The following is a 72,089-nucleotide window of genomic DNA, read 5'->3' as shown; positions in this document are numbered from 1 at the left end:
ATTAGCTGTGGGCCTGTCATGTATGGCTTTTATGATGTTAAGATATGTTCTTTCTATCCTGACTTTCTTGAAGGTTTTTATCAAGAAAGGATGCTATGTTTTATCGAAAGCTTTTTCTACATCTATTGAAAGGATCATATGGTTCTTATCCTTTCTTCTATTAATGTGATGTATCACATTGATTGATTTGCAAATATTGAACCAGCCCTGCAGCCCAGGAATAAATTTCCCTTGATCATGGTGAATAATTATTTTAATGTGCTGTCAAATTCAATTTGCTGGCATCTTGTTGAGAATTTTTGCACCCATGTTCCTCAAGGACCTTAGCCTATAATTCTCCTTGTTAGTGGGGTCTTTGGTTTTGGGATCAAAGTAATGCTGGATTGATAGAATGAGTTTGGAAGCTTTTCCTCCATTTTGATTTTTTGGAGCAGTTTGAAAAGAATAGATACTAACTTTCCTTTAAATTTCTGGTAAAATTCCCCTGGAAACCATCTGACTCAGGACTCTTATTTGTTGGGAGATTTTTGATAATAGATTCAATTTCTTTATGGTTATGGCTCTGTTCAAATTTGCTATTTCTTTCCATTTGAGTTTTGGAAGTGTGTGAGTGTATAGGAATTTTTCCATTTTTCCAGATTGTCCAGTTTGTTCGCATATAATTTTTCTTAGTATTCTTGTAATTCTTTGTATTTCTGTATTATTGGTTGTGATCTTTCCTCTTTCATATGTAATTTTATTTTGGGGGATCCTCTGTCTTTTCTTTTTGAGAAGTCTGATTAGGAGTTTATCAATTTTGTGTATTCATTCAAAAATCCAGCTCTTAGTTTTATTGATATGTTCTACAAGGTTTTTTGTTTTTTTGTTTTTGTTTTTTGATTCTATAACATTTATTTCTGCTACAATCTTTATTATTTATCTTCTTCTGCTGGCTTTGGGCTTTATTTGCTGCTGCTTTTCTAGCTCCTTTAGATGTAAGGTTAGGTTGTGTATTTGGGACCTTTCTTGCTTCCTGAGATAGGCCTGAATTGCAATGTATTTTCCTCTTAGGACTGCCTTTGCTGCATCCTAAAGGGTTTGGGCTGTTGTGTTTTCATTTTCATTGGCTTCCATGTATTTTTAAATTTCTTCTTTAATTTCCTGGTCAACCCATTCATTCTTCAGTAGGATGTTCTTTAACCTCCATGTATTTGGGAGATTTCCAAACTTTTTCTTTAGTTGATTTCAAGTTTCATAGTGTTGAGATCTGAAAATATGCATGGTATGATCTCAATCTTTTTGTACCTGTTGAGGGCTGATTTGTGGCCCCACCTGTGATTTATTTTGGAGAATGTTCCATATGTAGTCAAAAAGAATGTGTATTCTACTGCATTAGGATTAAATTTTCTGAATATATCTGTTAAGTCCATCTGGTCCAATGTGTCATTGAGAGCTGTTGTTTCCTTATTGATTTTTTGCCTAGATGATCTTTCCATTGCTGTTAAGTGGAGTATTAAAGTATTCTACAATTATGGTGCTATTATCAATAATTTTGCTTAAATTTTTGATTAATTAATTTATATATTTGGGGGCTTCCACGTTGGGTCACAAATATATAATTGTTAGTTTTTCTTGATGGATAGACTCCTTAATTATGATATGCCCTTCTTTGTCTCTTGTTATAGTCTTTGTTTCAAAATATAGTTTGTCTAAGTATGACTATTCTGACTTTCTTTTGACATCCAGTAACATGGTAGATGGTTCTCCACCCCCCTCACTTTCAATCTGCAGATGTCCTCATGTCTAAAGTGAGTCTGTTGTAGGCAGCAGCATATGCATGGATCTTATTTTTGCTTATCGATTCTGCTGCCCTATGTCTTTTTATTGGGGCATTTAGTCCACTTACATTCAGAGTGATTATTGAAAGATATGAACTCGGTACCATTGTGTTATCTGTAATTTCATGTTTCTGGTGATGTTCTCTGGTCCTTTGTAGTCTTTGCTGATTTCCACTCAGAGAATCCCACTTAGGATCTCTTGCAGGGCTGGTTTAGTGGTCACAAACTTTATTTTTTCTTTGTCTGGGAAAGTCTTTGCCTCTACTCTATTCAGAATGACAGCCTCTCTGGATAAAGGATTCTTGGCTGCATATTTTTCCTATCAGCACATTGAATATTTCCTGCCACTCCTTTCTGGCCTCCCAAGTTTCAGAGGACAGGAATGCTACTAGCCTTATGTGTCTACCTTTGTAGGTTAAGGTCTATTTGTCCCTAGCTTCTTTCAGAATTCTTTCTTTACCTTTATATATTGCCACTTTCACTATGATATGTCATGTGTTGACCTGTTTTTGTTGATTTAAAGGAAGTTCTCTGTGCCTCTAGGACTTGGATGCTTGTTTCTTTCCCCAGTTTAGGGAAGTTCTCAACTATAATTTGTTCCAATAAACCTTTTGCCCCTTTCTCTCACTCTTCTTCTGGAAGTCTCATGATACAGATAATTGTTTTGTTTCATGGAATCACTTAGTTCTCTAAGTCTCCCCTCATGATCTAGTAATTCCCTTTGCCTCTTTTTTTCAGCTTCATTATTTTCCATAATTTTATCTTCTCTTTCACCTATTCTCTCCTCTACTTTTTCAATCCTGCTGTCACTGTACCTAGTTTACTTTGCATCTCGATTATAGCATTTTGAAATTCATCCTAACTAGTTCTCAGTCTTTGATCTCTGCAGTAAGAGTTTCTCTGGTGTCTTCTATGCTCTTTTCAAGACCAGCTAGTAGTCTGATGACTGTTATCATATATTATTGTGCAGATATATATTAATTTTATCTGTTTTGAGCAATAAATCAGTGGAAATCAGTAAAGAATACAAAGAACCATAGTACATCACCAGGAACATGAAATTACAGATAACACAATGGTACAGAGCAACAATCTCTGGCTATGATTTCTTTTTGAACTTTCTTTTGAGGAGAATTTCTCCATTTTGTAATTTTGGCTACATTTCTCTCTTTTGTGTGTTTTAAAAGTGTGTTATGTGTCCTGCACCTTAGAGTACCTTTATATTAAAAAAGGGTCATATACTGCCAGGGCCTGGCACTCATGGAAGTGGTTTTGGTGTATGTTGTATGCACTTTGTTGTTGTGTTTTGGCTACTCTATCCCACTGCAGAGATCTGCAGAGCTCAGTCCTCTGCAGAGCTCCTTCTTGCTTGTAGTGGTGGAATGTTTGGACCTTCACAGATGTGCTTTAATTTGTTTGTTGAAGTAACCCTGGGGAAAAAAGGAGAGGGGAGTGGGTCTGATCCCATAAAAAGAGAAAAATAAAAGGGGAGAAAAGAAATCCAAAGAGAGAACCAAAAAGACATAAGGCTAAATCAAGATAAAGAGAGAGGAAAATAAAGAAGAAGAAAAAAGAAGGTGGAGAAAGAATAGAATAAAAATGCTTGATCAAAAAAATTATATATATATAATTTATTTTCTATTTTCACGGTTAAAGCACTTAACATAAGATGCACCCTCTTAGCAAAAGTTTAAGTATACAATAGCTATTGTCAATAATAGGCCTTAGGTTATACAGTAAATTTCTAGAACTGAATTATTTTGCATAACTGAAACTTTGCACCCTTTGATGGACACCTCTTGATTTTTCTCTCTCTTTCTCACCACTTCTTCTTTTAAAATGTTTATGTATTTTTTAAAGAGAGAGAGAGTGTGGACGAAGGGGCAGAGAGAGAGAGAGAGAGGGGGAGACAGAGGCTCCAAAGTGGTTTCCATTTTGATAGCAGAGAGCCCAATGAGAGGCTCAAACTCACAAACAGTGATGAGCTGAAGTTGGATGCTTAACCAACCCAAGCTCCCCTCTTTCTCACCACTTCTATTTAACATAGTAGTAGAAGTCCTAGCCAGAGCAATAGAAAATAAAAAGAAATGGAAGGTGTCCAAATCTGAAAGGAAGAAGTAAAATGGTCTCTGCTTGCAGATGATATGAGCTAATATGTCGAAAACCCTGAAGACTTCACAAAACCCTTCACAAAACTATTAGTATTGATAAATGAAGTCAGCAAAGTTACAGGATAGAATATCAACATGCAAAAATCAGTTGCATTTGTATATACTAATAATGATTTACCTGAAAAGGAAATTAAGAAACGATATCATTTACAATTGTATCAAAAAGATAAACATACTTAGGAATAAACTTAATCAAGAAGGTAAAAATACTTATATAGTGAAAACTTTAAAACGCTGATGAAAGAAATTAAAAAAGACACATATAAAAGGAAGGATATTTATTTTCATGAATTGGAAGAATTAATATTGTTAAAATGTCTGTATTACCCAAAGCAATCTGATCTACAGATTCAATTTAATCCCCATCAAAATCCCAATGACATTTTTTCCCCCAGAAAATAATGCTAAACTTGATATGGAACTACAGAAGACCTTGAATAGCCAAAGACATTTTGGGCAATAACAAAGCTGGAGGAATACACTTTCTAATTTCCAAATATAATACAAAACTATAGTGTGATACTGGTATAAAAATGGGTATACAGACAATGGAACAGAAGAAAGTCCAGAAATAATCTCACGCATATATGGTTAACTGATCTTTGACAAGAGTACCAAGAACACACAGTGGGGAAAGAATAGTTTCTTCAATCAGTGATGTTGGGAAAAGTGGATATCCACATATTAAATAATGAAGTAGTTTTCACCAACAAATTAGGAGAAAATTTTGCCAATTATGTATCTGATAAAGGGTTAATGTCCAAAATATTAAAGGAACTCATACAACTCAACAACAATAACAACCCAAAATAAGCAGATTAAAAAATAAACAAAGGCCCTGGACAGATATTTCTCAAAAGAAGACATACAAATGGCCAACATGTATGAAAATATTCTCAATGTCACTAATAATCAGGAAAATGCAAATAAAAACCACAATGAGACAGCACTTTACATCTGTTTTAATGGCATATATATATACATATATATACGTATATATATATGTATACGTATATATATATGTATATATACGTATACATATATATACATATATATACGTATATGTACATATATGTACATATATATAGTATATATACTATATATATTAAGTATACAATATATACTATATATATTAAGTATACAATAGCTATTTTTGTTGTAGTATACAGTATTTTCTCTTAAAAACATGAATATATCTATTTCCTTATAACCCCACCAACACTGAGTTTTGTTAATCTAAAAATGATAGATATTAAGTCATTGCATATTTAATTCATATTTCCTTAGCAAAAGTAGAGACTTAATAGTTCTATTTCTGTTAGCATTTTCTGTTATATGAATTAACTACCTAGGACAACACTTTTCTTATTAGTACCATCTATTAATTAGTATCCTTTAATTTTTCCTTAAGATTTTCTTCTATTTATTGAATGCAGAGATTGCTAAGGAATAAATAATTTTTTTCCCAATAGGAACCAGAAACAGAAATAAGGAAAAAAAGAAATTCAAATCTCATGGACTTTAGAAGGTAATTTACTAAAGGATGATCAAGTTTCTGGTAAGAACTAAAATCAAAAAGAAAAAAAAAACTAAAACCAAAAAGGAAAAAAAAATAGAATATGTTTAGGACATGGGAAGGTATAAAATAAAGGAATTAATATAGGCTTCAGGATTAGAACAAAGTTGTCAGTCATGGACTTCAGTGGGCACCTCACAAAAGAGATATGCAAATAATTTTTTTAATGGGAGATAATTATGTTTTTTAAAAAATAATTAAAAGAGTTTAAAGCTTCCTATCACTTAAAAAGTTGACCCATTTGGTGGCTTTCACTGTGCTTTCTCTTTTTGCTTTTGAAGATACAGGCTTTAGCACACTTTTGCATTCTATCCAGTGCAAAGATAAGGTTGAAATTAGGGAAAGTGGTAGGTAGAACATTATGCTCTTTTCCATCACCCCTTTCTTTTTTCTCCAAACTGGACTCTCTTCATTTATAGTATATAGAATATATATTTTTATTTATTTAAAAAAATTTAAGTTTATTTATTTTGAGAGGGAGTGAGCAGTGGAGGGGCAGAGAGAGAGGGAAAGAGAGAGAATTCCAAGCAGGCTCTGCACCATCAGCACAGAGCCTGATGTGGGGCTGGAACTCATGAACTGTGAGATCATGACCTGAGTGGAAACCAAGAGTCAGATGCTTAACTGACTAAGCCATCCAGGCGCCCCTAGAATATATATACATGTATGTGTATATGTGTATATATGTATATACACATATATATATACATATACACATTTATACATATGTATAATGTATATGTATAGATGTATAATGTACATATATACATTATATAATACATATTATACATATATATAAATTTTTTAATGTTTATTTTTGAGAGAGAGAGAGAGAAAGAATGAGCGGGGGAGGGAAGAGAGATGGAGACACAGAATCTGAAGCAGGCTCCAAGCTCTGAGCTGTCAGCATGGAGCCGGACGTGGGGCTTACACTCATGAAAGGTGAGATCATAACCTGAGGCGAAGTTGGAAGCTTAACCGACTGAGCCACCCAGGCACCCCTAGAATGTATATTTTGTAAAATGGCTATTAAGTTTTCTGTTGTTCTCTTAGTTAATCAGTGCAATTAAATTTTCCTGGATACTATCAGTAATCTACAAAATGCTGACTAATGGGAAATAGTGCGGAATGAGAAGTAATACTAAGATTTGCAGAGCTTGATATGCTAATGATCAGATTTTGCTAAAGGTCTTCATACATTTTGGTGCTCAGAAACCATTCAAACTGAGAAATAGGAATGGAACTTACTGAGGATGCTCTCAATATTTCCTAAAATACAAACACAAATAAATAAATTAGGGTCGTTTGACTGATAGAAGATTAAGGATCTCTTAGCATTCTTATCTCTGTCAAGAATAACACTCCAAACCTTCCAATACTTGGTACTATGAGCCAATGGCAAGAGGTCTTTATCTTTACAGTTAGATTGTATTTATTCTTTTTCATTTTATAAGTACGATTAAAATTTTATGCTAAATAAGTTTCTGAGAAAGGAAGAGAGAAGCTAAAACAAATAAGCACTCTTATATGTGAAAAGCTGAAATTATTTAAGGTAGAGTTTGCAAAAGTTTGTCATAATTCTAAATGGTAAAGGGCATTAGTTAATGAATGCAAAACTTACCTGTTGTTGCTGAATATTTTCCTAAAATAAAACATAAGAGAGTAAGTGTGGTGTGGTTTGCTAGCATGCTTGATAAGAACTTCATTTAGGCTTAAATTACCTTGGAGCACTAATATCAGGTCATTTATATTGATTAAATTATCATGTGCCAAGCACTTGTATAAGAGCTTTATGTGATTGAAATTATTTAATCTTCAGCATCCCTATGATGAAGATTCTGCACATAGAGGTTACCCAAGGTCACATAGCTAATAATTAGTGGAGCCAGAAGCTGCCCCCAAGAATCCAGGATCTAGTCTTGCTTTGAAAATTACTTTTTGGTCAATTTAGCATCATTATGTCAGCATTGGTCTGAGTCTCTTAGACTTTTTTTTTTTGTAATGTTATACTCCCATTTCCTTTATTGTTATTTTTAAGGGTAAACCTGGAACTGGTATCTAGATTTGTTATACTCTAGAGTCTTCATGTAATTCAATCTATTTCCAATTTTTTTTTCAAGAGGAGATTTCTACAAAAGGAATTAGCCATCTTAATAAATTATTATATCAGTGTACTAAATACTCTAATACAATTGTGGACAAAGTGCTTTAGGAACACAGAGGAAGAAGTGCTACTCTTATGCCTTCTTCTCAATCTCTCTTAATGTGTTGATAAATTTTGGAAATTTTTGAGCTCTACTCTTATGGAAGACAGCTTGGTTATAATGAAAGGATATTTCGTTAACAAGGGATAGGGTGGGATACAGCATGGTACAATGGGAACGGTATTGGTAGATGCATTAAAGTCAAAATGAAAGGTAAAAGTAATGGAAGAAATTGTACACGAATATCTTCATGAGGTTTAGGTTGGGTAAAAAACAAACCATAATGTGAAAAACTGATATATATGATTATATCAAGTCATGAATGAACAGGTTAACCAGGAAATTAAAGAAAAAATTAAAAAATACATGGAAGCCAATGAAAATGAAAACACAACAGTCCAAACCCTTTGGGATGCAACAACAGGAGTCCTAAGAGGAAAATACATTGCAAGAAAGGTCCCAAATACACAACCCAACCTTACTCCTAAGGAGCTGGAAAAGGAGCAGCAAATCAAGCCCAAAGCCAGCAGAGGAAGGGAAGTAATAAAGATTAGAGCAGAAATAAATGATACAGAATCTAATAAAACTAAGAGCTGGTTTTTTGAAAAAAGAAACAAAATTGATGGACACCTAGCCAGACTTCTCAAAAAGAAAAGAGAGAGGACCCAAAAAGATAAAATCAGGTATGAAAGAGGAGAGATCGCAACCAATAACACAGACATACAAATAATTATAAGAGAACACTATGAAAAATTATATGCCAACAATTGGACAATCTGGAGGAAATGGAAAAATTGCTAGACACTCTCACACTACTAAAACTCAAACAGGAAGAAATAGAAAATTTGAACAGTTCCATAAACCATAAAGAAATCAAATCAGTTACCAAAAATTTCCCAACAAATAAGAGTCCTGGACCAGATGGCTTCCCAGGGGAATTCTAACAGACATTTAAAGAAGAGTTAATACCTATTCATCCCAAACCGTTCCAAAAAATAGAAATGGAAGGAAAGCATCCATACTCATTCTATGAAGCCAGCATTATCTTGATTCCAAAACCAAAGACCAACTAATAAGGAGAACTACAGACCAATATCCATGATGAACATGGATGCAAAAATTCTCAAAAATATTCTAGCAAATGTGCATTAAAAGAATTATTCTCCATGATCAAGTGTGATTTATTCCTGGGCTGCAAGCCTGGTTCAATATTTGCAAATCAATCAACATGGTACACCACATTAATAGAAGAAAGGATAAGAACCATATGATCCTTTCAATTGATGCAGAAAGAGCTTTTGAAAAAATACAGCATCCATTCTTGATAGAAACCCATATGAAATCATATGGTATTTGTCTTTCTCTGACTTTCTTCACTTAACATTATAGCCTCTAGGTCCACCCATCTTGTTGTAAATGGCAAGATTTCATTGCTTTTGATGGCTGAGTTACTACTCATTGTATGTGTGTGTGTATGTATATACTCCATAATTAAGCTATTGTAAATAATGCTGCAATAAACATAAGGGTGCATTTATCTTTTTGAATTAGTGTTTTGTATTCTTTTCTTACCAACTTTTTAAATCTAACTGTCTCCTCCTTCCCCCACCATGCACATTCCCTCCTCCAATTCTCCCAATATGGTTTGTCCTGATTTTTGGTAAATTAATATATCCAGTGATACATTGTCATGATGTATCACCAGCGTATCTCCACAGCTAAGGAATATACTGCATTGTGGTTATATTGTGCTTAATGTACAACTCTTTGTATTGCCAATACTTAATCTTTTCCTTTTTTTTTTTTTAACAGACTGCTTAATTGGTCCTTTGGGTTTTATGCCATTTTATTGCCTTAGCTGTCACTTTCTGTGCTCCTAGGAGTGGATGAAATGAATGTGCTTGAATTGTTTCCTCCTGAAGCCCACTTTAATACTCTACTCTTCTGTGGTTTTGCAGTTGGAGATGATAAAAGCCTGAGTGTGCAAAAAAACCTTTCCCATCATCAGTAGACTAAAGCACATTAGAGATAAAAGTTGAAAAAGGAACTGAGTAATGGATCGTGGGGACTTAACTAAAGTGCAGACAAAAATAAAAGACTAAGCATAGTCTGATTGAAAGAAGACTTTCTTTTCTTCTGAAGAATTATTTTCAGGGTAATTTTTTTTTTAATTTCTTTTTTTTACGTTTATTTATTTTTGAGACAGAGAGAGACAGAGCATGAACGGGGGAGGGGCAGAGAGAGAGGGAGACACAGAATCGGAAGCAGGCTCCAGGCTCCGAGCCATCAGCCCAGAGCCCGAAGCGGGGCTCGAACTCACGGACCGCGAGATCGTGACCTGAGCTGAAGTCGGAGGCTCAACCGACTGAGCCACCCAGGCGCCCCTTCAGGGTAATTTTCAAAACCAGAAATAATGATCAGAGAGAGCAAAATGATTTTCAAACAACTAGGAGACCAATATAATATGAGAAACAGAAAAGGAACTTACTTATGAGTGGTTCTTTAGTTTTAACTGAAATACAAATACAAATAAGGTAAATAAATGTTATTCTATGAAGAGGACAATACAGGTATCTTACTAGTCTTTTTTACAGCAAAATATAAAATTCACGTGAAAAAAATTTTTTTTAAGTGTTTTGCTGTTTATTTATTTTTGAGAGAGACAGATAGTGTGAGCAGGGGAGGAGCAGAGAGAAAAGGAGACACAGAATCTGAAGCAGGCTCCAGGTTCTGAGCTGTCGGCACAGACCCCATTGTGGGGCTTGAACTCACAAACTGTGAGATCATGACCTGAGCCGAAGTTGGACGCTTAACCGACCCACCCACTCAGGGGCCCCACATGAAAAAATTTTTAAATCGAATTTTTCATACTAAATGTATATAGGCTTTAAAAATTAAAAGTTTCCTTGGCCCATTATTTCCTAGGCCCATTTCCCGTGGCCATGATTTCATATCCCCAATTCCCTCCCCTTGGAGGAGAACACTTCCAAATCTTTTAGATGTTGTTTTGTTTTTTTGATATCATTTTCATCTTTTTTAAAATTCTTAAATTGCTATTTCTTGATTCTTCAAGTTTACAGATTACTTATTGATTTACTATTATGCATTGATGTGTCTTTAATCTTACTCTACCTGCCACTCATGCTCTCCTCTCTCTTTTTCTTCTGGTGTCACCTAGTCATAATTTTTGGTTAAGTCAATAGTCAGTGTTAGTGCTCTTTTGTCTATGTAAATACCCTTCACTCTTGAGCCAAAAAAAGTATACTTGGTCACATTTCCTTATTTCTTTTACTAATTTTAAAAATTTTTGTGAAGTTTATCTCCACCTCTCTCTCTCTCTCTCACTCTCTCTCTTTTTCTTTACTTGGTTTATCTGTGTGAATTTATGGCCCATTATATCCTTCTACTGTAATAATTTTAGCAAGGCTTCAGGATGGAGGAGAGGAAAACATATATGTTTAGAGTGCTAAAGTAAACTTGAATAACACTTTAATACTTTTCCAGTTTTATGACTGAAGTTGGTAATGATCAGAGTTCAAAATTCATGTACACAAATCTATAGAATATCAGAGATAAGGAACATGTGGCTATGTTCTGAACTAAAACATAAACACAAATAAATAGAATATTTTAAGTTTCCCAAGGATGGAATATAGTTTTCTCTGATGATAATTTATGGTAAAAATTATGAAGTACATTATAAACTGCACGTGGATTTCTAAATTATTTAGCTTTTATTTCTGTAATAGTAACAAGTGTAAAAGTTTTTAAAATGTGTTTTGTGGTAAACATCTCGTGTAATTCCATCTTTTAAAAAACTTCTGTATAGGGGCGCCTGGGTGGCTTAGCCGGTTGAGCGTCCGACTTCAGGTCAGGTCATGATCTCACGGTCTGTGAGTTCGGGCCCTGCATCGGGCTCTGTGCCGATAGCTCAGAGCCTGGAGCCTGTTTCGGGTTCTGTGTCTCCCTCTCTCTCTGACCCTCCCTGGTTCATGCTCTGTCTCTCTCTGTCTCAAAAAAATAAATAAACGTTAAACAAAAATTTAAAAACTTCTGTATTTAAGTATAAGTACAGAGAGAATAGTGCCCACATCAGAAATATCTATTCTTTCTATATCTGTGCCTATTCTATCAATGAAGTATCCCAGTGTGAGCATACCTATGTAACCGCCACCCATATTTAGAAATAGAACAATTAATGGTAGTTCATCTTTCAGGCATCTTCAAATCACTGACTCCACTCTCCTTCCTCCAAAGGTAATAATAGTTTGACTTCTAAAACCATAGGTTTTGAACGTTATATGACTGCAATCATGGAGTACCCATTTTCCCCCTTTGATCTAGTGTCTTTCATTTGACATTAAGTTCATGAGATTCTCCTGCTATTGCTTTTTAGTATAGTTTATTTTCATTGTGATATAATATTCCATTGTACGAATATACCACAATTTATTTATCCTTTCTACTGTTGGTAGACATTTGGGTCATATATATATATATATAATAAAATATAATGTTTATTTATTTATTTGGAGAGAGAGAGAGCATATGTGAACAAGCGGGGAAGGGCAGAGAGAAAGGGAGAGAGAGAATCCCAAGCAGTCTCAGTGCTGTCAGCCTGGAGCCCCACGTGGGGCTAGATCCCACCAACCGCAAATCATGACCTGAGCCGAAATCAAGAGTTGGTGATTTAACCTACTCAGCCACCCAGGCAACCCTGGGTTATTTTTAGTACTTGACTATTAGGAATAATGCTACTTTGATCATTTCTGCCCATTTATCTTGGTGTGCAATATATATAGCTAATAAGCTTTGGATAAATCTAGGAGTAGAGTTTCTTAGTCATAAAGTGGTTTAACTTTAGTGTATAGTATCATACCTTTTTTTCCCCCCAAAATAAATATATCAGTTATACTCCCATTAGCAGTAGTTTCTACTGCTTCCTATTCTCAGCAACACATGGAATTGTTCATCTTTTTAATTGTAGCCATCCTCGTAAGTGTGTAAGGTATCTCATTGTGATCAATATTTGTATTTTCCTGATGGCTAAGCTACTAAGCACCTCTCCTTTTTATATGCTTTCTTTCATTTATTTTCTTGAGACCATTTGCATATTCCTTTTAGTAAAGTACATTTTCAAACCTCTTGGTGATTTTTCTATTGAGCTATTTATCCTTTTCATACTGATTTATAGAATCCTTTGTTTTGTGGATATTGGTGCATTTTCAGGTGTATGGGTTATACATATTTTCTCCAACTCTGTGTCTTCCCCTTTAACTGTGGAAATGCTTTTTGATGAACAGTTCTTACTTTTAATATATATCAACATCACTTTTTTAGGGTTACTGCTTTTTGTCTTCTGTTCTTACCTAACCTAAGGTCATCAAGCTATTCTATGTAATCCTTCTGTAAGCATTTTTGTTTCACTTTTCACATTTAGAGCTAATCTGGCTAGAATGGATTTTGTGTATGATGTGACTTACAGATTGAGTGACCATCCCAGTTAGCCAGGCACTGAATGGAATTCCTAGGATGCAAAACTTTCAGTGCCAAACCAGAAAAGTTCAGAGCAAATGAGACAAGTTAGTTACATTAATGAGGAGTCAAGGTTTATTTTCCCTATTGATATTAAATTGATCCAGTACTATTTATTGAAAAAAGACTTTCCTTGTCTCAATACTATGAGGCAACACCTTATTCATAAAATTGTTTTCAGTTATTCATGGAATTGTTTCTGAATCCACATTTCTGTTCCCCTGATCCATTTGTCTGTCTTCACCCCAATATTAGCCTGTTTTAATTACAGTTGCTTTATAATAAGACAATACCTGATAGAATCTAAGTTTTCCTGCTTGCTTTTCTTTAAGTCTTGTACTCCATGATTCTTTGCTTCCCCTTAACTGATACTTTTTGATAAGTATGTTTTAGAATCCGTAATTTTTGACAAAACCAAACTTCTTTGGTTTTTGATTACCTTGAATCTAGAGTTTATGCTTTGAAATATTATCATTTTTATAATACGGAGTTTTCCAATTGATGAATAGGACTACTATTTATTTAAGTCTTCTTTAATTTCTCTTAGTGAAGTGTTGTAGTTTTCTATGTAAAGGCTATGCACATCTTTTATTAGATTCACGTTTAGGTATTTATTACTTTGATGCTACTATACATGGTATTATTTCTTAAAATTTCATTTTCTAATTTTTCTTTACATGTGTACAAAAATAGTAGTTTGTTGATAATGACTTTGTATTTAGCAACATTGTTAAACTGTCTTATTCATTCTAAAAATTTATCTGTGGAGTCTTTTGGATTTCTTATATGCATAATCATATTGTCTGAAAAAATGAGGTTGATTTTTTTTTCCTTCAAATGTCAATGCTTTATATTTCATTAAAAAAATCTCATTGAATGGTTCAGACCTCCAGGTCTACTTGGTTAGAAGAGATAATACTGGACATCCTTGTTTTTTATTTCTGAGAAGAACTTAAAAGTTTTTGAAATTAAATATGAGATTGCCTGAAGTTTTTTAAAAAGCCTTTTCAGATTAAGGAAGTCCTCTTCTATTTCTGGTTTGCTAAACAAGTTTTTTTTCCCCCCAATACACCAATCTGTGGGGTATTGGTTTCTTACTGCTTCTGTAACAAATTGCCACAAATTTAGTGACTTAACAACCCTGAGGTTCTGACTCCAAAGTCAGGCTTAGTGGGCCACAATCATGTCATTGACAGGGCTGTGTTCTTCTGGGGACTCTAGGGGAGAATCTGTTTCCTTGCTTTCTCTAGCTTCTAGAGACTACTTGCTTTCCTTGTCTCATGGCCCCTTCTATGTTCAAAGTGCATCATTCTGTGCCTCTTCTCTGACTCTGATCCTCCTGCCTCCCTCTTATAAGGATTCTTGTGATTACATTGGGCCCAGCTGGATAACTCAGGCTAATCTTCCCATCTCAAGATCCCAAATGAATCACATCTGTAAAGTCCTTTTTGCCATACAAGGTATCATAGGGGTTCCAGAGATCAGGACATGGACGTGTTTGGGGTAAGGGGGAGTATTATTCTATTTAACATATGTGGTGAATCACATTGATTGATATTGGATGATAAAGCAATCTTGGATTATTAGAATAAATCTAAATTGGTGACATATGTAAGAGAAAAAATACTTTGTAATTTTTGCTCTGAAAATTGTTGAGACTTCATCTATGGTGTAGCGTATGGTCATTTTTTTAATGTTCTGTTTCTATTTGAAAATCATATACCTTCTGCTGTTGTAGGATGTAAGATTTTATATACACTTACAGTATCAAATCTGTTAATCATGTTAAAATCTTTCCTATTCCGTTTGTGCCTGGGTGTACACATTTTATCAGTCAGTGAAAGAAAAACATATAAATCTCCCAAATGATTGTGGATTGCTCTCTTTTTATGCTTTCATGATTTGCTTTATATATGAGACTAAGCTATTATATATACAGTTGAGTCTTGAACAACACATGTTTGAACTACAATGGGTCCACTTACACATGGGTTTTTTTTTTTTTGCTATTGTTAAAAATATTTATTTTTCTAAAAGATCACACAAAAGTTGGTAAGAGAAAGAAGTATGTCAACTAGCCTACCGTCAAAATTTGGGCTGAGGAAGGACAAAGAGCTGCCTAAAGAAACTGATAGCTGGAGCAAAGTGTAGAAATTGAGACGGCAATGGGCCAATGGCACCAGAAGTCTGGGTCAGCCACATGGATGAGCACCACCGAGGTGCCGTGTGGACATCAAAGCTGTTGGTCCCAATTATTCCTCCTTTTCAGTAAAGGAGAAGCAGGAGCTCATTGTTTAGACATGAGCTTCATGGTCTTGTGGCCCTTTCTGTATTCTCCCAGTTTCTACTATTGAATTTCTCAATGACCACACTCTGGGTGGTGCCCCCATCTGGCGTTGTGGGGCGACTGGGAAACCTCCAGGGTCTGAGTGGTGAGTGCAAAAGCTCTGAACGTCACATCTGTTACACAGAAGGTGTGTTGCGCTTTGAGAGTGCCGACTGTGTATGTAGTTAACTATCCGGGCTCCCCTTCAGGAGCTGGGACAATGAAGTGTGTATCCTGCTTCTCGCAAATCCTGCAGGTGCAGTGAAGGTGTGCAGGTGCGCTGAGGCCAAAATTTCAGAGGACGGCTCCGTAGTGGTAGCCTCCTGTGCGCTTCACCAGTCTCGGTAATGCAAGACGTCCAGCGACGGCGTGGCGGCGCCCTCCAAGCTGAGCCTCGGCCGCTTGCGGCGCCTATCCCGGCCTTCTCCCTGGGAGCGTGGCTACCAGGGTCACCCGGGTCGCTGGGGCTGCCGCGGCGGGAGAGGCGCAGCGAGGGGCGGGGCCAGCTCAGCGCCGGCTGCAGGACGGGCCTTCTGGGCGCGGGTGGGGGGGGGGGGGTGGCGATGAGTGCCTTCATCGCCGCTCGTTTACTGCTGCCGCACCGCCCGCTGAGCCTCTGCTCTGCCCCCGCCTGGTAGGTGGGGCTCCGAGCGAGATTCCCCTGTTTCTGGCCTCGTGGTTTGGCAGCGGCTCTGCTCCTCGCCTGCCGTGGCTCTATTCCGGATTTTTTAGGGTACAGTATTGTACACGGTTTTCTCTTCCTTCTGGTTTACTTAATAACATTTTCTTTGCTCTAGCTTACTTTTGTTGTAAGAATATAGTATATAATATATGGAATATACAAAATATGTGTTTGATTATTTATGTTATCGATGAGGCTGCAGCTCAACAGGTTATTGAGTTTTTAGGGAGTCAAAAGTTAGAACCAGATTTTCTGCCGCGCAGGGGCTGCAGGTGTTCAAGGGTCCCCTGGTATACAAGTTTAGAATTGCTGTATTTTTCTGGCCAATTGAACCTATTATCGTGTAATGTTTATCTTAATCGCTAATGCTTTTTGCCTTAGATTCCTGAAATTAATATATCAATAACTACTCTCTTTAGAGTTTCTGTGGTATTTTCCATCTTTTAAATTTAACCTTTTGCCATCCTCATATTTTAGATTTGTCTCTTGTAAATATGTGTTTTAATCCAGTCTGATTATCCTTGTGTTTTAAATGGAATCAGTTGATCCATTTGTAATTCAAGGAATTATTGGTATAATTGACTTTAAAACCATCTTACTACATGTTTTCCATCCATAATACGTGTAATATTTCTCTCTCCTTCCCCAGCTTTGTTCCCTCCCTCCCTTACTGGTTAATTCCTCCTCTTTCCTGCCTTCTCTTCTTTTACTGGTGGACTGTCTAATTTTTTCATTTTCTGCCTCTTTAGCTTTATATTTTATATTACTGTAGTATTTTTCTAGTTGTTACTATAGAGAGTACAAACTGTAACCTTGGTTTATCAAAGTCTGATAAAATTAGTATTTTTCTCTCTGTAGAAAACAAGCACACTTTATTTATCCTTGTCTCTGCTTATATGTTATTACTCATTTATTTTAATTACACACAAATATAAACATTAGCATCTATGTTAAAAACCCTCAGGATGTTATTGTTTTGCAGTCAGTAGTTATTCAGATTGTGTATTTACCTTTTCAGGTTTGATATTCCTTACAGCAGTTTTGGAACTTTAATCTAGGAGATTTAGAAGGAATTTTGTAATTAATTTTACTTTTTTTTTGGCCTGGAATTGCTTTTATTTCAGCTTCATATTAACAATATTTAGGTTTTGTATGTAATTAAGTGTTGGCAGTTTTTTTCTTTCAGTATGTTGAAGGTTTCATTTTCTTTTATTCTGGTTACTGTTGAGGAGAGAGCTCTCAATCTTATGGTTTATCTCTGAAGGTATACTCTGAAGGTTTTAAGACCGGCTTTTTAACTTTCTTAGCGGTATTATTCTGGTATCCTAGATCTTATTTTGTTTTTAAATTTATCTAGTTTGGAGTTTATAGTGATTTTTACCAGATGTGGTAGCGTATCTTTCTGGTATTGGGAAATTCCTTCTTACAGTATTCCCTGGTCCCTGTTCTTTCTCTTTTCTCCTCTGGCATATCAATTATGCAGATGTTTGATCTTTTCTCTGTAACTGGTATTACTCTGATATGCTTTAATTTATTCTCAATATTTTCTTTTGGCCCAAAATTGGTTCTTTGAAAGATGACTAAAGAAGGTATTAACCCACTGGCAAGAATGCTAAAAAGAGAACACAAATTTACCAGTATTAGGAGTGAAAAATGAGACCTCTCAGTAGGTTCTACATGATGCCATGTAGCTCTGTTTTTTGAACCTACTACACCATATGCTTCACTTTTCTCATTTTGCGTATCACAACTTCTGCTAAAAATCATTGTTCTGTGTTTGCTTACTGTAACCAGATAAATAGTATTAAAGTGCCACCAACTTATCAGTAAAGAACTTCAGCTCTTCAAAAAGTTTTAGCATTACCGAGATTTTATATTCTTTTATTTTTTCATTTAATTTTCTTTGCAGTAATCACTAATGTAGCTCCAAAATTAATGCCTGAAGTGTATAGTCTTTTAATTTGTTGAAACGCATCTGAGCATCTGTCCAGTTTCTTGTCTTGCAACGACATCTTCCATAAATTTCTCAGTATTTCAACAGGACTGTTCAATCTTTTGCAGAATAATAGTCATTTTGGGATTTTTGTCACTAATGAGCTGGGAAGACACAATTTAACCTTTGTATTGAATTGCATGTGTTTTGGATCTCTTGAGTTTCTCTTCCTTGGATTATATCTTTGTTTTCATGGAGTACATTCACCTGTTTCTTCTGAATAAGGAGGCCATGGGAGATGAAAATTTTATGACCTTGCATTTATGAAAATAACACCATTTGACCACAATTGTTTGATAAGATTATGGGGGATACAGAATTCTCCATTGGAATTATTTACATTGGAATTTCAAAACAGTGGTCCCTTGTTTTCTAATTTTGACTGTTGCTATTGAGCAATCTGATGCCATTCTGAATCCTGATCCCTGGTATTTGTCAACTTTTCTTTATTTTCAGTGTTCCAAAAATACATGATGCGATGTCTTGGTGTGTGCCTTTCCCCACTTATTGTGAAGAGCCCTGGTGGACTCTTTCAATTTTAACTTTCATGGTATGAAAATCTGGGTGACTGTTCTCTCCCCAACCCCCAACAAAAATGGTTTGTTTTGATCAAAAAAATGTTTGCTCTATGACTGGTACTTTTGTTAATGTGGAGTAAATCTTCCTAAATTGTTCTTTTCTTTTCTCTTAATTCCTATTTTCTGTCTGTTTTTTTTTATTCAGTTGACTTTGTAGAATTTTACTGACATCATTTTCCAAGCATTGTACGGAATATTACTATTTAGTTCTTTCATATTTTTAATATCCTACACCTCTTGTTTTCTTCTAATATGCTTTTCATACCACTCTGTTGTTGATTCACAATTACTTTGTTTTATTCCCATCTTCTGTGTTTTATTTCATTTGCCTCTCTGGACGTTTTGTGTTGTGTTGTTTTGTTTTGTTTTTGTTTTGTTACCAAAGACTGCTCCTTTGTTATGTCACAGATTTGCAGAGGCAATGTTAACTTCGGATTTTTTTCTCTTAATAACAATGCTGGCTAAAAGGATTTTTCAGGTACATGTTAAGAAATCTTATCCACACTACTCTCCTCCCTACTAGTAGCCACTTGGAATTGAAGAAAAATCTATTCCCTCAAGGAGTTACCAGTCTTGTAGTATCCTCTGTAATGAAATTGTATCTGCTGGTGCTTGTCCCCATTGAATGGAGATGATGTCTGGATGAAAGAGACATGCAGGGCAAGGTATGTGGGAAGGGGCCCACTGCTCTTCCTGTGCTTCTTCCTTGTGTTCACCAACCCACCAGAAGCTCTTTTAAAAATATGTGTGTCATGTTACAGCCATTTTATAGATTATTGTGTCACTTTTACCTTTAATATCCTACCTCTCTTTTTCCTTGAATGTACTTTATATCCCCTTACTCTTGATTTATGAGCGAATTATCTCATGTATCTTAAATATGTTTTTAGGTCAACATTTTTCTCCAAACTTTCTTGATTTCCCTGATTTCCTATTTATTTTATGATGGCTTAATTTTGGTCTTTTGGTTTAAAGTCTGTCTCACAGAGTCTTATGATCCTTGGGAGTCCATTTATATTAAATGTGCTCATGGCTGCAGATCACCACCTGGGCTAGTTAGATTTCTCTGAACAACCCTTCATATAAGAATCAGTCAGTTTTGGGGCACCTGGGTGGCTCAGTCGGTTAAGCATCTGACTTTGGCTCAGGTCACGATTTCATGGTTTATGAGTTTGAGACCCGCATCTGGCTCTGTGCTGTCAGCACAGAGCCCACTTCAGATCCTCTGTCCCCCTCTCTGTCTGTCCCTCCCCTGTCACTCTATATCTCTCTCAAAAATAAATAAACATTAAAAAAAAAAAAGAATCAGTCTTTTCCCTGTGGTAGTTCATTTTCTCCAAACATGGGTTATCTATACTTTCTGAGTTTTCTGAGTACATTCTGAGTACATTCTGAGTAGGACCTGGCTCTTACTTTGTCCCTCTGTTGTCAGATATCATCCTGATTTTAAATGTATAGAAACTCCCTGTATCCAGGGTTCCTTTGCTCTAACCTCTCTTGAGCATACACCATTTTTCTTCTCCTCTGCAGTGTGGGACCAAAGTAGAAGCTTGATTGAGAGGAATGGAAGAGATGATTTTATAGAGTTATTTTAACATATTACCAGCTGATCATCCACCTTCTTAATAGGTGGATAGTCTTAATATCCACCTTAACATGCTTGACTGAAATGTTACCTGGTCCCAGGAAATCCTGAGCCTTCTCATTCTACTGTCTACCATTAGCCCTCTTGAATTTGCTTAGGATTCATGTTTTGTGGATAGTTTAATTATTACTCATCTGTCTGCTCTTCAGCTGTAATAGTTTTGTTTCAAATTTTCATCTGCTTGTTTCTGTTGCTATTTCTTAGATATCATAGTTTTGCCTTAAAAAAATATTTTCTTTCAATTGAATGTGTTTCCAAGAGTGCATGGAGGAAAATGAAGTTTTTCAGTACCCCAGTAATACTTACAATGACGGGATTTAAACTGTTATGACAGTCGCTATCAGATCAAAAATTTTTTCCATTCCTTAGATACCAAAGTATACTAGCAATAAGAGATAGAAAAGGAACTTACCTGTTTGTCCTGAGATCGTCTCTACAGAAACAAACAAAAACAAACATATGGGCTAACTTAAAGATGTTATTACTGTTTTTCTCTAATTCTCTAAACAGCAAATTTACAAAGCTATTAAGGATGATAGCCAAAATATACAAGAATCTCTTGTAGGATGTTATGACAGCATAGAATATCTGAGATTTGAAAGAACTAACTGACAAGTTTTGAAGTCACAACTGAAATAGAAAATGAAAATATACATTGATTGTCTATTAGAAGATTAGCTTTCCTTAATATCTTTCTAAAATCAATCTGTAGAATGCAAAATTTACATGAATTTTTTAATTTCTTTTATATCAAAGTACATGTAATTATTTTAAAAGTCAAATTACTTAATGTAAATAAAACCAACAGTTCTCTGACCCATCCCTTCTTACTTTCTGTTTCCTTTTAACTTATACTTAACTGGGGGGGGGTCTAGAACTAATATTTAGTTATACAATGTCTGTATGATACTTCATGATTCCTCAAATTTGGATAATGGATGTTGGATTTCAACTACGGGCAGTAAGTATTTACCTCCTTTTATACCCTTTCTCAATTCACTTCCCCTCTCCCTATTTATCCAATAAGCCTGGCTCAGTTTTTATGGTAAATCAGTATATTGTGTTAGCAATATAACTATGTACATAATGTTGACCATGTAAATAATGTTCATTATTGAGTAATGTATTATAAGAGCTTTCCTACTCGAAGTTTTCTTTTCTCTCCAGTTGATTCTTGATATTTTGGGAGACTTCGTTGAGCATTTTTTCATGTTTATGCCTTTTATTATTCTTTGTCAGTCATTTTAGTGGATTTCTGAAGGAAAGAGAATAAAATGCGCACTTTCTTTCTTTCTTCTTTTAGTGACATACACTTAACATGCAGTGTTACATTAGTTTCAAGTGTACAATACAGTGATTCAACAATTCTGTATATTTCTCAGTGCTATTAAGTGTAGTTTAATCCTCTTTGTCTGTTTCAGCTATCCACCCACCCACCCACCTCCCTTCTGGCAACCATCAGTTCGTTCTCTGTATGTAAGAGTTTTTGTTTTTGTTTTTGTTTTTGTTTTTGGTTTGTGTCTCTGTTTTTGTTTGCTTGTTTTGCTTCTTAAATTCCATATGAGTGAAACCATATGGTATTTGCCTTTCTTTCTCTGACTTACTTTGCTTAGCATTTTACCCTGTAGATCCATCCATTTTGTTGCAAATGGCAAGATTTCATTCTTTTTCATGGCTGAGTAATTTCCGCAGTGTGTGTGCATATCTGTGTGTGTATTTATATGTGTGTGTGTGTTGGAGCCTTATTGTAAGCCATTGGTTTATGTGACTGTGTGGGCTGGCTTGACAATTCTGAAAATTTAAAGCTAGGCCATCTGCTGGGGGTGGCTGAAATACTTAAGCTCAGCTTGAGATTGTTGTCCACTGGGGAATTTCTTTTTCATTAGGGAAGCCTCAGATGGACTCTTAGGGCTTTTCAGCTGATTGAATCAGGCCCACTCAGATTTACTTGGAATTAGATTATGAACTTGAACCACATCTACAAAATACTTTCCCAGCAATACTTTGCTTCATATTTGAATAATTTGGGACTGAAGCCTCAAAAGACAATTGCAGTCCACTCCTTGTCATTTTAGCACCAATACACATTACCTTAAACTATACTTAATCTCCTACTAAAGATAATAACAAGGTTATATTTCCAGTTCACATGATACAACTTTCATACAACCAAAAACATGCTCAGTTTTCCCCAGAAGAGTGTGCAAGGTCCTTGGGTGTAGTTCACTCTTCTTTGATATTAAATTCTGTGAAATTAACTTAACTTTGTTAATCTATCTTGTATTAGATGTTAAGTGGATAAGATAAAAAATAAAAATACTTGGTTAATGTGTATATAAATAAACATAAAAAATGAGGAAAAAATACTCATAATCCTTGTTTCTGCAACTGGTTACATAGTTGTAGTTATTGTGGGTATTGATAACTACCTTATTCCACCACTGATTCCATATTTTCTTTGCCTTCAGCAAACAGTTCAAATGGTCTTTGTTCTTTTCCTGGCCGGGTGACCCAAATTTTCATTTTGAGAGTTCTGGGCCATTATCAGTCCTGCTTGCATGGAGTTGTTTTAGTTATCCACTGACTTAAATCATTGCATTGTAGCAGCCCGGTTCCCCCTTGGTAATTGGGATTGGTCACTCCAGCCAAAGTAAGTAATCCGTTTGTTTGCTTTTTGATTCAAAGGCATGAGGAACCCAAAGTAGCTAGTTGGTATTCTCTAGTTCCAGTTCGGTGGAATTGTTGTATCCTTGTGGAAGCATTTTTTCCTTTGGATCTATGACCTCTAGACTAACAAAGCCCAAGTTCATGGTGATGGAAGCCAAACTTTTTGCTCGTGGATCACTAGGACTAATAGTCAGTGAAGCCAATTCCATTTAATTCCTCGCTGTATATTGGACAGTGATTTAGAGTATGTATAACATCCTACAGGACATTACCTCAGCCAGACCAGGTATTGTCATCTAGTTGGCACTGTAACTGAATCCTCAAATACCTTAAACTCCTCTGTCAAGCCATCTGCATTAAGATGATGGGAAACATCAAAAGGACAAGTGACTTCCCTCAGAAGGGGCCCATTGTTAGACATCATTTGCTGTAATGTAAAGTGAGTTTCTCGATCAGAAGCAATGCTGTGTGGTAACCATGGTGGTGGATAAGACATTTTGAAAATCCACTGTTGGTGTTTTGCATACAGGGAAAGACAAACCATAGCCAGAGCGGTTATCTATTCCAGTAAGAACAAAGTGCTACTCCTTCCATGATGTAAACGGTCCAGGGCATTTAACATGCCACCAGGTAGCTGGTTAACCCCCCATAGCATGTTGTCATATTATGGACTCAGTGCTATTTTCTCCTACTGGCAAATTGTGCAGCTGGCAGTGGCTATAGCTAGGTTGGCCTTGGTGAGGAAACATCCATGTTGCTGAGTCCATGCATAACCTGCCATCATGATCCCTTTGTTCATGATCCTACTGGGCAAAAAAGGATAACTGGTATCCACAGAATGGTTCAGTCTATCCATTTTATTAAGATCCTTGTCTGATGAGGTTACTCTTGTGATCATTCACATGGGCCATAAATCTTTTTATATTATTTTCCCATTCAGAGACATCTATCCACATACTTCTTTCTCACACTTCTTTGTTATCCGTTTCCCAGTGTTCCTTCCAAATCCCTGATCATCCAGACAAACCATTGGCCACAGCCTATGAATTTACGTAAAAAAGCTTTTTCTCAAAATGAGAATAGTTACTTGCAGAGGGTGGCAGATATTTACTTTAAAATCCTAAGGGCTTGCCAAGGCTCCAAACAGCATTTTCTACCACTAACTACCACTGCCACTTCAAGCACATCATATCTGCTGGATCATACAGCCTAAGTGGCTGAGCAACTTGCATGGCATGTTCCCTGTGCAAGTTGCCTGAATCTATTGCTTCGCCTTTACTTGTTCTGGGGCCCACTCAAAACTAGCAGCTTTTCAGATCACTCTGTAAGTGAGCTGAAGTAGCCCACTCAAATGGGTATCAGGTTGCCTTTGAAATACAAAGAGGGCCACTAGGCATTGTGTTCTGTTTGTTTGTTTTTTTTTTTCCCATTGGTAGGAGGGTCCAGAGGCAACAACTTAGCCCTTGCCATGGAAGATCTATCTTGACATGCCCCACAATGCTGCACCCCATCAAATTTTACTGAGATGGAAGGCCCCTGAATTACTGTTGGATTCATTTTCTACTTCTGACCTACTTATGTTTTATCTACAGTAGTTGCTTCCCCTCATTTGCCAGGCCTGGTCAGCATGGTGTCACCAATATAACAAACTACATTATAGAAGGGAAAAGTGATGACAGTTCCTGCAGACTAAATTATTAATACAGGGCTGTAGAGTTGACATGAACTGAAGTAGGACAGTGTAAGCATATTGATTATCTTGTCAACGGAAAGCAAACTGCCTCAGGTGGTCCTTACTAAGAAGTATAGAGAAAAAGAATTACCTGGCAGTTTGGTAGCTGCATGGTAACAGGGATGTGTTGGTTTGTTCAAGCAATGAAACCATAACTGGAACAGCATTGCAGTTTGAGTCATTATTTGATTAAATTTATGATAATCTACTTCCATTTTTCAAGACCTGTTAATTTTCTGCATAGGCCAAATAGGTGAGTTAAATGAGGATCAAGTTTTTGGCTGTGGCAACAATGACTGCTATCCTCTGGAAATGTGGTACTGCCTTTGGTTTACCATTTTCCTAGGTACAGCGAGCAGTTGTAGTAGGTTCCACTTGGCCGTTGCTAGCATAATAGTCCTTACTCCACAGGAACCAATATTGTAATTCTGACAAGTTTTTAAATATATCTGTTCTCATTGTGCATTCTGAAATTGGATAAATAACCATGGGATGGATTTGGGGACCCATTGGTCCCACTGTGAGATAGACCTGAGCTAAAATCCATTAATCCCTTACCTTCATAAGCCCCTACTCTGACTGATGGACCATAGTGATGTTTTGGGTCTTTAAGAATTAGTGTCAGTTCAGAGCTAGTGGACAGTAATCCCTGAAAAGTGATTATTTCCCTTTCCCTAATATAGAGTATTTCTGGAAATTGGCCCTAGGTGCCTTTGTGAAAGGCTTGGGGAAAGATTAATATTAAACACTTGGCAATATAGCAAGGTCTGTCCTCAAGGGGATCTGGTCTCCACTTCATTCTCTGAATTCTAGATCTGAAAACTGGCTCCTGTCTGAGAACTCATTGAGGAACTTTGCACTTTAGTGATTCAAGTTGGACTTCTGTTCGCTAGACCTAGAACTCTTACGTTAATATAGATAAAGTAAGAATTCAGAAAACTGTCCATTTCTTTTCTAGGGACACCATTATTAACTAGCCAAGGTCTTAGATCTGTGAGAGTCAGACTGTTCTGATTCCTGCTTTGGCTGTCATTCAGCTGTGCTCTTAAAGGCCATCCAACTGATTGAATCAGGGCCACCCAGATTATCTAGGATAGTCTCTCTTATTTAAAGCCAACCCGATTACAGACTTTAATCATATCTACAAAGTATCTTTACAGCAACACCTAGAGTAGTGTTTGAAGAACTGGGATTATCCCTAGCCTATTTGACATCAAAAGACCATAACAATTGGGAATCCACATTTTGACCTTCTGTACTAAATTGCATGTTTTTAGATTTCTTGATTTCTTCTTCCGTGGTTTACATTGTTTGTTTTGATGGAGTATATTCTCCAATTTTTCCTGGGGAAGGAATGCATGGAAGATGAAAATTTTGAGACCGTAAATCATTCAATGTTTATATTTGCTTGATAGATTTCTTGGGGGTTCAGATTAACCCGTTGGGAGTCTTTTAGAATTGAGAAGCATTTGCTCCATTGTTTTCTAGATTTCGTGGTTACTCTTGAGAAATATGATGCCATTCTGATTGCTCTTTTGTATGTATCAATTTTTCTTCATTCCTAGCATATTTTGAGAACACATGCTGTAATTTGATGTGTGCCTTGTCTTCACTGTTCATTGTTCAGGGACCTTAGTGGGCTTTTTCAATTTTGATTCTTGTGGTATTAAAATCAAGGTGATTTTCTCATACTCCTCAGGCAATAGTTTATGATTCTGTTATGTCCTTATCATGAGTGTTAAGCATGTAAAGTCTTGCTTTAGGTAGGACATTTTAGCTTACTAGGAAAAAAAATCAACATGATTGATTTTTCCACCAATCTGTGGTTTGTGTTTTGTGAAAAATGATAAATATTCCAGTAGAATTCTGAGGAGAGGGTGTGAGAAATAGAAATGTCAATCTTTCTTTTGAAATGGAAACAGCTACGTTTAGGAAAAATACCCACAGTGAGTGCATAACAGAAATATCAAACAGAAAGGGAGTTTCTTAGAATTGCAGTGTCTTAAAGTGGATACAGAGAACATGGCTGTCATTGATACTGTTCAATGGGTGAAGACAGAAATATACTCTCTTTTATTACCAAAGCATTATTTGTCAGATGCAAGAGCTCCATTTTTAGAAGTGGAGAGAAATGAACTACTTTTTCTTTATATTCTCCTCAACTTCACTGAATAAGAAGCATGTCAGGAATGTTTAAATTCATATGCAAAGTCCAGGAGGGCAGTTATTCTCTTCTCTTCTCCCTGCTGTATTCCCAGTGCCTGGCACAGGGTAGGCCCTCAATAAATATATATATATTTGAATGAGTAAGATCTCAATTTAACTTTGCCAACTCAGTTTTATTTCTGTCATTAAATTTTCTACCAAAAGCATTTAAAGACTCTAGTAGTGAAAGTAGTAACAACTAGCATATTTTTCTATAGGTGACAATTTACAAAAAATGTTCAGAAGTATTATTTCTAATTCCAGGTCAGCGTTAGCCATTTCATTATTTGATCTGCCATCTATGGGTTTTTTTCTTTCTCAAGTATTCATCATTTACTTTAGAGGAAGTTATTTAATACAATAAATAAGGAGAGACAGGAGAGACAAACTTCAAAATTTTGAATGTCAGGGTCTTTCATGTCCAGAAAACGACATAACAGGTATGGGAACCAACCCCAGAATTGATGAATAGATATAAAACTTACTTGGGTATTCTTGTCTTTCTGTGGAAAAAAAAATCAAATAAATAAATGAGTGAGAGGTTTCTGGATGAACAATGGAGTTACTTCTTAAACTTTGTGCTGGAAGTTTTAGAAATAGGACTTTGAGAAACTACCAAATCTGTATTTAGAATCAATTCACTATGATGCGAGAATAAGTATCTTTCAGATCACTCTGCCCCAGTCTTTCTTAATTTGAGTGCCTTTTTGGAAAGAAAGGTTAAGAATGGAATCACTGGGAGATGCTATTTCTTCCTTTTGGTTTCTGTCTGCTAATTCAAACTCTCAAAAAAACATTGACTGATGGGGCGGGTGCCCATGTGGCTCTGTCAGTTTAGCATCCGACTCTGATTTTCAGCTCAGGTCTTGATCTCATGGTTTGTGAGTTCAAGCCCCCGCCTCAGGCTCTGCACTGACAGTGTGGAACCTGCTTGTGATTCTCTCTCTCTTTCTCTCTCTGAACCTCCCCTCCTCAAAAAATAAATATTTTTTTTAACGTTTATTTATTTTTGAGACAGAGAGAGACAGAGCATGAACGGGGGAGGGTCAGAGAGAGAGGGAGACACAGAATCTGAAACAGGCTCCAGGCTCTGAGCAGTCAGCACAGAGCCCGATGCAGGGCTCGAACCCACGGACCGCGAGATCATGACCTGAGCCGAAGTCGGACTCTTAACTGACTGAGCCACCCAGGCGCCCCTAAATAAGTATTTTGAAAAACCCATTGACGGGTAAGATTTTTCTCACTTACACTTTGTTTTATTATTATTCCTCTCTTCCCATCATTTCTTTGGGATGATTGTGTTGGTTTATCTTGATCATTACTGTGATTCTTGTTGGCTAATTACTGTTCATTATGTCCATTTTAGAAAGGTTTCTCTTTTCCCTGTAAGCATAAGTATCTTAGGGCTGGGTGACCATATTTCTCACTGAGATGGAGGCACTGCCAGACTTTTAGAGTCCAGATTAGATTCCCAGCCTCTGCTGCTCATTAATTGTGGGATCATGGGCAAGTTACTTAGTTTCACTATTTTCTTCTCTTTGTAATAGGAATAACAATACTTATCTGATATAATGTATACGCACATATAAGGCCCTGAATAAAGTCCCTGACACACTGTAATTACTGAATAAGTATTATTTATTATTATACTACCACCATATTAAGTACCAATTTTAATTATAGCCTCCAAATGGACATGGATAGTTGAAAATGGAACAAGTTACTGGAAATAGGAATAAGAAAACAAGAAGCTAGAAGACAAAGAATGCTGGAAATATTAATAAAACCAGAGGCAGGAATATAAATCTTAAATTTTGGTAGATTCACACTAAAAACAGGACACAAAAGGGCCTCTACATACCATAAAACACCAATGATAATAATATAATTGAGAGAAACATGGGACTTACTCTTAGATTTCTCAGGTCTTGCTTTAATAAAAAAAAGACAAACAAACAAATTAGTGTGGTTGTCTGATGAAACAGAAACACATTTTCACTAATGTCATTCCAGTGGAAGCATCACACACTGAACAGTAGTGACAAGGGGCATTTGCCTTGGGAATGTTCTGGAAGGAAGGATACAGAGCCACTTGGTTTGCCCATACTGTCACTCCCTTCTATGAGAGCAGGTTCTATCTTCTCTTCATCAAACCCCACACTCAGCATGGTCCCTGAGAGAGCAGACACTTAACAAATCTTTGCTGAATCAAGGAAGAAATTCTCCCTACTGTAGCCAGCATCAGGTTGCTCCCCCTTTCCCTCTGTTCTCTTCAAGCACCCATTAAGAAGGTTCTGTGCCTTGCAGGTGAAACAGGTATGGGGTATTTGAAGGCACACAGTGATCTCTGCTATAAGATGTATGAGGGTGAGCAGAAGAGACTGCTGGGAGAGGGGTGATCATATGATGTTTTGTGCCTAAGCCCTGGAAGGTTTTTAGCTGTAAGATTTTGAAAACTTAATCAGACCAGGAACAATAAGTTCAAAGTTATGTTTTTGTTTTTTTGTTTTTTGTTTTAAATCTAGCAAGAGTTGAAATAATACACGTTTGGGGCAGCTTGTTCTTTTTTTCTAGGAAATCATTAAAAGGGCCACGTATGAAAAAAAACAAAGCAGAGATCACATGACAAAGTGAGATTTGAAAAGGAGATATCTGATACACTATGACTCCAAGTAATCAAACTACGTGTAAGAATGGAAAACCCACAAAGAAGATTATTGTTTTCTTTCTTTCTTTTTTTAAATTTTTTAAATGTTTGTTTATTTTTGAGAGAGAGCATGAGCAGGAGAGGGACAGAGAGAGAGGGATACACAGAATCTGAAGCAGGCTCCAGGCTCTGAGCTGTCAGCACAGAGCCTGATGCGGGGCTCGAATCCACAAGCCATGAGATCATGACCTAAGCTGAAGTAGGACCCTTAACCGATTGAGCCACCCAGGCGCTTCTAGATTATTGTTTTCTATGTATGAACTTGGATTGTGCTAATGGTGAAAACTGTTCCTTGAGTGTGTAAGAATGTGTGTGTGTGTGTGTGTGTGTGTGTGTGTGTGTGTGTATTCTTGTTTACAGTTGAGTAAGCAGCAATTTCACTGAAGTAGTGTTATGAGACTGAACTCAATCTGTGCTGTTTTGGAGCTGAGGTTATAAGTATCAGTGCAGAGTATGAAAATTTTATTTTTCTTGGACCCAGCACCCTGAGGCACTCTGAAGATCAGTGGCTTTTTCATGATGACCTGCCTTCTCTTTGAGATATTGTAAAAAATAATAATACCTCAGGAATCAATAATCATACTACCTATCATGTAACATTTGTCATATTTGTTCCCAACTTTTCTTCTAAGAAAGAAAATAATACAGGGATGGATAAAATTCCTTTGAATCACCAACCCCAGGTTCATTTTCTTCCCTCAATTATGAGTTCAATGTATATCCAATTATTTTTAAAGGTACTTTCATATATATGTGGATACTTAAGGAATATGGTGGGTTTGAATATTTTTGCTTTAATTTGCATGTCATCTTTTAGTATCATTTTGTATCAAGAGATGTCATTTTGCATCTGGTTTGTTTCATTCAACACTATGATTTGAGATGTTGCTTATATACACATAGATACATAGTTAGTTCATTTTAAGCTGCTGTGTATTATCCTATCAGCATACATATGTTAATTTATTTTTGACTTTTGATTATTAAAAAGTCACAACAAACATCTTTGTACGTGACATTTTATGTACATATGTATGACTTTAGTGTTTATACCCAGAAGTAGAATTCAGAGTATGCTTTAGATTTAATTTAGATATTGACAAATTGCTGTTCAGAGAGAGTTGACACTTAACCACATATCTCAATAAATATTTGATCTTGTCAAGCTTTAAAATTTTGGCCAGTATATTTTGAGAAAAGCAATATTTCATTTTCATGTTGTATTTTTGATCATTAATGAAATTTGGCAATTTATGTTTATTAGGCATTCAATTTCCCTATTTTGTGAACTGTTTATTCTTGTCCTTAAGTCATGTAATTTATTTTTCTTACCGATTGTGGGATTTTATTTATATTCTTAATGCTGTATAACATTGATAACTATGCACACTGCAAAAATTTTCTCTCAACCAACTCCCTCTTGTCTTTTAACTTTGTTTGTACTGTGTTTGGTCCATAAGAAGTTTTGAGTTTTTGTTAGTCAACATTTATTTTACCTTTTTTTCTGGGTATTTTAGAAGGAAGCCTCCTTCCTATCTGAGTCATATATCAATTCTATTGTGTTTTCTTAAATGGTAATAGATATTTAGGTATTTAATTCAGCTGGATTTACTTTAGGAAAGTATGAGGTAGAACATCTTTTGACCTGAGACTAATTATTGAATTCTTCATCTGTTATGAGCTCAACTTTCTCATACAATAAGGATCTATCTCTGGGTTTTTGATTTTGTCTCACTGATTTTTTTTCCAGCTTCACTGAGATATTATTGACATATAAACATGTAGGTTTAAGGTGTACAATGTGGTGGCTTAATACACATACACATTGTGGTAAGATTACCACAATAAGGTTAACACTTCTAGTCCCTCACATAATTACCCTTTGTGTGTGTGTGTGTGTGTGTGTGTGTGTGTGTGTGGTGATAACATTTAAGATCTCAACAATTTTCAAGTATACAGTACAGTAATGTTAACTTTGGTGACCATGCTGTACATTAGATCTCCAGAACTTATTCATCTTACAGCTGGAAGTTTGTACCCTTTGACCACCATCTCCCTATTTCTCCAACCACACTCCAGCCTCTGGCAACCATTATTCTACTCTCTACTTCTGAATTCAGCTTTTTTGGATTCCACATATAAATGAGAACATATAGTATTTGTTTTTTTCTGTCTGCTTATCTCACTTGGCATAATGCCCTCAAGGTCCATCCATGTCACAAAAGGCAGGATATCCTTTTTTAATGGCTGAATAATTTTTCAGTGCGTGTGTGTGTGTGTGTGCGTGTGCATAGACCACAATTCTAAAATTTATAATGGTATCATAAATGGTATATATATGTACCCATTCATCTGTTGATGGACACTGAGATTGTTTCCATGTCTTAGCTATTGTAAATGACCCTTACAGTACCACATGCAGTGAACATAAGGGTACAGATATCTCTTTGAGATAATGATTTTATTTCCTTCAGATATATATTTGGATATAGGATTGCTGGATCATATTGTAGTTCTGTTTTTAATTTTCTAGTAACCTCATAGTGTGAACTACCAACAGTGGACAAGGTTCCCTTTTCTCCATAACCTCACTAACACTTGTTTCTTTTCTTTACCATAATAGCCATTATAACAGATGGTGAGGTGATAGCTCATTGTACTTTTGATTTGCATCTCAGTGATGTTGAACAGGTTCATGTACCTGCTAGCCATTGTATGTTTTCTCTGAAAAAATCTCAATTCAATTCTCCTACTCATTTTTAAATCAGAATTTTTGCTATTGAGTTGATTTCTATATAGTACATGAGATATATGAATGAAATGAATCTGTTATCAACTAGGGGGTTTGCAGGTATTTTTTTTCTAATTCTATAAGTTGCCTTTTCATTTTGCAGATTGTTTCTTCTGCTATGCAGTAGGCTTTTAGTTTGGTGTATTTCCACCTTTTTATTTTGTCTATGTTAAGGAGTTTTCCCCTTGATTTTCTCCTAATAATTTTACAGTGTTTGTTCTTATCAATTTTGAGTTTATTTTTGCAAATGGGGTAAGATAGGAGTCTAGTTTGCATGTGGATATGTTGTTTTCCCAGCACCATTTATTGAAGAGACTATCCTTTTGCTTTTGAATATTCTTGGCTCTCTTGTCAAATATTAGATGGCTGTATATGACCGGGTTTATTTCTGGGCTCTCAATTCTATTCCACTGGTCAGTGTTTTATGCCACAACATACTGTTTTGATTACTATAGCTTTGTAACAGTGTTTCAAATCAGGAGATGTGATGCCTTTCAGCTTTGTTCTTCTTAGGATTGCTTTGGTTATTCACAGTCTTTTGTGGTACCATACAAATTTTAGAATTGTATTTTCTATTTTTGGGAAAATTGCCATTGGAAAATTGATAGGAATTGCATTGACTCTATAAATGGCTTTGGGTAGTATGGACTTTTAACAATATTAATTCTTCTAGTGTGTGAACACATGATATTTTTCCATATATTTATGTCCTCTTCAAGTTCTTTCATCAGCATCCTGTAATTTTTAGAACAGATCTTTGACATTCTTGCTTAAACTTATCCCTGAGTATTTTATTGTTTTTGATGCTATTTTAAATGGGGTTGTTTCATTTTTTCCAGATGTTTCATTGTTAGTGTATAGAAATGCAACTGATTTTGTGTGTTTATTTTGTATCCAGCAACTTTACTGAGTTTATTAGTTTTAACAGATTTTCAGTGGAGTCTTCAAGGTTTTCTGTATATAAAATCATATCCTATACATGCAAGACAGTTTTGCTTCTTCCTTTCCAATTTGAATGCCTTCAGTTTCTTATCCTTAGCTAATCACTCTGGCCAGGACTTCCAGCACTACACTGAATAGGAGTGGTGACAGTGGGCACTCTTGCCCTATTCCTGATATTAGAGGAAAAGCTTTCAACCTTTTACTATGGAGTATGTTTTTATTTGCGATTTTTCCTATATGGCCTTTATTATGTTGAGGTATATTTCTTCTACATCTAATTTGCTGAGAATTTTTATTATGAAAGGATGGTGAATTTCATCCAATGCTTTTTTTTATTTTGCATTTCTTGAGATGATCATATGATTTTTATCTTTCATTCTATTAATGTGATGTATCACATTTATTGGTTTGTATGTGTTGAGCCATCCTTATATCCTAGGGGTAAATCCTACCTTATCATGGCGTATGATCTTATAAATGTGATGGTGAATTTAGTTTCCTAGTATTTTGTTTAGATTTTTTGCATCTTTTTTTATCAGGGATATTGGTTTGTAGTTTTCTTTTATTATAGTGGCTTCATTTGGCTTTGTTGTGAGGTTAATGCTGGCCTCATAAAATTTGAGAGTGTTCCTCCACTTCATCTTTTGGGAAAGAATTTGAGAGAGATTAGTGTCACCTCTTTGTAAGTGTTTGTTGTAATTGACCAATGAAACAATCAGGTGTTGGGCATTTCTTTGTTGGGAGGTTTTGATTACTGCTTCAGTTTCCTTACACATTATTGGTCTGTTCAAATGTTATTATTTCCTGTTTCAGTCTTGGTGGGTTGTATGGTTCTAGTAACATCCACCTCTGCTAGGTTATCCAGTTGTTGACATATAAATATTCATAGTAGTCTTTTATGATCTTTGTGTTTCTGTGGTTTCATTTGTAATGGCTCCTGTTTCATTTCTGATTTTGAGTCTTTTTCACTTATTCTAGCTAATAGTTTGTCAATTTTGTTTATTTTCTCAGAAAAATAGCTCTTAGTTTCCTTGGTCTTCTCTATTGTTTTTCTGGTCTCTATTTCATTTATTTCTGATCTTAATCTTTAGTATTTCTTCCCTTCTGCTAAGTTTGGCTTAGTTTGTTCTTTCTGTAATTCTTTGAGGTGGAAAGTTAGGTTGTTTGTGGGTTGTTTTCTTAACATAGGTGTTTTTCATTATGAAACTTCCCCCTGAGAACTGCTTTTGCTGCATCTCATAAATTTTGATACGTTGTTTTTCTACTTTTTGTCTTATGATATTTTTTGGTTTGCCTTTCAATTTCTTCTGTGACCCATTGATTATTCAGCAGCCTGTAGTTTAATGTCCACACATTTGTGAATTTTCTTGTTTTCCCCTTAGTGTTGATTTCTAGTTTCATAGCATTTTGGCTGGAAAAGGTATTTGATATGATTCAGTGTTCTGTGTTTGCTAAGCCTTAAATTGTGACCTAAGATGTGACCTATATATCTGGAGAATATATGTGTGCACTTGAGAAGAATGTTTATTCAGCTGTTGGGTGGAATGTTTTGTATATGTTTGTTGGGTTCATTAGTCTAAGATATTATTTCAAATCCAGTGTTTCCTTATTGATTTTCAGTCTGTGTATGATCTTTCCACTTTGAAAGTGAGGTGTTGAAGTCCCCTACTATTATAGTATTATTGTCAATTTCTCCCTCTTAGTATTTGCTTAATATCTGTTAATAGTTGCTGAATATATTTAGCTACTCCAAAGTTCGGTGCATATATATTTATAATTGTTATATCCTTTTGAAGAATTGATCACGTTATAATTATATAATGAACTTCTTTGTCTCTTGTTATAGTCTTTGTTTAAAGTCTATTTTGTCTGATAGAAGTACAGCTACCTCTCTGTTCTCTTTTGATTTCCTCATGCATGTAATGTCTTTTGTCATCCTTCACTGTAAGCCTAAGTGTATCCTTAAAGGTGAAGTGAGTTTCTTATAAGTAGCATATACTTGGGTCTTATTTTCTTAATCATTTCTGCTTCTTTATTGAGGAATTTAATCTAATTATATTTAGGGTAAATATTGATAGGTAAGGATTTACTAATGCCATCTTACTGGTTTTTTTGGCTGTTTTTTTTTTAAGCCCCTTATTTCTGTATTCCTCTTTTGCTGTCTTTCTTTGTGAATGGAAAATTTTCCCAAGTGGTATGATTTGATCCCCCTTCTCTTTATCTTTTATGAATATACTGTAGGGTTTTGCCTTGTGGTTATCATGAGGCTTACATAAAACATTTTATAGCATTCTATTTTAAGCTGATATTTTCAATCCTGTACAAAACTCTATCTTTTTATTTTCTCCTATAGTTTATGTTTTTGATATCATAATTAACTTCTTCATATTGCATACCTATAACAAATTATTGTAGCTACAGTTACTTTAATACTTTTATCCTTTAAAACTTTATACTAGATTTAAGTGATTAACACACCACAATGTATTAGTAATAGAATATTCTGAATTTGGCTACATGCTTAACTTTATCAGAATGTCTTATATTTTAGTATTACTAATAAGTAGCATTTCATTTCACCCCGAAAGATTCCTTTCAGAATTTCTTGCAAGTCAGATATAGTAGTGATGAACTCCTTCATTTTTGTTTGTTTGAGAGTCTTTGTCTCTTCTTCATTCCTAAAAGGCAACTTTGCTGTGTATTCTGGTTTGCAGTGTTTTCCTTTTAGCACTTTGAGTATATCAATCTGCTTTCCTGGCCTGAAAGATTTCTGCTGAGAAATTAATTGAAAGCCTTAGGAGGATTCCATTTTTTTCTCTCGCTGCTTTTAAAATTCTTAGTATTGGGGTGCCTAGGTGGCTCAGCCAGTTGAACATCCAACTGGTACAGGCTCATGGTTCATGGGTTTGAGCCCCACAGTGGGCTCTGTGCTGGTGGTGCATATCCTGCTTGGGATTCTCCCTCTACTCTCTCTCTGACCCTCCCTTGCTCTCTCTTTCTTTCTCTCTCTCTTTTTCTCTCTCTCTCTCAAAAATAAATAAACTTAAAAAAATACAGCCATCATAGTTTAAAATTAAATAAAATTCTTAGTATTGATTTTAGTTATCTGTAAATAATGTGCCTTGGACAAGAATGTTTTGGGTTGAAATTTTGAGGTGACTAACTAGCTTCATGAATTTGGATTTCCAAATTTCTTCCCAGATTGGGGAGTTTTATGTCATTATTTCTCTAAATAAGCTTTCTGCTCTTTTCCCCCTTTTTCTGAGACTCCAAGAATGTGCAGATTGTTTCTTTTGTGTCCTGTAAGTAATTCAGGTGGGCTTTCTTCACTAGTTTTCATTCTTTTTTTTTTTTTTTTTTTTTTGCTCTTCTGACTGGATGATTTCAAATGACCTGTCTTTTAGTTCACTATTCTACCTTCTGCTTGGCTGAATTCTTACGGAGCCTCTGTATTGAATTCTTCAGTTCAATTTTTTCTTCAGCTCCAAGTTGTTTTTTTAAAAATGGTTTCTATTACTTTGTTGAATTTCTTTGTTTATGCATTGTTTTCTTATTTTCAGTAGTTGTCTATTCTATAGTCCACTGAATTTCTTTAAGATGGTTATTCTGAATGTTTTGTCAAATAGTACATAGATTGTCATTTCTTTAGGGTCAGTTATTGGATTTTTATTAGTTTCCTTTGATGGAGTCATGTTTTCTTGATTAATGATTGTTGTGGCCTTGTTTTGGTGTCTATGTATTTGAGGGAGTAGGCACCACTTCCAGTCTTTACAGAATGGATTTGGCAGCAAAACTCCACCATTCAGGCCATTAAGAGATTCTGGGTAGGCCTGCTTGTGATGCCATGAGCAGACTTGCTGCTAGAGTTTTCAGGAAAGCAGATCTGGTTGATGGGTCAGCAGATAGGTAAGCCTGTTTTTGGGTACATGGAGACCAGCCTGGTACCTGGGTCTGTGGGAGCAAGCCTGGGCCTGGTCCTTGAATGTGATGAAGGGACTGTGACCTGGGTCAGCATGGGCAGATCTAGATCCTGTGTCCATAGCTACCAATCAGGCATTGGTAACCATTGAGTTATGCCTAGCGTCTTAGTCCATGGATGTTGGTCCAGTACAGGAATGGGCTTGGAGCCTGGTTTCATGGGACTGGGTGTGGCAGCTGGGGTCGAAGGGAAATGGCCCAGTGATAAGGCTGTCCTGGAGTCTCAGGCCACAGGAGCTCACCAGTGCTGGGGTGTGTGGGGAGTCTGATTCATGGGAGTTTATCAGGAGCTTGATGCCATAGGAGTTCGTTAGTGTGTGCCAGAGTGAGCTGAGGACCTGAGGACTCTCCTCCCATAGGTGTCTCCCTCTCTGCTGGGCTACCTGTGCATGAAAGAGAGGTGATGTGAATAATGTGAATCTGTCTCTCCTTCCTTCCTCAGTGGGTCTTATTTCTGTACTTTACCCAGGTGCTGTAGTCCCTCATCTGGAATCCTTGGCTTCTTGAAGGTATTCTCATGTGTGGATAATTGTTCACATTGCTGTTTCTGGAGAGACAAGTGCTAGAAATTTCATTGCTGCCATTTTGCTGATGTCACTCTCCTTTACCCCCACTGGTTAGTATACCCCCACTGATTAGTTTATTCTTATGCTAAGACCAGATGCATTCAATCACTATAGTGTTTTAAATGACTTGATAATCAAATGAAATACCTAGGGTGAGCCTTCCCTCTTGGGAACTTCATGTTTATAAATATGTTATTTATTCTTGGATTGTTTTTCTCTTTTATATGAATTATAGAATGGATTTGTCAAGATCCACAAAAAATCCTGTTGGTGATTTTATTTGAATTTATTGAATTACAAATTAGTTGGGGGGAGAATTAACATTTATATGTTGTTGAATTTCCCTGTCTTTGAAAATAGTTTATCTATTTTCAGGTCTTATATTATGTCTTTTAAAGTTATTGTCAAAAGCTAGAGGCAAAGTGAATGCCTAGAAATATCTTTCTCTTCTTTCTTTCTTTCAAGTGGCAATGCTTGGAGGGAGACTTGATTCAGAAGAACTGGTCACATAATAAAAGATACAGCAGGAATATAAGGGGAATAATCTGCAAAGTTATAGTCAGCTTTCTCATTGTTATCATTAGCAAATAAATGAATTCTGCATTATAATTATATATTGACAAAGGTCACTACCCATCTATATGTATTGACATTGTTAAAGTCAGCACTAAAATTATTTCCATTAGGGAGGCAGCAGTATAGAGCAAATGGGCTTAAAGTTTTATTTTAGGTCCTTGTGCTAAACTGAGCTATTTAAGAGTAGACAAGACCAGTTGGATGGATGGCCTCTCTTCTGTCCCTCCCTTTTTTCCTTCTTCATTACTTCCTTCTTCTTTCCCTTCCCCTACTTTTCTTACCTCCCCATATTTCTCTCTCAGTTTATCTCAGGATATAAAATTTTTTCATTTTGTGTAATGTCAAGTGCTCAGGCAAAATGACTGACCTGGCTAGGTTAAAAAACAAGGGGTTCAGTTTGCTTTCTCAATATTTGTCATGCTCTCTCTTTAAGACAACACATTTTTTAGAAGTTTATTCTTAGGAGATTTATATTTTGCTTCTTTAGTGAATGGTATAATTTGGTTTTTAAATTCTGTTTTCTAAATTGCTATTGCTGGCATAAACAATGTTTTAAGTTTTGTTTGCTGTTTTGTTATGTAGCAACTTTGCTGACTTCATATTAAGTATTAGTAGTTTGTTCATTTTTTGTAGTTTTTATGCAGATAATCATAATCTGAAAATAATGATGAATTTCTCCCTTCTCTTTGTGTCTTTATATCTTTTGCCTTTATTTTATTGCACAGGCTGGTATAAATTGGTAGTAGTCATCTTGTTATTGATTTTGACTTGAGTGGCAATGCTTCTAAAATTTTATTTCTTAGAATTCTTTTTGTTATATATTTATTTATTTTGAGAGAGAAAGAGCAGGAATGGGGCAGAGAGATAGGGAGAGAGAGAATCCCAAGCTGACAGCACAGAGCCTGACATGGGGCTTGATCCAACAAACCGGGAGATCATGACCTGAGCCAAAATCAAGAGTCAGATGCTTAACCAACTGAGCCACCTAGGCATCCCTTGTTTTTTAGACTTCTTAAGAATGATAAAGGAATAGATCTCCTTAATTAGATTAAAGAAGTTCTTATCTATTCCCTTTTAAGAAAGTTTTTATTTCTTCCAAAAAGAATTCTGGTTAGGATTCTGTGTTGAATTTTATGCAATAGTTTTTCTTTATTTTTATAAATGATCATACCTTTTCTTTTTTATCCATGAATTTAGTGAATTTATTGATAAATTTTCTATAATTTCTATCATAGTTATGAGGCATTAAAAATAAATTCTGTATCACTGTGTTTATGATCGGTGTAACATTGCACTATTTAGGAAATTTGTATCTGTGTTTCTAAGTAAAATATGTCTATGCATTTTTTTCTTACAATCTTTGCCTTGCTTTGAAATTAAGGAATAACAACATCATAAAATGAGTTGAAGTGAGTTTCATTTCTTTTGTATTCTTTGGAACAGTTCCAAATATAGGAATGATTTGTTCCTTGAAAATTTGTTCCTTGAAAGTCCTTCCCTGTAAAACTATCTTGTCTGGGGCTTTTTAGGTGAAAGTTTTTTTGACTCACTGTTCATTTCATTTTCTAATTATGGATAATTTGGGGGTTTTATATTTCTTTGAGTCAGTTTTGGTAATTCATGTATTTTTTTAATTGGTAATTTTGTTTTTAATGTATTCCCATAGAGTTTTTTAGTGTATTCTTTTATGATTAAAAAAATTTTACTGTGTATGTAGGTAAGTTCCTTTTTTATTCCTACATTTGTGTTTTTCCTTTTTTTCCTGTTTAAATTTTCTCAACAAAATGCCAAGAACTTAATGTTAGTTTCTCCTTACAATGTTTTCCTATTCAGTTTCTGCCCCCTTGGAAATCATTCTACCCCATAGGACCTCTTTTTATGCTTAAGCTCTGCTGTGTACTTTTAATAATAAAAATACATAGCAGCCAAGACCAAGACAGCCAGAAAGAAGGCACTGTCCTTTAGTGCCTTTGTTCTACCTGTTTTCCCTCTCCCGATCCCTTGGGTTTTGGATTTTAAAACTCTTTCCTTCTACCCTTTCTGGTGCCTCCACTGAAAAAAGACACTAAATTATTTCAGTTTAGCTTCTGGATTATAATTTCTGGCTGCGAAACCAATAATCCCTTCTGCTGAACTCAAATGTTCACAGTTGTAGGGTCTGTTCTCAAACATGGACATCTGAGGTTTCCAACCTCATCCTTGGGTCTGCGTCATTGACTCCATGGACTCAGTATTTTCATCTGTCAGTGAGACTGTTTAGCTGGTCATCTTCCTTGCCCAGGACTCAGAAAGAATGTGTAGAATGTCTGTGTTAACAGTTCCAAATGTGTCCTGACATTATTGAAAAATTTCAAATGCTCTAGATATGTGTTCTTGTGTGGAGAAACTGGCTGGAGCTGAGTGGCAGCCACCCTCTTTAGACTGTACGTGATCTTTCCACTATTCCCAGGTGGTGTTCTTCACCTATTCATTTTCATTATCTGCCTGGGCTCTGTTGGCATCTGAATATTAGTCTGAATTAAATCTTGGGGTTTTAATATTAATGTGACTTAATTCCAGTCTGAGGAACCCCAAGGGATATTGGTATTGTATAAAAATCATTTGTAACATAGATATGAGGACCAGATTTGAATTATAGAATGTAGGACATAGTGTTAAAGGCGACTTCTGTGTTAAATACCACTTTGTTGTCAGTACTCGATCTGGTTTAAATATTGAGTCACTCTTGGTATCGGTTTCCTGGGAAGTTGAGTTAATAACTGAAGTAATGGGAACTCTTATAGTTATGAATCGAAAAGATTGTCTTGCGGTTCTAATTGGGAGGCCTGTGGGTAATATGAAAGCAAAAAGTATGGAAACATGAATCTCAATCCTTGGTGCACTTTAAAAATATAATATCTGTGCTCAGAAAAGGTCTCATATTTGACAGGCTGAGAAGTAAAGAACTTACTTGAGGTTCTTTGTGAAATCACTAAAAAAAAGCAAAAAAAAAAATCCATTAATTTTTCTTAAATAGAGAAAACATAGTATTATCTAATATATTCCACTGGTGTCTCTGAGGGGAGGACTTGGGTAGACATACGAGAAAGCATACTTTGAGGGAACACTCAAAAATCTCTCTCCATTTAAACATCCTTTTGGACTTCCTGTCTCAAACGTTTTGCCTACCTCTGCTATTTTTTTTCAGGGTTTTTAATATTTTTCAGGTTTTTGTTGTTGTCAACCAATGCTACTTTACTCCTTTTCTTTTAATCTGTATTTTCTTAAATTATCTATACTATAGGGGCAAGCTGGGTAATAGCTTATTACCCAGAATGCAAGAGCAGTGAGAAACTCAAATCACTTTAACAGAACAAAGTTCCTTAGACTTTGAAGAAGACCACACAGAGAACTATAGTAGAGAAACAAATATAATACTTACTTATTGGTGCCAAGGGCAAACCTTAAAAAGCAAATTAGATATCAGTGAATAATTGTTTGAAAGGAACAAGTATCTTTCTAGGGAAGCATATTTGTGTGGTGAAGAAGTTTGGTAGTCACACAGCTCTTGGTTCAAACTGATGTTCAGTGAGCGTGTTCTTAGGCAAGTATGTGGCTTCAGTTTCTCAGCCATTACAAAGAGATCAATTGATTTACCCCAAGGATTGAATGGGATATCATGTAGTAGTTAAAGCACCTATGTAGTTCTTATCACTGAGGAGATGCAAAGTAAACATATGCTTGATATTAAGTAAATGTAAGTTTACTTCACAGGATAAGCAGAAAGCAAAGGAAGATGAGAACTATGAGTCTCAGGTGGCTGCACAGGGATGAGAAATGAGTAGGGTAATTACAGGTTCATAGGCCTCATAAAGAACAACAACAACAACAGAAAACAGTAAAAGAACAGACTGAACTTACCACTGTGCTCTGAAGGTGGTGGACCAGCTGAAAGACAGAGAAGTATCTTTACAAGCCTTTTCTCTCTCACTGTTTTTTTTCCTCTCTGTGTAGAGAGTTCTTGTTCACTAGGTCATTATAACAATAGGGACAATGTACCCTTTGGTCTTCATTTACTTTTAATATAAATCCGCAGGATTTGAACTTTCCGAAAAGCATTAATAACCATGGGATTTGGCGACGGGAAGGCAAGTAGTTTAGGAAGTATGTACCCATGTCCAGAAATGCCATCATTGTCAGAGAAAGAAGTTATAGGACCCCACAGTGGAGGAAACATGGAAAGACTTACTGAGGGCAGGTGGAACTGTTCCCTCTGGAAAACAGAACAAAGAAAATTGTTATCTCCTTTTCTTTTTTTCCTCATTCAGTTTTTCAATTTGTCAAGTCCCTTATAACATGTCATTTTTAACTTCTGGGAAATGTTCCCCTCTGATCTTTATTTTGTATGTAAATCATAAAATTTTCATTTCCAAATGAAAAACTGTTCTTCTTACATCATTTTTTCCTTTTCTGTAGATCGCCTCTCATTGATGGTCTTTGTAACGACGCAAAACTTTTTTTCTTTCCTCTTTATATTTATATAAATCAGTAGTGTTAGAACTTTCTAGTACATCATTAGTAACCCAGAGGGACTTTGACAATGAGAGAAGCAAGGGGCCAAGAGTTACCTCAAGCCCTTCGCATACCATCATGTCCAGATAAAGAAGTCTTGGACCTCACTAGAAACCAATTGAACCCTGTGACAGAATTAAATGAAAACACAAGACTTACTGTTTGTGTGAGGAGTTGATTCCACTGAAAAATAAGCAGAAAGATTTCTTATTGCACCCTCCTCATTTATTGTCCTATTCATTTTTTTCTAGTGATGTAGAAATTGGTAAATTTTCTAGTGATGTAACTGCTTGAAAAGGTTTTCTGATCAGGCGTATCTGAACTTTCCAGAAAACTTAAAATCAGCTGGTGGAATTCTGGTTAATGGAGACGCAAAAGCTAAGAAAATGAGTTTAAAGTTCCTATACTTGAACTCAAGTTTTAATATATATCACTGGACTTTGATAAGTGCACAGCAAAGAAACAAATATACAACTTACTAACTGCTTGAATAGGTGACCCAGCTGGTAAACAGAAATATTATCTGTATCTTTGTTTTCCCTGTTCATTTTTTTCTCCTTCTATATAGAGAGGGTCCCTGACAGTCTTTAGAGCCATGGAGAAACTTTTTTCTCTGTTCTTTAATTGTTATGTGACTCAGTGAACATTTTAGAAACTTATTAATAACCTAGTGGAATTCTGAGTAATGGAAAAATAGGGGTCAAGGAAATAGGAGCTTTAAACTATTGTGATCCCAATGTGGATGGACACATTTTTGTTCAAGTAGGTCTGTTAGACACTGCTGGAGGTAATTGAGTTCCATCATGAAAGGAGACTTACAAGAGGATTCTGTAGCTGAAAAACAAAGAGAGAAGTTAGTGAGGAAAGGCTGCTGAAATTAGTTTTCTGCTAGTTTTCTGAGAGGGAATATCAGAAATGCTCACGGAGGGAGCATCAAACCCTTATAGGTATTGCAGTGCACAGTGCTGGGGAACACAGCTGCCATCATGCCTTGTGGGATTCTGCCTTCTGCTTAGTCTGAGAGGCTTCAGGAAAGGGAGATGATTTTTCTCTTCCCCTTTGCAGTGACTGGTAACTGCTTAAAATCCTACAGGGGATTGGTAATTTAAACTGCTGTTTTTACTTTTCTTCTCCCTATTTCTGCTATCCTGTGTAAACTTTCACATATCCACACACTCGTACAAATGTCCTCCCTCCTTTGTTGACAAGTCATAATAAACTTCAGATATTTTCATCCGATTTTTTTATTTATACATATATATATTATTCACAGTAGTTTGGATTATTAAGTGGGGTTTGTATTCCCCTTCTTTTTTTTTTTTAATTTTTTTTAACGTTTATTTATTTTTGAGGCAGAGAGAGACAGAGCATGAACGGGGGAGGGTCAGAGAGAGAGGAAGACACAGAATCTGAAACAGGATCCAGGCTCTGAGCCATCAGCACAGAGCCTGACGCGGGGCTTGAACTCATGAACCGCGAGATCATGACCTGAGCCGAAGTCGGATGCTTAACTGACTGAGCCACCCAGGCGCCCCTGTATTCCCCTTAATTCATTCATTCCTTGGGTGGGGGTGCAGCTAGGTAGTGGAATAAGCAAATGATGGAGAAACCTGAAAGTCTTTACCTACGAGACAGAAGTAAAGGATTGCAGACCCTGTAGGAAGCCAAAGGAAACTATTATAATATGTTAAGAAATGAACGAAACCTTGGTGAGTTTCATTTTTCTTGTCACCGGCATTAAGGCTACTCTTCCTGTGGAGAATCTGAAGGAATGGAGGAGCTGGTTAAACTTAGATCAAGAACACTCAACTTTACATTTGTTTTCTACATACAGAGGATTGAAACTCTGCAAAGTAATGGTTCTAAACCATCTGGGCATCTTGTTAAAATGCAGATTCTGATTTGGTAGGCATTAGGTGGAGATTCTGCATTTCTAACAAACTTCAAGGTGATGCTGATGCAGATCCTTGGACCCGCTTTAAGCGGCAAGGCCATTAACAGACGGGTAAAAGGTCAGAGCATTTATATATCACTGTGTCCATTTATCATTTTTTTCTTTTCTAAATCAACTGCTTCTCACCCATCCCTCATTCTTTGTCCTCTACCAGTGCTTCTGCCAGAGATGCTTGATGTAATGTCCTTTAAGATGCAATCTGGACACTTCTTCCAGACTGATTCTTTGTTAACATCAGGGCCTAATAGCAGGGCATATACATTCCACACCACTATCACAGCAGCCTAGGGACCCTCACTCAGTGAGCTGGGACTCACTGCTCCCTTCCTCTTGGTGTGACTGGGATTTTTAGCAAGGGACCTTCCTACCTTTCTAACACTTTTGTTGTTAACACTTTTCTCTTTGCTATTGAATCTCAAGATTTTGAGAAAACTAAAAGTGATAATACTTCCTCACTGAAGCTCCCAGCTTATTAGAATAAGAATAGGAAGCATTGGGGCGCCTAGGTGGCTCAGTCAGTTAAGTATTTGACTTAGGCTCAGGTCATGATCTCATGTTTTGTGAGTTTGAGCCCCTCATTGGGCTCTGTGCTGACAGTGCAGAGCCTGCTTGGGATTCTGTCTCTCTTTCTCTATCTCTCTCAAAATAAATAAACTTTAAAAAAAGAATAGGAAATAAAGAAGGACAAAAGAATTGGCAATTTGTGCAGGAGGAAATAAAAACATCCATGAATAGGAGTGTCTTACATATTACATATTCTAACAGTGCAAAGCACATGGGAATTAAAGCACAGAAAAGAAACTTACTTATGGGTCCTGCACTGCCTGCTAAAACACAAACACAAAAAGATAAGTCTGGAAGAGTGCATGCATGAAGGATGTACATTTCAGGGAGATTCAGGTCAAGCATTTACTACATATTACATTTACATGAAAAGCCGTAAGAAGGTCAGTCAGTATTTTCCCTCCCCCACCAAGCCCCCCCCCCCCCCAGGAGACCCATAAGATCATATTTCCTGCAGTTATTTTTCTTGTTTTCAATTTTTGCTATCTTTCTGTTGTCAGATATTTCTAGAACTATTTGTTTTTGACAAACAGCTCCATCTAATCACAGGATTTTTCCTTTCACTTATTAATTAATTTTATTAACAGAGTTTCCACTTTGCTAAATAAGAAAATCATCAGTTACTTAGGGGGGGGGTCCTGAAATCAGCCTCAAGTTCCTCATACTGGTAAAGGCAAAGGAGAACAGTTAAATAGTAGGTTGTTCTCCTTTCCTCTTCCTTTTTTTTTGTGCCTCCTTAGCCCCCACGCAACTCCCCCAATAGTAGGCACTTTGTAGAAGGTCAAAAAGAACTGAGTTGAGAAATAGGAGAAACTTACATAAAGGTTCTGAAGTTGCTTTGAAGGCTTTTGTATTACCTGTAATGAAAATTGCAAAGAACTATGAGACATAAATGTTTGTTGTTTAAGCAAAAAAAAAAAAAAAAAAAGACAAATATAATCTTATCTAGATTTAGACTTTCAGGGAGCATGAAATGTAGGCAGTCCTATTCCCTCCTCCCCACATGTGAGGTACAAATAGTCTTGAGGCTAAAGATCCAAGACTAGAGTCGCAGCTTTACTACTCTGTAGCTCTATGACTAGGTAAGTCACTAAACCTTTGGAACATTACTTTTCTAATCTTTAAAATGAAAATTATATCTCTTTTCTTACATCAAATGGCTGCAGTGAAAAATCAAGAGTAATAATGGATAGGAAAGGTGAAAAGTTCTATCAAAATTGTTATGAAAGAAATATTCAGGGACTACAAAGGAATGAAACTCTTCTGCAAAGTAGAAAGTTTTCACTGTGTTTAAGGCATTAAGCTTTAGTTTACTTTCTACTTTCTCTATTTTTCCCTCTTTAACCGTCATTTGGAAAGTTCTGAATGCTGGTGACAGGGCATTTTCATGAGTATTTCTCTGTGTTCTTTGTTTATTTGTTAATCTGTGTGATTCAACTCTTAAAAAAATATACTTTGGTATTCCTTAGTTACCTCAGTACCTTAGTTACGCAAGCTGACATTTCAGTGAGATTTGACATCAGTTGGGAACCATTGCTTCTGCCTTGAGAGTAACCAATCTTATTTGAAGATGTTGAAAGCCTCTTTACTGAAACAAGTTTGTTTATGAGATGAGCTAATTTTCCCGTGGAATTTCAAAGGTTTTCTGTATGTGTGAAACTATGATTTGGACTTTTAGAACCTATTTTGGTCTTCCATTTTCCTGTTCTGGAGATTTTCACTGAAATTCTACCTTCCTATTGCTTTCCTTCCCACACTTTCTTCTTTTACCTATTCAGATCTTTTCTTTATGTACTTTTATTTCTCTTTGTTGAGCATTCTTTAAATGCTAAAGTATTATTTTTAAAAAATTACACTTAGAAAGCTTTTAGTGAGTTGAAAAATGTAATTTATTTCTCTTGAAATAATTAAATATAGTTCTTGTATATTTATGACTCAATTTTGTTTGTTATTATGTTTGGAAGAAACTAATAGCTTTTCACACAAATGATGAGATCTCAGCACTTGGGAAGAGATACAACCTTTTCTATGTATTGTAGACTAAGGTAGCATACAGCCATTCCCACTACTAAATAGAGATAATTTACAAAAGACAGCTCCCATATATTTAATATTTAAGGATATTAATCCATCTCAGAAATGGCAAATATATTTGAGTTAATGTACTAAATCTGATCAATTTGTAGCAACACTCTGGAGGTGAGAATTTTAGATTGTATGTAGGCTGAGCAGGAAAGAGAAGTACGCTTACCTACTGATACCTGCCACAGGCAAAGGCATAAGCAGAGGTGGAATGTATATCATATATTTTCAAGAAGTTTTGAACTGAGAATTTGTGGCCTTGCCTGGTTGAAAACAGGCACAACAGTGAAAGGTTTCACTTACTTTCAGAGTGAAGAAGCAGATAAAAAAAACTTAATTATAAGATTTGAGTATCCTGACAAAATACTAAGTATTATATAATTTTAGATTAAGGACCTCACTTCTGTGGATAATCTTCTGAATGAAAATATCAGAATTAGTTCTTGTAGAGAGTACCAAAATTTCCATTACTAAATGGAAATATTTACCATTGGAATATTGGAAATATTTCCAAATGGAAAATTTCCATTACTAAATGGAAATTACTAAATGGAAGTATTACTAAATGGAAATACTGGTTGTCCTTGTGGGGGGTTGTATGCTCTGTTGCCTCAGCAAGTCTCCTGAATTGTGAATCTGTCAGCTATACAGGGTAGTAAAGAAGTTGGTCATTTGAAAAGTGCATACCCTATCTAGAAGCATTCAAATGCAAGATTTAAAATAATGCTTTATTGGTCAGCCAATATACAGGTGGCATTGGACCAATGGATTGCCAGTTTGGGAGCTTTACTTTGAAAAAGGAAGGGATTTAAGTGCACACCCTACATTCTTCCACAACAGTGTGGTGTGAGATCAGTGTCACCACAGGCTGTGGCTGAGCTGAGATAGACCAAATGAATCCCTTTTTTTCCATTAATTTAATCACAGGTATTGGTTGGGTCACATTTAATTCAAACCTGTGATTGACAAACCTGTTGAGGTTGTGAAGCACCTGGAAGTTGTGATACTTTTTGGAGAAAATCATGAAATTATTATCTTTGAACAAGAAACAGTTTTGCTTGCTGTAAGTATGACCAAAAGTAAATATTCAATATGAAAAATTTTATCAGAAGCACATAAACTTAGAAGAAAAAAATCTGTCCAACCAGGATTGTTTCTCGCTTCTGAATTTGTGTGTGTGTGTGTGTGTGTGTGTGTGTGTGTGTGTGTGTGTGATCTTCTCTGATTGCCTTACTTTTCTGTACCTCATTCCTCTCTCACTCTTCATTTGTTTAGAAAATGTGTTCATCTCGGTTTGGCAGTAAGTGGAAATCAGTTCCAGGAGACTGATTTAAGCATTATCTTGAGTTTTCTTCCTTCTGTATTCATGTCTTCTATTTTTACTCACATCTGTGTTCTGTTCTGTTAGTTTTTCAATTGGTTGTTGAATTTAAAAGCTTAATGAAAGATTAAATAACTTGCCTGTGTTCAAAGAACCAGTAAATAGGGGGCTGGAATGCAATTCTAGGCGGCCTGGCTCCAGAACCTGCGTTATGTAACGGTCTGTTTATTTATAATACATTAATAAGTAAGCAGGCTTATTTTTAAAGTGGTTTTTTAAAAGTCTTATTGTACCACTCTCAATTCATGGAGAAATAATGCATTTTTTCAATAGTAGAGGTGAAACAGTAACTTATTCCCAAGCCCACAGCCAAAGTAAACAGCATAATTTCCTTCTTTGTGGGCCTGGGGGGCTTGTAGTTAGAGAGGGACACAGAGTCAAGGGAGGATCTGTTTGGGGTGGAAGAAAACCAAACCTGCTCTATACTTTAAGGAGAGGGAGTTACTGGAAGAGGAAAATACAAAGATATAGAAGGGAGAAGCTGTGACTGCTGAAGAGAAGGTCGGGCTGGGAGATGAGGTCCCATAACTGGACATAAGTGGAGGAATTTGCTTCAAGACAAGAAGGGGAGACAGGTACGCCTGACGTATGTAAGATACCTAATGAAGGAGAAGGCAGAGAATGATGAGCTTCAAGCCCTGCCACTCTGACATACCAGGGAACAAATAAGACAGGGAGACATCCTCTGCCTAGTGTGGGAGCCCTACAATACCAGATTTTGAAAGGAAAAGAAAAACTTACTCATGGATCCTTGCACCAAAGCTAAAGAACAATAACAAATATTCAGATCAGTAGGGTTAATGGTTTAAGTAATCCACCCATTTCCCAGGAGTCTTTCTGGAAATTGTACCCTCAGGACACCTTAGACCCTTCATTCCCCCATAGGCACATGGATTATTACCACGCTTGCAGGTCTTGAACCTTCTTCCCCCTTGGACACTATTCCAGGAGTAAAAGTGGTCAGGAGAGAATCCAGGTTTACTATATTTTCAATATTCTGATTTCATTCAGCATCTTTTCTTTCCCCTATTTTCCATTTCTCCCTCATTCTTTCTTTTCTCAGTTTGGAAAATCTCCTCTCCATAATGTAATAGCTTCAAGAACCAAAGAAAGGCAATGTTAGAAAGGTTCCAATTTGGGGCTTCTGGGTGGCTCAGCCAGTTAAGCATCTGACACATGATTTCAGCTCACGTCATGATCTCAGGGTCATGAGATCCAGCCTGGAGATTGCATCAGGCTCTGTGCTGAGCATGGAGCCTACTTGTGATTCTCTCTCTCTCTCTCTCTCTCTCTCTCTCTCACCCCCCACATCCTTCCTGCCCTCTCCTGCCCCCACTTGCATGTGCTCTCTCACTCTAAAAAAAAAATTTCTAATTTTATAAAAAAAGAAAATTGAGGCTGAGAGAAGAGAAGGTCTGTGGCCGAGTGTGCTAAAAATTATATGCAGTCATTTATGGGGTGCCTGGGTGGCTCATTCAGTTAAATGTCCGACTTTGGCTCAGGTCATGATCTCATGGTTCGTGGGATTGAGCCCCGTGTCAGACTCTGTGCTGACAGCTCAGAGCCTGGAGCCTGCTTCAGATTCTGTGTCTCCCTCTCTCTCTGCCCACCCCCCTGCCCCCCCCAACACTCTGTGTGTCTCTCTCTCAAAAATAAACATCAGAAAAATTTTTTAAATAAAAATTATATGCAGTTTTAGTCTCCAATTTTTCTGACTTTGGTTCAGTGCACGTTCCTCTGTACCTCACACAGTTTTCTCTTTCTGTTCCTTTTGGAATATTCCTTTATGAAGTAAATTAACTTCTTTTCCTACATATTGACTCTCCCAATTTTTTTCTGTTCTTTTTATTAATCTCTAGAGTGTTCCTCTTATAAAGTGATCTAAATAATAGGGAAGATTTGTGTAACTTTTAATAAAAATTATGACAGTACAGAAATATAGACTACTATTGAATGAACCCCACTATATTCATTGAAGGAAGGATGAAAAAAAAGAATGAAAGAAGGAAGCATTTGCCTTATTTGTCTTACGTTGGAGGTTAAATTGCTCCAATTTAAAGTATGATCTTTGATCATTTCCATCATCTTTTGGGGACCTTATTTAACTAATCTCTAAAACAACAGGGTTTAACAATGCTCTGTTAAGCTCAACTTTTAATGATTCAATTAGTCTAAATCCACACACTGTAGTCTTGTTATTCCTGGGTCTTTCAGCCTCAGCTGATAAAATCTAGGATAATGGGGAAGCAAAAGGGCTGACATTCTAAATTTGTTTTTTACATTTATATATTTTTGAGAGACAGAGCACAAGTGGGGGAGGAGTAGAGAGAGAGAGAGACAGAATCCGAAGCAGGCTCCAAGCTCCTAGCTGTCAGCACAGAGCCTGACACGGGGATGGAACTCACAAACCGTGAGATCATGACCGGAGTCAAAGTCAGAGGCTTAACTGACTGAGCCACTCAGGTGCTCCATGGGGCTCACATTCTAAATTTAGGGCCTGCCTAGGAGAGAGAAGACAGGGAAAAAGCCTCCAGATACCAAGGTTTCATGACAGAGAAGCAATCAGGACGTGCTCGGTTCCCTAGTAAACTACTAAATGGACACACAGATAAATTCCTGAGGTCTTCTGCTTAAAGTCGTCAGAATTAATACCCTTTGAAGAGAAGCTTCAGAGAGAAGCTCTCACACTGGCATCTCCAGGAATTACCAAATCCTCTATGCCACCTGCGGTGTGATTTAGTCATGGATAGTGTAAGGGTACTGTGTTTTGGTGCTGTGATGGAGGCCCAGAAAGACTTGTAGGACTGGTGGTGAGCAGGGAGGCCATTTACTCTTTCTTTTCAGCCTGTGTGAAGATTGAAACTCTTAAGGGAACTCAGAAGACCTAGGTCTTGGTTAAACCTTCATTAGCTACCTTATATGCTCCTTTATTTTGACCTCCTGCTTACTCACATTTCTCTTTCCTGAACTGAGAAATAGAAAGAGACTTAAATACCATTTCTGGAGTCGACGCTGAAGAATAATAACAAAAATCCACAGGAGTCTGGATTAATTGATTTAACAGAAAGGGGGTCCTGATTAGTTTTCATGAAGTACAGTGGGAGATCAGATGCTAAAATACTTGGATTTGAATCCTAGTTCCTCTACCTTATAGCTGTGTGACCTTGCACAAGTTACTTGACGTTTTTGTGCCTAAGATTATTCATTTTAAATACAAGATGTATAATAATATCTACTTCATAGGATTGTTATGCTTAGGATACAGCTTGGCACATAAACTCTGTACATATTTTTATATTATTGTTTCGAATTGCAGTCCTTATCTATGTATGCCTGTATAGGTACATCTCAGGAGGGGCCTCATTCATCCTGTAGAACCACACAGCATATTGAACTTCAGGGATGAATGGCCCCATGCATCTTTCAGCTAAATACTATTTATAATAACTGATTACTCCCTTCCTCTGAGATTAAACCCAATATGTATCACGTATTTATTTACCTTATTTACCATCAGAGGATAATTCTCATCTTAAGAAGTATATTATCATAATGATTAGTATAACTCCTAATTTGATTTTCTTCCTTACTGTCTAAAATGCCATCACATTGCTTGGAGCCTGCTTCGGATTCTGTGTCTCCTGCTCTTTCTTCCCCTCCCCCACTAGCTCTCTGTCTCTGTCTCTCAAAATAAATAAACTTTTAAAAAGTAATAAAAATAAAATAAAATATTGTGTCTCTTGCAGCCCTCTGAACAATGTCTATTTTTTGATCCCATACTATATATATGTGTGTATATATATATATGGCATATATATATGTAATATGTATATATTTATACATATTACATATATATGCAATAAAACAGCCTCATTCATGGGATGCAGTTATGCCACAGTAGTAGACTAGCAAAATAATTTTGAGATTCAGATTAATTCACATTTTTTGCATTTTGAATTATGTTTTAAAAATTGAAGTAACATTTTTTCATATGTGCATAATATCCTAAATTTCTTGAGAGTTTTTATTTCAGGAAGATAACTTTAAATTGAAAAATTAATTTTCTTTAAGAGACAGCATGAACTGGGAGGGGGTGCAGAGGGAGAGAGAGAATCTTAAGCAAGCTTTATGCTCAGCATGGAGTCTGAGGCAGGGCTTGATCCCATGACCCTGGGATCATGACCTGAGCCGAAATCAAGAGTAGGATGCTCAACTGAACTGAGTCATCCAAGTGCCCCTGAAAAATTAAATATTTTCAATGGTGTCCTGGGGGTAGTTGGACAAGCATGGGATTTAGAGTCGAAAAGTCAGTGTTTAGAACTTCAATTTTACTTTCTATGAGCTATGTGCCTTTTGGTTAGATAATGTCCTTGAACTTCACTTTTCTCATCTCTGATACCGGTAAATATAGACTCAACAAACATGGCTTTTTGAATTACAACTCTCCTCTTTTCTCCCATTCTCTGCCCTTTTAACAACCTCTTTCCTTCCTCTTGCTTCTGAGTGAAAGAAGATACTTTGTTTTGCTGAAATCATTGTAGCCAGCTAAAACCATTTGAATTCTCTCTTCATTCTTAATCAATGGACCTTTTATTTTCTAAAGCTCTCATTAATTTCAAGTAAAATGTTCAATGATGGAGAAGGAAAAGAAGATGAGGGACAAGGCTAACCACAGTTAGGACATGATCCCCAGTTCTGTGATACACCAAAGAGAATAGAATTGAGAAACAGAAAAGGAACTTACCCCTTTGTTCTCCTGGCTGTTTGGCATTTTTTGTTGCTGTTTTTGATTTGGGGAGTATCAAAATAGGGAACCCCTGGGAGCACCAACCCCTGAGTGTCAGTGGTGGCTCAAGGAGGTAGGGGATTAGATATCTTCATTGTTGCCATTTAAACCTGGGGGCACCTTGAATTGAATTGGAGAAAAGTAAAGGAACTTACCAATACTTGATTGAGACAGTGCTAAAAGAAAACAAAGTAAGAATGAGATGTTTGTGTTTCAGGGAGAACTTCAGATTCCACAGCTACTATATAAGGAAGAGGTTGTGGGAAAGAAGACTGCCATGGGTCACATCCCATTTTCTATGATCAGGTGCAATGCAGTGTTGTGGGCAGATGGATATCCATTTAAGGATTCGTTTTGGGGTATAAATTTTAGGCTTTTGTGTATTTCCTCAGTAATACTCTTATGGTAGGGTAGGATTCCAAGACCTCCGCAACCTATCTTTTAAGTTCTCCTAGTAAGAGAATAACAATGTTTAGGGGGATTGCTAGTTTCTTAGTCCATGGAAACTTTTCTGCCTCTTTGTTTTTCTTCTTTCCAGATCCTGCTGTTTTTGTTCTGTTTTCCTTCTCTACCTATCTTTCTCCTCCTCTTCTATCTCAGTTTTCTTTCTCTTTTTTCCCCTTTGTTTGAAAGATCTTTGCAGCAAACTATTGCTACTTAATAGCTTCAACAAGGGGTCTCTACTTTTTTCAAAAATCATTTGTTTCCTGTGGGGATGTTTAATACCAAGAAAACAAAATCAGGACATCTCTAGATATTAGAAGATAAAGAGTCAGGGCAGGGAAAAGGGCATTGCTTGCTATCAAGATGGATATTTCACCCTCTCCTCTAATCACTTGGAAAAGTTGGGCACAGTATTTTTTAAAGTTTTAAAATATGAAGCTTAACTTGAAAACTAGTAAGAGAAGTCTCCAAGAGTCCTATATCAAGAGGGAGCCCATAATTTCAATAGCGAGTAAGAGGTTTCATCACCCATGTATCTTTTTGAGAGGTTGGGTTTTCAACACATAATCAGGAGTGAAAATTAAGGCCACAGACCTCATGCCTTGGAAGAACCTGGAACTAGCCATCTTGTATATCTAAGGCTCACATAAGCACTATCTGTGAAAAAGGCACCATTAATCTAGATCTGTTTGTCAGGGTTTGTCAGGAAGTGATCTATTTGCATCAGGCTATGGCTGGAAATTGAGTCTCTAGCAATCGTAGAACTCTCAGGGTAAGCCAAGTTCAGGTATAAGGCTTACATTTGAACCATTCGTGTAGTTTCACTACATTCATGTAGGCAAGAAACTATGAATGCAGAAACAGTTATAAAAACTAACCTATGAAATCTATGCATTAATAGGATTATTGCAACAATGGGAAGTTTATGAGGAATTCAAACAAGTGGTAACTAATGAACACACAGACTAAAGTTAAAATACATTTGAAGAGACTTAATCACATGACTGATAGCCACAACAGTTGGGGTAACACATATAAAAAGGGGAATTCAAAAGGAATTTTTAACCAAGTGTGTTTAGTATATTTGGAGATGTGAAAGAAGGAATGGAATCCATAAAGCTTTAAGAAAGCATTAATCAGGAGCAAATACATTTGATAAAGGGCAAAATGGAAATAGCAGATATAGAAAATACAGTCATTAAATTAGAAAATCATTAGGTGAGAAAACAAAGAAAATAGACTTAACTGAAGAAAGAATTAATGAATGGTAAATATGAGGGAAATCATCCAGGAATGAGTATCGAGAAATAAGGAGATAGTGTGATAGAGATTGCTTCGCTGTTCACCAAAGTAATTTCCTTTTTCTCCAAGGCACATATGTGGTGGATAGGATCCCCACGGCCCCCCCGAGTTGTCCCTGTCCTAATCCCTGTCCATGGAACCTGAATATGTTAGGCTACATGGCAAAAGGGATTTAAGGCTACAGATGGAATTGAGGTTGCTAATCAGTTGACCTTAAATAGGGAAATATATTATCCTGGATTATCTGTGTGGGCTCAATGGAATCATAAGAGTCTTTAAAATTGGAAGCAGGGGATTAAAAGGTGTCAGAGAAAAAGACATGACAATGGAAGAAGGCTAGAGTGTTGTGTGGGTGTGGGTTGGTTAATTGTTGCTAGTTCTGAAGATGGGGAATGGGGGACCATGAAGCAAGGAATATCTAGAAACTGAGAAAGCAAGGAAACAGGTTTGCTCCTAGAATTTCAGAAGCAATGCAGCCCTGCTGACACCCTAGCCCAGTGAGACATGTGTCACATTTCTAACATGTAGAACTAAGATAATAAATTTGTGTTGTTTTAGGCCATTAAGTTTGTGGTAATTTGTTTCAGTAGCGAAAGAAAACTAATACAACATGGTTAAACTATTGCCCCCAGATTCTCTTGCAGTTAGGTGGGGCTATACTGTTGAGTTGTAGCCAATGTAATTGTCAAAGTGATATGTACAATAACATCCAGGCTTCCCCATAAAACCCTCCCACTCATGCTGTCTACTCTTCTCCTGTGCTCACTTAAGACAGATGTGATAAACCTAGAAGCCGTTAGTTGAAAATGGTGGAAATACATAGGATAAGATGAACTTTCTTGGGGGCACCTGAGTGGCTTAGTCGCTTAAGTGTCTGACTCTTGATTTCAGCTCAGGTCATGATCTCATCGTTCTTGAGTTTGAGCCCTGCGTCCGGCTCTGTGCTGACAGTGAGGAGCCTGTTTGGGATTTTCTCTCTCTCCCTCTCTGTCTGCCCTACATGGGTTCTCTTCTCCTCTCTCTCTCTCTCTCTCTCTCTCAAAATAAATAAACTTAAAAAAAAAGATGAACTTGCTTAAGTCATTGCTGAGAGGAGAGCCAACTACCAATCAGGCATCCCTGATTTTACATAATAAAAGAATTTTATGAATAGAACCACTGAGATTTTAAGATTCATCTGTTACAAGGTCACAGACTAAGTTAATTAATAAAGATGAGATAGACAAAAGAGAAGTTAACAGGCCAGAAAGATGAGAGGAGAATCTTTACATATATTTGATAGTAATCTTAGGAGAGACTGTAGGGCACTTGTGAGAAGCACCGGGTATTGTATTAAGTGATGAATTACTGAATTCTGCTCCTGAAACCAATATTGCACTGTATGTTAACTAACTAAAATTTAAATAGAAAATAAAAAAAGGAGAGACTATAGTTTGTTAGATAAGTATAGAGGTAGTTATAAAAATGGGATATATTCATAGCAGTTAAAGTCAAGAATTTTCTATAATTAAAGAAAGATATGAGTCCACAGAATGGAAAATCTTGAGTCGTGAGCAAGATAAACGAAGTTAATCTCAAACCCAGATACATCATAATTAAAATGCAGAATACAAGGATAAACAGAAAATCTTAAAGCCATATTTACTTAGGAACCATCAAACTAGTAGCAGATTGTTATCAACAATAAAAAACGCCAGAAGGAAATGGAACAAATCTTCAAAATCTTGAGAGAAAAGAAATGTTAATTATATACTTAAACTCTCACGATTGAGGGTGAAGTAAAGGTATTTTAATTCATAAAGGGCTTAAAGAAATTTTCACACACATATAGGACCTTAAGAATGACTAAAGGATTATACTTGGGCAAGAATTAAGGAGAAGAAGGCACAGGCTATGACAAACAATTATAAACAGAGAAAATGCTGATATTTTTTAAAGCTATTTATAAAAGAGTCAATTTTGTATAAAATTTTGTTTTTAAAAATCATACTATAGGGGTACCTGTGTGGCTCAGTTGGTTAAGCATCTGACTTTGGCTCAGGTCATGATCTCACAGCCCGTGGGTTCAAGCCCCGCATTGGGTTCTCTGCTGACAGCAGAGCCCGGAGCCTGCTTCAGATTCTGTGTCTCCTTCTCTCTCTGTCCTTTCCCTTTCACACTCTGTCTCTCTTTCAAAAATAAACATTAAAATTTTTTTTTTTAAATCATACTATATGGAAGACGTTGAAAGGGAAGATAGTCTGAAGAGGCTACTGTCTACTCTTGGAGGAAGAAAAAGATACTGATGAGTTTTTTTTTGTTTGTTTGTTTTTTTGCAAAAATCAAGAAGTATGCATGTTACAAATGTAAGGATGAAGAAAACAAAAGCTACCAACCAGATAAAGCAAAAGGAACAAAATCTAGCAATCTAATAGAAAGTAGGAAAGAAGATTTAAAAAATAAAAGAACAAAACCTGGTAAATAGAAAATGCAGTAAAACTGTCATAACTTAGATGAAATATATCAGCAATTTACAATAAATGTAAAATGGACTAAATTTATTTGAGAAAAAATTTTATAATGGTTAATATGCATAGTCATGCAATATGCTATTTAAAAAAGATACAAGTGAGACAAAAACAAACTGTGAAGTTGAAAATAAAAGGATAGAAAAATAGGGGCGCCTGGGTGGCTCAGTCGGTTAAGCGTCCGACTTCAGCTCAGGTCACGATCTCTCAGTCTGTGAGTTCGAGCCCCGCGTCAGGCTCTGGGCTGATGGCTCAGAGCCTGGAGCCTGCTTCCGATTCTGTGTCTCCCTCTCTCTCTGCCCCTCCCCCATTCATGCTCTGTCTCTCTCTGTCTCAAAAATAAATAAAGGTTAAAAAAAAAAAGAAAAATAAATAACAGGCAGATACATATTACAACAAAGATGTTGGAGCAATACGGGTATCAGATAATGTGGAACTTAGCCAGAAGTGTTCCTGAGTCTATGGATGGACATGGTATCATTGAACAAAGCAAAATTTAATAAAAAAGAACAATTATGAACTTGTATACATCTAACAAAAATCAAAATATGTAAAGGAAAAATGGGAAGTATTAAAAAGAAAAATGACATCAAAAGGAGACAATTGTAGTTGTCTTAAACATATCTTTTTGAAACTAGTATATCATGAAAAAGAATAACAATAGAGAACATTTGAATATTAATAAGTTTGGGCTGATAGTACATCTGTGGGTAAAATCCTGAGCCCAAACCAATAAAAAATATTCTTTGAAAGTTTACTTACAGATACTCAAAAGTCTCAACACACTTCAGAGAATCTAAATTATACACATCCCACTTTTGTATCATAATACAATACAATTTGAAATCAATAATAAAGCTAAAATGGATTAAACTAAAACACTTTTTATGTAACTTATTTGTTAAAATTATGGAAATTATGAAATGTTTAAACTGAAAATCAAAGACAATGCTATATATCAAAGCTTTTAGTAGCATCAGAATGGATTTAAATGCTTATAAGAAAATAAGAAAGTCTTAAAATTTATGCAGAGTTTCACATATTAAACTAGGAAAAGGAAGAAAAAGTAGAAAGAAGGAAATACTAAAAATAAAAACAGAAACTGATAAAATAGGGAAAAATAATTAGTAGATGTTTAACAAAACCAAAATTTATTTTTGCTTTTTTAAGTTTTTATTTATTTATTTATTTTGAAGAGGTAGAGGAGCAGAGAGGGAGAAAAAAATCTCAAGCAGGCTCCGTGCTGTCAGTGTGGAGTCCAACGTGCAGCTCAAACCCATGAACCGTGAGATTGTGACCTGAGCTGAAACCAAGAGTTGCATGCTTGACTGACTGAGCCACCCCAGGGCCCCCACCATTGAGCTTTTAATAGATTAATAGGTAGGAACAACTATCTTTGGCATGAATGATCAAAGAAAGAAGGCACAAGCCCAGTGATGCTAGGAACAAAAATAGGACATGTCCATAGATAGAGTGAGCAATTTTTAGAATAATGAAATAATTTTATGACATTAAATACAAAAAAAATTAATTAAAATACATTCAAACTTATTAATAAGATTTTTGTTAGTAAACTAGAAATTGAAAGGAATTGTCTTAACCCAATAAAAGGGAGCTGCCAAATGGAAGCAAGCATCACATTTAATGGTGAAACCAGAGGCATTCCTGCTAAAGTCAGATACCAAGACGGATGCCTATGATCATTGCTGGTATTAACATTGTGTTGGATATTTTGGGCAAAACAATAAAATAAGGAAACAGTTTTAAGAACTGGAAAGAAAACTCAAAATTGTTAGTTTTGGAGATAGGATTTTACATACAAAATCCAAGAGACTCTAAATTATTAAAACTCCTAGAGCTCAGCAGGCTGGCTAGATCCAAAATCTCTTCCAAAAGTACAACATACAATTATTTATATAGTGGCAATAATTATTTGTAAAATCCAGTAGAAAAAAATGTCATTGACAACAAAAACAAATATGTGCATAGGAATTAATATAACAATAGATGCTCCAGACCCTTTAGAGAAAATTATAGAACATTATTGAAGGTCATATAAGAAGATTTGAATAATAGATACATCATCGTATTAATGCATGGGAAGAACTGATTTTATAAATGTATAGACTCAGTGAAATTCCAATGAAGTCCTAGTGTGACTCATATGAACTTCAGAAATGGATTCTTTTTTTTTAATAGAATATTTTAATATTTATTTTATTTTTGAGAGAGAGAGAGAGAGAGAGATTGAGACAGAGAACAAATGTCGGGGAGGGGCAGAAAGAGAGGGAGACACAGGATCCAAAGCAGGCTCCAGACTCTGAGGTGTCAGCACAGAGCCCAACTCAGAGCTTGTGAGTGTGAACTCACAAGCCACGAGATCATGACCTGAGCCGAAGTCAGTGCTTAACCGACTGAGCCACCCAGGCGCCCTGAGAAATGGATTCTAAAATTTGTTTAAGAATAAAGGTCCAAGAATAGCCAAAACATTTCTGAAAAGAACAACAAAGAGAATGTGCTGTTCCTCATAATACATGTCTTGAAGCTTTAGTAATGGAAGAAATTTAGGATCTATTAAGCAAGAGACAAAAGTTCACTGAAACAGAAGAGAAAATCAGGGAAAAACTAAGCACGAGATAAAAGAGGTGTTACAAATCAGTGGAGAAAGAATGTGTGAGTTAATAAATTCAGTTGGAATAGTTGGTTTCCAGAAGAAAATTTTTCTTTAGAAAAATTAGACCTTTATATTTATAAACAAACAAAAAAATCCCAAATGCAGAAACGTCCATTTGGATTAAGGTTCTATATGTAGAAAGAGAAACTTTGTAACTATTAAGAGAAAGTATAGTATAGCATCTTTGTGATATCTAGGAAAGAAAGACCAAAAAAAGCACAAAATATAAAAGAAAACAAAAGATTGACAAATATTATTACAACAAATTGTGTGTGTGGTTGGGGAGGAGGGAGAATGGAACCTTTTAAATGTCAAGAGACACCACAAAATTTTAAAAGTAAGAGAATTTGAGGAAGCATTTCTAAATATTTAACAAAATATAAAAGATTAGTTTTCAAAATTATAAAGAATTTCTGCAATCAATTACCTAATGGATAAATCGGTGAATGAATAGTTTGTGTAAGGTGAAGCCTAAGTGGGTAATATACATACAAGAGAATTCTCAGTTTCAGGAATGAGCAGGAAAATGCAAATTAAAAATTTTATACCTATCAAAGTGGCAATATTGTGAAAGTATGATGGAATTGGGGTTATTAATTCAGGGAAATGGGAAACTTTTACACATTTTGGTGTGCCTGTTATGTAACTACCATGGAATTCAATTAAACAACAGATAGTATAGTAAAAATGTGCTTATGTTACATAAATGTTATATACATGACAATTCATTAATCCCATTACAGCGTATCTACTCTGGATAAACTGTTTTCCAAATTACTTAAGGACATTTCGCAAGCAATATTTATGATAGCAGAAATTGCAAACATTGAGAATGCCTCAGTAGGAGAAAGAATAGAAAAACGTATTTGTAAGTTGGAATATTTAGCACTTAAAATGCATACCTTGGATTTCTATATATTTTCAGTATTACAATATTTTGGAGGAAAAAAGCAAGCTGTAATGATACTTTCAAAATGATGTCATTTTAGTAAAAATTTTAAAGAAATACATACAAGACAATACTATGTATTGTTCAGTGACACATAGAGATTATATAAACAGATGAAAATAAATTTAAGATTTATGGTACGTTATAGAGTTTGGGAAGTGGGGAGAGTGGAATGGGTATAGGGATGGGGACAAAAGGGATTTCTAGATTATCTGTCACTTGAGAAATATGACAAAATATCAGTTGTGAAACCTAGGGTGTGGATTTACAAGTGTCAATTATTTTTGCACTTTAATTTAAAAATTTCTTCAAGAGACAAAAAGACAAATACAAAAACTACAAGGTGTGCAAACCAGATGACAGTGGAAAAGCCACAAGAACCTACCTAGGGAATTGAATGATGGTGCTAAAACATACAGAAGCGTGAGGTGAATCATCAGAATTTCGATTCCTGACCTTTCCATATCAGTGTCAGTCATCATGCCCTCTTAGGAGTTGAAGCCCAGGCCCAGGCCCAGGCCCAGGGAGACCCACTGACCTGGTGGTGAGAACTGGAGGCCACTCCCAACTTCATCCTTTCAATTTCTAATAAGGGTTTTTCTACTTTAGTAGACAGATGTTATTTCTACGAAACTCTGTGGCTTACATTTTTCTCTGTCCTTCTCTCTCCCTCCCTCCTTTCCATCCCCTTTTCTTTTCTTCTATTTTATTTCTATTTCTTTCCTTTTTTCTCACTCATCATTTCCTCTATTTTTTTTCCCTTTCCTCTCAGTCAGTATGGAAACCAACAGACCAAGTTTGGAAACTGACAGTTTATTATTGTCAGACTATTCTAAACCAGTGTTCGGAGACTTTCTCTGTTGCTTAATATTCGTATGAACTGATGGTTTCTCTCTTTCCTCAAAGTGTTTACAATCTAGAGAAGTGTTACTGATGGGAAGCAAATTTTTGTTGAATTTTGTTGAAAAACAAGACAATACTTAACTGTAATCTCCTTTGGATCCCTCTAAAAACACAAGTAAAACCAAGAAAAATCAGTTTGGATATTCTATTTCTGTAGTTTTGATATCATCAAGAGAGGATTATCCAATCAACACCGTCAAAGAGTCAAATAGTCAAGAAACTAGAGGCAAAATCTTTTCATGGCTTAACTTATGAGCCAAATGACAAGACAAAGCAGGCAAAGGTTAATGAAGGTAAATATGTAGTGAGAAGAAATAACAAACTATACATGGAAAGAAACACTGAAGCAGATGAATATATTAGCTATAAAGTAAGTTGAGGCCAAGTAAGAGAAAAATGGCAAAATATTGACTCAGCTGACTGAGAATTCAAGTTTAATGAAGAGATGGGAAACTATAATGAATACACACACACACACACACACACACACACACACATATCTATTGTGATTGGATGTGCATCCTATAGCTTAAAACTTATTTCTTAATGATGTCATGGAAACATTTTCTAAAAGACCTGGAGACAGACAAAGCAAATTACACAAAAAGTTGTCATGCTATTGTTGCTATTGTTTTAATGAAAAGTGTAAAAATAAATAATACCAACAAGCTGGAAGTGACTTAAATTATGTTGCATGATGGTCTAATTTGATATTTTCCTAGTGTATAAGTAAAGATCTACCCAGAAATGTAAAGACAGCATGTATTTTTTTTTCTCATCTCTTTTCTTAAAATGAGTGCTTTCCAAACCACACTCAGATATCACCTCATGCCAGTCAGAGTGGCCAAAATGAACAAATCAGGAGACTATAGGTGCTGGAGAGGATGTGGAGAAACGGGAACCCTCTTGCACTGTTGGTGGGAATGCAAATTGGTGCAGCCAGTCTGGAAAACAGTGTGGAGGTTCCTCAGAAAATTAAAAATAGACCTACCCTATGGCCCAGCAATAGCACTGCTAGGAATTTACCCAAAGGATACAGGAGTGCTGATGCATAGGGGCACTTGTACCCCAATGTTTATAGCAGCACTCTCAACAATAGCCAAATTATGGAAAGAGCCTAAATGTCCAACAACTGATGAATGGAGAAAGAAACTGTGGTTTATATACACAATGGAGTACTACAGGGCAATGAGAAAGAACGAAATATGGCCCTTCGTAGCAATGTGGATGGAACTGGAGAGTGTGATGCTGAGTGAAATAAGCCATACAGAGAAAGACAGATACCCATATGTTTTCACTCTTATGTGGATCCTGAGAAACTTAACAGAAACCCATGGGGGAGGGGAAGGAAAAAAAAAAAGAGGTTAGAGTGGGAGAGAGCCAAAGCATGAGACTCTTAAAAACTGAGAACAAACTGAGGGTTGATGGGGGGTGGGAGGGAGGGGAGGGTGGGTGATGGGTATTGAGGAGGGCACCTTTTGGGATGAGCACTGGGTGTTGTATGGAAACCAATTTGACAATAAATTTCATATATTGGAAAAAAAATAAAAAAAATAAAATGAGTGCTTTCCTTACATACTTGAGTGTGATTAAGTCCAAGAAACAAAATCTTCTGGTTTACATTAGTGTTACTTGTTTCTCCTGGTTTTGTATTTTATTGATTGATTGATTGATTGATCTATTTATTTTTACAGAGACAGAGAATGCCTGTGTGGGTGGGGGAGGGGCAGAGAGAATCCCAAGCAGGCCCTGTGCTTGTAATGAAGGGCCCAGCTAAGGGGTGGGCCCTCAAACTCACAAACCGTGAGATCATGGCCTGAGCCAAAATCAAGAGTCAGATGCTTAACCACCTGAGCCACTCAGGGGCCTCTGCTGGTATTTTAAAAACAGAAAATACTAAGGTGCTGAACACTTTGATGTGCTGCACTTACACTTGCTGTAAAAATTAGTAACATTAAAAATAAATTCAGTGCCTTTCAAAACTTTTGAATTATCATGGCAACTTTAACATATAAGATGTGGGGCACCTCGGTGGCTCAGTCAGTTGAGCATCCGACTCTTAGTTTCAGCTCAGGTCATGATGTTGCAATTTGTGAGTTCAAGCCTCGCTTTGGGTTCTGTACTGACAGTGCACAGCCTGCTTTGGATTCTCTCTCTGCCCCGCCCCTGCTCACATGCTCTCTCTCTCTCTCAAAATAAATATATAAACTATAAAAAATTGTTTAAAAAACTGAAAAATAGATATAACATGTGATATATTTAAATACCAAAATTTAAAATTTACTAAATTGCATGCACTTAAACTGATACAGTGACCTTGTCCAATATTTTCCTGTCAGAAGATTTTTGTAGTCTCTAGTTGACCACCACATTTATATTTCTGTGTCCAGAGATGATAGAGGGAAGAGTGGTAGAGCTTGGAAACTTAGAAACAAGATGACTAGGATTTATAGGGCCACCTTAGAGGTGATTGGGAAATTGAAGAAATAAGTTGCCATTTGGCTTTATGAATTTTAAATTGTGGCTTTTTCGGATCACAAATAAAATGGACAATAAAATACTTACTGATCCAGGTTTTCCCTAAGAATACAAGGTTTGCCTGGAATAGAAAGAAGCTAAGATTACAGACTCTACACTAAAGATCCATAGCAAGAAATTAATAAGATATTATTAAATTGTGTAAAAATAAACTACATGAAATCTAGAGTCAGACAATTCTGAATTTCTATTAGGTTGAGTGGCTTGCAAGTCACTATAGCTTTAGGCAAGTCACTAGCATTTTTCATGCATATATTTCTCTTCTGTAAATTTGGGATAACAATACATAGCAAGTTAATTGATTTAAGAACTGCTTATTAAGGATTATCTTTACTATGAGGAAAACAGACTATAAGAGGGCAAGAGTAGAGAGAAACCAGTTAGGGGTCAGTTAAAGCAGTTCAAGGAAGAGATGTTGATGCTTGGGCCAAGATTGCCATCATGGTGAAAAGTGGTCTAATTTGGAATATAATTTAAAAGTAGTGGGGATGTGATTTCCTGGTGGATTGGATGAGGAGAGTGAAATAAAGAAGTTAAAGAGGTAGACAGCCTGAGCACCTGGGGGAATGCAGGTGTCCATATCTGTAAGTAGCAGGATCAAGCCTTGGGTTTTGGACATGTTAAGAGTGAGATACCTCTCCTATATATTCAGGACCACTGTATTATGGTTGTATAGGTTGTTCAGAGCACAGAGGGATTTGGGGACTGAAATCCCAGCAGTATTCTTGAGTGGGGCTGCATCTGCCTAGAGAAAGGAGCACTCTTTAATTTGTACCAAAGCAACCTGTAGGCTAACCTGAAGAGGCCCTGAACGGACACAGGGGCTTTTGGGGTAGTTCACCCTTGTGTGGTTCACAGGGTCACTTGTAGATATTAAAATAAAACGAAAAACATCCACAAGAGTGGCTAGCACATAGGAAGTACCAAGTGCATCTTAATTCTCTTCCTCTCCTATACTGTATATTGCATTTTACTTATCTGTGTACCCTTACGTTAGCTTCTTGCACTGATTTAATGTGGTGTCATGATGATAACCTATTCTGAGGGGGTTTCCCAAGAAACAGGAGATGTAAATGACAACAGTAGACAAAAGCAGCCCTTCTTTGTGCTCTTGGAATTTCAGTACACAGGTCAAACTGTAATGTCACGAATTTTCAGGGGTTTATTCCTCCATTTCTTAACATTTATGTGAAGAACGGCACACTGAGTGGCTAGCATTTGAATTTTTCTTGAGTACTCAGATTACTTTTAGCCTATTAGTAGGTGGATAAAAGAGGAATTGGATAGTACTAGGGGTAAAAATAATGCACAGTGTGAAGGGAAACATTTATGAATACTTCTCAGAATCCTCTATTTGTTACTTTGGTTTCCTGTTATTTTACCTAGGTTTTAAAGCACCTCCTGTTATAACAGTTTAAAAAGCATTGATTTTCCTTTTTAATTTTACCATAATCTCTAAATATACTTACCTCGATCATCATATGAAGTGTCTAGAGGGTTGAAGGAAAAACATAAGATTCTTAATTTCTCATAAATGGATTTCTGTATTAATTTCTTAGCAATTCAGCATATAATTTATTTACCACTTTCTGTTGAATATAAATGTCGGAATCCTGAAAGACAACATGAAAACATAATGAGATTCTACCTTGACAACTCTGTCTGCATCGTTTTCTTATTAGGTAAAAATCTGTTTACCTCTTCCTCTTTTAGATCTCTGAGAGGGAAAATCTTTTGGAGAAAAGAAACAGATTAAATTTACTAACAGCGCATCAAGAAATGTTTCATCGTATGTCTAAATCCAGCCAGGAAGATTTTTCTCCCTTCCCAGATATTCCCATTTTCTTTGGATTCCATTTCAGAAAAGAAAGGAAGGATGCCATATGCTTTGCTCCTCACTCTGTTGTTCATGACAGATGAATCATAGAAGTAGGAGGAGGCATGGACCAAGAGGCCAAGTGTGGGGCATGACAGCAAGCAGCGTGATCAAGCTACTTCCTCTCTCCTTTTGGAAATGCGAATCCGTATACTTGTAGCGTGTGTGTGTGTGTGCGTGTGTGTGTGTGTGCGCGCACATGTGTATGCATGCGTGCATGTGTGTGTCGCTACAAAAAAGTAGAGTGCCTTGGAATCTACTTAGAACCATTAGGTTTCTGGATGTTTTATTTCAAATAAGCTTTATGTTGTTTTTCAGTTACATTAGACCACATGTCCTGATTTGATTAATATTGATTAATTTAATATTAGTAATATTAATAATAAATACTGAAATTCAGTATAAAATGAGCCTTTTTTGTCTTAACCAAGTGGGGATAGTGTAATTGAGAATATGAGTGCTGGACTCAGGGCCACAAACCTGGATTTTCTATCCAACTCCTTCTTTTGCTAGGTGAATTTGGGTAAGTCTCATAACCTTTTGAGTATCAATTTCATCTTCTAAAATGAAGATAATATAAGTTGTGCTCACCTATTGTACTTTATAGCTTTACAAAGCATCTTTTTATGCAGAGTATTCAGACTTTATGACAACTCATGAATTTTATGTACTTTATCCCTATTTTACCCATCCAGGAAATTGTTTCAGAGAGGTTTCTTAGCCTTTCCATGATTTTGGGATAAACAGGAGTTGGAAGGGATTTTTTTTAATGGTCTTAGGAAGGAGACCTATTTGTCTTTTCTGAGAAAAGTGCTGAAATCTTATTTATATACATATATACACATACATGCGCACACACAGATGGATTGGCAGTTAGATAGTATGACAGGAAAAGATGTGCTGACTTAACAAATCATACTCAAAGGGAGATGAGTTCATTTTATGCTCTAAGGAACACATTCTTCCATTAATTCTGTAGTAGTTCCTAATCTATTTACCTCTACCATCTTCATAGTCCAGAAGACCAGCACCTGGAGAAAAAAGGAGAGAGTGCTCCATGGTTTTGCTTCTTGAAAATGAGTGGAGCTTTAAGACTCTGAGAGCTAATGTAGACATGAAATCCTGATAGTGAATAATAATAGGAATTAATTTTTTTTGCAGGAACCAGGACTGTGCATAGCAGGAGCAGGTGGTAAGTGACCATGCCGGTCATCAGTTTCACCGGGCTACATAGTAATCAGAAGGGCCTCAGAATACTTTTCCTTCTTGGTACTCCAGCACTTAACTCCTGTGTTTCTTCTCTTACTAATCCTGGGCTGTCTTTTCAGCAACTTTGGCATCTTACTAGACATTGCCGTAGAAAATCTGCTTCACCTCTTTACATCTTGAACTTGGTTCTCTTTTGAATCATAATTATCTTAGTTGTATTCACTCTTGCTATTCCTAGCTACATTCCATTCGCCTACCTACCCATCTTGCTGAGGCCCTCTTCACTACCAGATTGAGACCTTCTGTTCCATTGCCTGAGGAGTCTGCTGTTTTCATGGCGTGGTATTTCTCTTGCTGCTCTTGGACCACAGGAGGCATCTGAAGAGAGCCTCAGAATCATGCAGACCTACCCCCTATTAGTTCATTCTGCCCAGTTTCAGTTTGACACTCAGTGTTGCATGGAAATCTCTGGTGGTGGGTTTCTCCCAGTAAATTAGAAGTTCAGTTCATGGAATGATGCATTATGCAAGGTGCTGGGAATACAATGATAAACAAGACAGATTTGGTCCCTGACTTATAGAAATGCCATTATGCTTTCTAACTTTTCCTTTTCTCATGGATCTAAGTACTTACTTTGTTCTGAACTGTATCTTGAGACATCAATTTCTGTGGAAGAATCAAGCAAAAATATTACAATTATCTACTTGCAAGAGGTGTTTTTCCTCCTAACTCAACGCTCCTCACTCTAAACTGTGCTTCTTGCTCCCAAGGTGGCCCCCTAGATATGATGCATTACTGGTTCCTACCTCTTTTAAGCACCTGCAGCCAGCCCTGTTCTACCTATCCCTCCACACGAATTCTCCACATAGGTGCTAGGATGAGAAATAAGGAGGGGATGCAGCTGATTAGAAGGGAGGTGGGAGGATACTAAGGAAAATCCTGGAAAGAGAGATGTTGTGGCATGGAAATACGTTATTGCCTACATGAGTCCCATCTCGAGTTCATTGACAAATACTATATACTGGTCTCTTATCATCTCTTCTGTATGAAGTCACTAAAATTCTTGAATTCTTTTTATATAATACTAGCACAGTGTCTTCTTTTTTCCATTTTTATTCCTCAGATAATTTCCCTTGGGTCTCAGATAATTTTAGAGTATTCTTGTTGTTACTGTTGTTAAATTCAGTCTGCTTTTTGGGGGGGTTGGCCTTATTGGTAATGTGAGCTTTGGGAGTTTAAAAGTGCAGGGGGAATCACTAGTAGGTCAAAGATTCTGTGGTTCATGTATTGACATGGGCTCCCAGAATATTGGCAAAGTCTCTAGCTATCAACTAAGTAGAAACTGAGACTGAACTTTGGCATTCCTTCCACTGTGACTTTCACAGGGAATCTCCATTTTGACTTGTTACTCACCATTTTGTTTGCGTCGTGTCCATCTTGTTAATAAAATAGCCAGAATAACAAGTCCCAGTAGAGTCAGGATGACAGCCAAAGTTATTTCTGCAACAAAAATTCAACTGTACTCTTTCTTATTTACACTGTGTCATGATCAGAGACAGCTTCTGGTCACCTCTTAACTGTTTTCACCAAATAGGCATCTCCCCTCTGCCCCCTTTTCTGCTTTCTTCCTTAATGTTCCTTATCTTATTGTCTCCACATTCCTTCCCCTACTCATTATTTATATTGGTCCTATTGGTCAGATACTAAGAACCTCAGATGCTATGTACCCTTGGTTTAGAGAGTGGAAAATGTGACACATTTCCTCCTTAGTTGAATCCCTTACTCTATGTAGGCAGAAGGTTAGAGGGAATCATTGATACAAAGTAAAGTAATTCACTGGGGTGTGAGAAAAAATATTAGTTCTATTTTTATGTAATTTTATATTATAACTAAAATTCTAGATTTTCTGTTTTGAAGCATGTATTAGTACAGTAGTATGTTTACAACATGTGTGTGTGTGTGTGTGTGTGTGTGTGTGTGTATGCAGTGTATGCAGTGTGTGTACAAATACTTTTACATAGGTAGGCAATCAAAAATTTTAGAGGCCCCTGACTGAACATGATCATATTAACGAAAACCACAACAGAAGACAGAAATTTCTTATCATTGGGAAAGACCTTTCAGTCATCACCCACAAAGCCTCTCATGATAAGACATATTTGTGACAGTTGTTACTTTGGTTAATAGAATTTCTCCCAAAGTCCCATGCTGGGACTGCTAGCCTATATCTGTTTATGTATAACTGGAGAGACAAATCTTAAGTAGATACCTTGCTACGGTTATGAAGAACTGAGACTAAGGAGCTCTGGGGAGAAGAAAGGAAGAGAGGGAGGGAGGGAAAGAAGAAAGAGAAAAAGAGAAAGAGAAAGAAAAAGATGTAAGAAGGGAAGGTGGCGGAAGGAAGAAAGAATAAATGAGTGAATAAACCAATCATAAATCTGCCTGTGACAGTGATAAATGCTGAGACAACTGAACTATGAAGGGCTAAAAAAATTAATTACACCAAGATTAAGCTGCTGCAAGAAAGCAGTAGATGAATTCACCTCAAGATGTAACGAAACACCTCAAGTTGGGGAAAATCAGTCATATGTCTACACAATCTTTCAGTTGTTAGGTCACGTGAGAACAATTTCCCAACAAAACAACCTTCAGAGATTTGCTCCTAATGGACCACTAAGATGAATAGTAAATAGTTTGGCCTCTTTCATGCCAAGTCAGAATTTCATAACTGATGTGAAGTAATCCTTAGAGGAGGAAGGGATAACCAGGTGGTGTACTTGGATCAAGCTTCTGGAAGGCAGTACTCCCTTTGAGTGGTGTCTGAAATGTTCTGGCTATTAGACAAAAGATGATCCATTCCATTTTTGAGGAAAATAAGAAGAAGGGTTAAAACATTATAAAGTGAGCAATACTACCAGAAGTAAGACAACAGGCTAAGGAATTTTCCTATTGTTCCAGAGGATGGTTGTTTTAGTTGTCCAAACTCTTGAAACCAAAGAAGAAATCATTGTCCTCACTCTAGAGCTGAGCTGACTCTGAGTGGTTTTCCTCAGGCTCCCAGAGGAATCAATGAGAGTGAAAGAAAGGATGTTGAATTTGAAAGAAAGCAGACAGATAAGGAGTGTGTTAAAGTCTCTGAAGAGAAGAGTTCTGAGCCAGTAAGGTCTGGGTGACCTTAGAGAAGGAGTCAGTCCGTACCCAAGACTGCCATTTTTCAGGTGTTGTCTTCAGAGGGTTCTGTGTCATCTGGATTTCTTTGTCAAAGGGAGATCAAGATAAAAGGAACACCCCAAGCTCACTGTTTCTGAGCAGTATGAACTGGGATGTGGCAGAGGTCCTTGTAGACAAGCATGCAGAGGGTTACAGAGGAACTATGTGGCTCAGGTTAATCAGACCTAAGCAGACTAAAGGAGTGTGGCCTGTGAAGGTTCCAGAATCTGTGTCATAACAAAGAACTAGAACTTCAGAGAGACAAGAAGAAAGGAAGTTGAGGACCAAGAGGCTGGGAAGACTTCAGAATATTTTGGAGGGGGATTTTATGATTTTGAAAGGGGATTTACTCTATTTGGGCTCTTGAATAAGTTCTTATTTTCCAGACATTTTGAGGCCAGAGATTGTTTCCTTCATCCCTGTAACTTCTAGACATTTTGAAGCAGAGAACTTCCTATAGAATAGGCA

The 72,089-nt window shown here is 36.4% G+C and overlaps 1 protein-coding gene and 1 long non-coding RNA gene across 2 annotated transcripts; both read right to left on the bottom strand.

The window, feature by feature from the left end:
- Nucleotides 1–29,041: 29,041 nt before the first annotated feature.
- On the bottom strand, nt 29,042–44,519 carry LOC106983505 (uncharacterized). Its single transcript, XR_008298660.1, has 6 exons — nt 43,402–44,519; nt 42,920–42,943; nt 42,592–42,618; nt 42,113–42,133; nt 41,642–41,662; nt 29,042–29,062 (listed from the first exon to the last, which is right to left on the bottom strand). It is a non-coding gene; the product is annotated as an uncharacterized LOC106983505 (long non-coding RNA).
- Nucleotides 44,520–44,985: 466 nt separating this feature from the next.
- On the bottom strand, nt 44,986–71,859 carry TSBP1 (testis expressed basic protein 1). The gene is made up of 12 exons (XM_027056401.2): nt 71,610–71,859; nt 69,825–69,911; nt 69,045–69,077; nt 68,201–68,233; nt 67,025–67,057; nt 66,910–66,939; nt 66,796–66,816; nt 54,165–54,185; nt 49,965–49,985; nt 46,579–46,617; nt 46,003–46,023; nt 44,986–45,005 (listed from the first exon to the last, which is right to left on the bottom strand). The coding sequence occupies exons 1-12, from the start codon at nt 71,620–71,622 to the stop codon at nt 44,986–44,988; spliced, it is 372 nt and encodes a 123-aa protein (XP_026912202.1). The 5' UTR covers nt 71,623–71,859.
- Nucleotides 71,860–72,089: the final 230 nt, after the last annotated feature.

Source organism: Acinonyx jubatus, chromosome B2, assembly GCF_027475565.1.
Source record: "Acinonyx jubatus isolate Ajub_Pintada_27869175 chromosome B2, VMU_Ajub_asm_v1.0, whole genome shotgun sequence".
Lineage (NCBI taxonomy): Eukaryota > Metazoa > Chordata > Mammalia > Carnivora > Felidae > Acinonyx > Acinonyx jubatus.
This window is presented reverse-complemented; position numbering and strand designations above follow the sequence as displayed.

Coding starts and splice junctions, on each gene's coding strand:
- TSBP1 (XM_027056401.2), bottom strand. Junction 54,186..66,795: donor CACTTCATATGATGATCGAG/GTAAGTATATTT, acceptor GTTTTCTTTTAG/CACTGTCTCAATCAAGTATT. Junction 46,618..49,964: donor TTTGGTGCAAGGATCCATGA/GTAAGTTTTTCT, acceptor TTTTCATTACAG/GTAATACAAAAGCCTTCAAA.